Raw genomic sequence first — 56,394 nt, 5'->3', positions numbered from 1 at the left:
GTCCCTGGGCTGCCGAGCACTTTCCCATTTGGTGTAGTCACGGTCAAAACCAGCAGGGGCGCTGTTGAGCTCTGGCTGGGCAGGGCAGGTGCAATGACTACCAAGCAGCTGCAGGTGGCGCTGTGGAACAGGGTCAGGTTGGTCTCACGCAGTTGGTAACGGCAGCTGGGCTGGGCAGTCAGGCAGCGTGCTGCAGAGAGCAGCAGAGAGCAGCAGAGAGCTCGGAGCGGCAAGCTGCAGTGGCAGGAATGGCTCACCCGGGCTGGCCAGCAAAGGTGGCAGAAACTCTGCGGTTGTGACACATGCCACGGTGCGTTCCAGCAGGCGGGGGAAAGGGTAGCGACACTCGGGCTCCTCCGAAGTTACAGTAAAAGTGCAGCTGGGGAGGTGTGCGCTGCCGGTGGGTAAAAAGGGTTGGAATCCCGCACCTTTCCCCGAGTGCAAGCTCACCCAGCCAGGAAGAGAGGGTAGTGCAGAGCTGGACATCTCCTGGTCACAGCCAAAGGAAAGCAGCTGATTTAGGGTAAAATAGAAATTACTAATGTAAAAGAGCTAGAAGCTAGATAATAGTAATAATAATATTTTTAAACTGATTTAGAGAGCCAGAGATTGTATAATGATTTACTAAGATATGCCAGCTGCGATCCATTTATTATTTTCTTAATGAATTTGTGCCTACCTGGTACCGGGAAGGAAGAAGAGAGGAGAGCCAAGTAATTGAGAGAAACCACCAAGTGTAACCGAGCATCCCGCCCTTGGAGCCCAGGACCGGTACGAGTTGGTTCTCAGGCTTGGACTAGGACCAAGGACCAAGGGAGCATGCGCACCTGTCATAATTAATCATCGGGACCCTCGCCCACAATTAATTTGAAGACACTGCGCTTGTGTGAGCATATTTAAATGAACTTTGAACTCATTATAATACAAAGCGGGGATAGGTAATGAATATGTATAGGGGCTTTGTCTAACTTTATGCATATGTAATCTGTAACCTAATATAAACTTAGTGAAGTGCCACTGAGGGTGTGCATGTCTTTGGAGGGGCTACCCCCATGCACCCCAGCTGGAATAAACACATACCTACTTCATAACTATCTGAGTTGTGGAGTCAATTCCGTGCTTCACAGCAGCTTCCCTCTGTCCCCTTCAGCGCTCAGCGAGGAACTGAAGTCTCCAATGGTCAGATGCCTCCTCTCCTCACCACACCCAGTCTCACCAGCCACTACTCAACTACACAACTACGAAAGGAGTTAATGGTCCTTGAGTACCTGGCCATTGGTTTCCTAGTAACAGGGATGGAGAAAATTCTACACCATAACAGCCCATCCCCCCACCGCCCCCCTCCTGCAACCTTCAACACCCTCCCCCTTTGTAGAGGCGCAAAAGGCAAAGATCCCAAAGGGCTGAGAGAACAACTTCCTGCAAACAGCAATGACAGAAGAAAACCAACAGCAACAGCAACAAAATTCAGAATCAGAAGGGACAGAAAAGGAATGATTTCCAGGGAAAGGCCCAACAAGGAGCAAACGCCAGATGTTGCCCCCAGCACATTTCCTCCACCAGGAGGAAATTCATTGCTTTGATGGACCTTCATTGCTTTGATGGCCAAAGCAGCCTTCAGGAGGCTCTGCATTCTCTTCTCCTCTGTCTCCAAACCCTTCTCTGCCGTGTTCCCCCACACTGTGATGTCACCAAGGCACTGTGGGTTTTCCAGAGCCTCCCCATTTTCCAGGGCAGTTGGTATCAATCCGTGGCAGTCGAATTCCCTCTGTCTCCACTGCATCTTTGCCAAAGCCCAACAATTCCCTTTGGGCTCCCCAAAATCCCCACTCCTGACAGAATCTGTGCCAAGCATTCCCAAGGCCTCAGGGCCACTCCCAAGGGGTTGATTTAGCCATTCCCACTTGGGGTCACTTCAGCTCCCAGCACAGCCCTGCTGGAATCCCCCTGTCACCCCAGGAACGGAGATGGATTCTGCCCCTATGGATCTCAGTGGCATCAGGGGACATTGTGCCCCGGGGTCACCTGAAGCCGTGTGCTCCTGGGGCTCTGCTGTGCCACGCCATGGATCCACACAGTGCAAGGGAACCCAGTGTCCCTTTGCCCCACCCAGCTGCAGCCACGGCCCCTCTAGTCCTGGCCATGGCACTCGTTGCTCATTCCTTGTGAATATGACCTGGAGGTCACTTCCCCAGAGGGTGGGAAGTAACATCATCCTTCTTGCTCTGACTGAGGACCTGCCCACGGGTAAATGGAATAGATTTATCCCCGAAGAATGTCCTGCAGTGGTTATTCCACTCAACTCCCATCCCTGTGCAGCCAGGGCACAGCTGGGGTTTCCATCCTACTTCCTCGTGTCCTCTCCGTGGTCCTCGTTATGGGTTTAGGCTTTTTAGTGAATTTCTTCCCGTTATCATCATGGAGATGCTGGCAGGAGGAAGGGCTAACTCCATGATGGACAGCAGCAAGTGAGCACACACACAAGGCGTGGCTGATAGGCCTCACACACCAACAGAATCGTTTGAGGAGCAGAGGGCAATAGGAGGCTCTGCATTTTTTGCTGCTGGTGCTCTGGGCCGCTCCGGCAGCAGGAGCTGTCCGCGGTGCTGCCGGGAGCCGTGCGGTCTCGCCCTGGGCTTACTGTGCCAGAGCTCAGCACCGCCATCGAGCTCTGCCGGCTCGCCCTGCCTGTGCCCGCTGCTGGCCAGAGGATCCTGGCTGCCCCTGCTGACTCAGATTTGGGCAATGTCCAGTGCTGAGACTGGACATGGCCTGTGTGGGTTTGAGGGGGAAGCACCCCCTTCTTTCCCTCTCATGCCAAGGCCAGTTGTTACCACCCAGGGAAGTTCTGAGCTTGCATTAGAACCCCCTGACAGCTACGAGTGAGTTTCTGCAGCCTTTGCCTCTTGAAGCCTCCACAGCTTCCTGCCAGCTGTGGTCTTAACCACACCACAGGAGAAAAAATAGCGCTCAGTGTTAAAAGCTATTTTTATTATGTCGTCCTGTCTGTTCCATTCTGTTCTGTTCTATTTATTTTCTAGCAATGAACTGTTATTCTTTTTTCTACATTTATGCCTGAAAGCCCCATATTTTCAAAGTTAAAATAATTTGGAGGGAGGGGTCTTCTTTCTATTCCAGGAAGGTTCCTGCCATTCTCAGCAGACATTTGTCTTCTAAACCAAGACAATTTCCTGTGGGAAAGAGCCATTCTTCTAGTCCAGGCACACACAGCTGAAAGTGGGATCCTTCTGCTGAAAATTGTGATCATACGAAGTTCGTTCCCAAATGAAACTTGCCAGGACCAACAGATCTGGCTGCCCTTGGACTCCCAGGGGCCACATCCATGATGTCTCCAAGACAAAGAGGTGGAAGCCTTTCCTTCCTATGGAGAAGAGCCATCCTTCTCAGCCAAGGTTTCCTTGGCCAAAAATGGAATTCCACCTTCCTAAAACTGCAAACGTCTCAGGATTGCTGCCAGACAAAAGCAGCCAGGACTGACAGCTCAGGCCCATCTTGGACTAGCAGGGGAAGAAAGTGAAAGCGTTGGTGGTGGCACAGCCAGACACCCCCATTCCCCACAACATCCTCACCCCACTCCCAGCTCCAGCCCTGCCCGGTGCTCCCCGGTGCCCAAAGCCCCATACTCAGCACTCCCCAAACAGCATCTGATCCCTGCAGCTGCTCTGGAGCCTCTGCCAAGGACCCTGCAGCTGGTGGGTGGCACAGGGGGAGAGGGTGATGGAGGCCAGGAGGGAGGTCCTGAGATGGAGGAGGACCAGGGACCCTGGGGAGGTGCCAGGACAGAGGCTTGGAGGTTCAGAGCCTTGGCACAGATGGCAGCTGCCATAGCTCAGCGAGTGCCGGGGCTGTCGCAGGGTGATGTGTCCTAACCGACTGTGACAGCATGGCTGAAGCCACTGTCGCGATGTGTCGGAACCGACTGTTGCCATGACAACGAGCCCAACTGATCCTGGAACTCGAGGGAAGTCCTGGAACCGGCGGGGGGAGGGGCAGGGTTCCCCCAGAGTTGGGAAAGGCAAACCCAAGGGATGGCAGAGATGGAATTGTGGCAGCCAAGAGGAGCCAGAGGCTGAGAGAGGAACAACCCTGCAGGCAGCGAGCGCAGGGAGGAAGGAGGGGAATGAGTGGCTCCAGGTGCCATGTGGAGATTCCCTGCAATCCCGTGGGGTGCCCAGGGAGCAGAGACCTCCCTGCAGCCCTGCAGGAGTCCCTGGCTAAGCAGAAGATACCCAAGGGGGCTGTGAGACCATGGGAAGCCCACATTGGAGCAGTTCCCACAGGTGGAAGGTGTTTTAAAGATGTGTTTCACTTTTCATATTTTCCATTTTCATGGATAATAAACTCAATTAATTTTCCCAACTCAAGTCCCTTTTACCCATGATGGTGCTCAGGAACTGAGCCCTCCCTGCCCTTTTCCCAACGGTGGAGACGTTTGTTCTCTTCCCAGTGCCCTATGCAGATGAGGAGGGCAGGATGGAGCAGCTTTGGGGACATCTGGAATCCAGCCAGGGTCACCCCCCACAGCACGAGCATGACCACAGGGCAGAGCTAATGCTCGATAGTTCCACACTTTTCCATCTTGTCTGGCAGCTGCAGCAAGAAAACATTCTTTCTGGGAGCTTCCAAAGGGCTGCATGCTTGAGCCAGGAAGGAAGAGGGTCCAGGTCAGGTTGTTGAGCAGATCGTTGCTGTCTTTGCAGAGTTTTGCGGCTCTCTCTGTCGCTGGGCAACAGGGACAAAATGATCAATTGCTGCATTTCTGGACTGGTTCCCTCACAGCTGCCCCTGCACGGTTGGTTTCCACCCAGCCCTGCTCTGAAAACCATCAAAGATCCTCACAGAGCCACTGCTTGAGCTTTGAGCTCGATTTGGTTTTTGTGCTTCTTGCAGAGCTGAGCAAACCACAGCCAGGCCTTTTTCCCCCACACAATTCTCACCTTTGAGCAGCTCCAAAGCTGTGAGAATCAAAGCCAAGGGGGCAGGTGGAAGCCTCAGGTGCTGGCTGCCCCTGGGGCTGGCCAGAGCAGGGCTGGCCAATGCCCATCCCTGTGCAGTGGGGCTGTGCCATGGATCAACTCCAGTGTTTGCTGGACAGGCATGCCCAGGATGTGCCATCCCTGCAACAGGGACCCCCCAATGACTGTGTCCAGGGACATCTCCAGAACTGCCATTCCCCATGGCAGGACCCCCCTGGCTGGAATGTGCCCCACCTCTACCTACCTCTACCTGCACTCCCCCAGGATGTGTCACCCCCAGAAGAGGGACGCCCCTAGGACAGGACCCTCCTGGATGTGTCCCCCAAGGACTGAACCTGCCCACCACCCCCATCTGATTCTCATCATGAACAGCCTCTTCCTTCTGCTGCAGCAAAGTGAAAGTGTTGGGGGGCACAGCTGGACACCTCCAGCCCCCACAGCTCCTCTCCACCCCTCCCTGAATCCCCTGTACCCCTTTTCCCCCATCCCTAATGTCCCCCCAAACCGTTACCTGCTCAGGTGCTCCCTGGGATCGTTGAGCCAGGAACTGAGCAGAGGAGAATTGGGGCTGAGGTGCAAAAGTGAGGGAAACAAAGGAAAAAAGGACATACAGAGAAGAAAAAGCCCCAGGGCTGGGTTGGGGGGCATAGTCCTGGAGCCAGTAGGACCTCCTTGTGGTACCCCCCGAGGCTATGAGCATCCTGGCAGAGCTGCACCAGACCTTGGGTCACCCCAAAATCAGAGGCACCCAGTGAAGAAGCTGTGACCCACTTAGCAAATCCCTGTCCTTGGTACCCCCATTCTCTGGGGACCCCCAACCCTGGGAACACCATTTCATATGTCCCCCGCCCTAAGACCCCCATCCTGGGATTTCCAATGCCTGTGGCCCCAGGACCCCCATTCTAGCAGGGCCCCTCAGTCCCTAGGCACCCCCATCCCTGAGACCCAAGTTCCCCTGGGACTCCCATGCCGGGGACACCCATCCTGAGCTCTCCACCATCCCTGAGCTCCTCACTCCTGGGACTCCCTTGTCCCTCCCACCATGTCCCACCATGTCCCCACCCTGTCCCCACCCTGTCCCCACCATGAGCAGCCAACACATGGGGATGACAGCTGACCGTGCTTCCTTCCCCTTCAGATGAAGAGCCGCCACCCAGGGGACAGGTGGCCCCAGCAGTGTGTGACAGCCAGCTTGGATGGCCATGGACACCAGGATGGCCAGGAAGGTGGCACTGCTCCTGTGGGGTGAGTGCCCTGGGAACAGGGCTGATGCCCCAGGGATGAGCCTGGTGAGGCAGAGAGCTGTGGGGAGGGGGCACAGGGGGTCTGTGGGGTCCCCTGAGGTTCCCAGCACCAGCAGAGCCACTCCATGGGGTGGACACTGGTGTGACTGGGATCATGGGGTGGCTGTGGGGACAGAGGAACAGAGGGAGAAGGAGAACTGGGATGTGGGGACAGGAACAGTGGGAGAGAGATGTGGGGGCAAGGATAATGGTGAAAGGAACCTGGGGCTGGGGCAGCTATGGATACATGGACAGGGGGACAGGGATGCAGGGACAGGGATAAGGGGACAAGCACTATAAGGATGGGGCCATGGGGACAGTTGCCATTGGAATGGGATCATGGGCACAGGGCCATGGGGATGTGGCTGTGGGGACAGGGGCTGTGGAGCTGGGTGGAGGTGACCTGTGCCAGCACAGGGTAGCTCTGGTGTGCCGATGTCTGGGGTTGGGACAGTGTCCCCATGTCCTGCTTCAGTCAAAGATGGCTGAGGTGTCCCTGTCCCTAAGACCACTGTGCCAAACCCATGTCCCCAGGGACAGTCTGAGGACAGCTGTCCTCAGTACCTGAGTACCCTGTCCCTAGGTGCCACTGTCATGAAAGGGCTGAACCCATTCATCCCCTCTTCCTTCTTCCTTCCAGCCCAGACCCTCGGCATTGCTGGTGAGTCCCCAGGGGGATGCCATGTCCCTGCCCCACTGTTCCCAGCCCCGCGGTGGCCCTGGCAGGCTGGTGTCCCCTGTCACTCGCAGGTGCCCAGACCACCCAGCTCCTCGTGGATCCCCCCTGGACACCAGCGGTGCTGTGGGACAGAGTGACACTGACCTGCCAGGGCTCAGGGACCCCTGGTGCCACCACCTGGTACAAGGATGGGCAGCGCTGGGGCAAGAAGGGAGGCAACCACTTCCTTGTCACTGAGAGTGGCACCTACAAGTGTGACAGACCAGGCTCTGGGCTCAGCCCCACCGTGAGCGTCTTAAATGGTGAGGGGGGATGGGTGTCACCGAGAGGGTCTTGGTGGGCTCCTGTCCATGGGTGGTCTCACACCTCTTGTGTGACAAGATCCCATTCCCTGCACACTGGAGTCATCCCAGTGCATCCCAGGGCACACCACCATATCCCAGTGTAATGGGGTTCCAGAGGTGTCCCCTGGTGCCATGGTGTCCTCCCTTGTGTCCGTGGCAGCCCACAGGGCAATGGAAGCTCTCCCCATTGGTTCATGGTGCCATGGGGACTCCTACCCTGGGCCACCCAGATTCCCCTCAGTGAGACAAGAACCTGCTGTCCTGCAGATTCGCTGGTGCTGCAGGTGCCGGCAAGGACACTGCTGGAGGGGGACACTGTGACACTGCGCTGCCGGAGCTCGAGGAACCACTCGCTCACCAGAGTGCAATTTTACCATGATGAGAAGGCAGTAGGGGGGCCTCTCCATGGGATGAAGCTGTCCCTGTCCCCCCTGCAGCAGCACCACAGCGGTCACTACCACTGTGGTGGTCAAGTGAGCTTCGGGACATCACAGTGGTGGGAGAAGTCAGTGACAGTGACAGTGACAATGCACGGTGAGCACCCCCACAGCCAACACCCCCATACATCAACACCCCCATGCACTGCACAACCTACCCTGATACCCCAATACCGAAAAACCCAACACTCCTACGGCTTGTGCCCTGTTCATTCCGGATCACCAACCCTCCTCTCCCATCTCCTTCCCAGAGCTTTTCTCGGTGCCGGTGCTGGAGCTGGAGGGTCCCACCGAGCCCACTGAGGGATCCCCCCTGAATCTCAGCTGCCTCAGCACCCCCAGCCCCCTGCGGCCCCGAGCCCCTCTCCTGCACCTCTTCTACCGGGACAGGCAGTTGCTGGGAGGCCCGCAGGGGTCCCTGCAGCTCCTGCTGCCTGCCGTGGGGGTCTCCCACTCATGCAGTTACAGCTGCGAGGTGCGCTCCGAGGGGGGGGCCGTGCGGAAGAGCAGCGCCCGGCTCCGCGTCACGGTGCGCAGCAAGTGCGGGGATGGGCACGGCAACCCCCACAGACTCCCCAGTTACTCCAGGCCTTGCACGGTACCCCCAGCCCTCCCTGATGCCCTGCCTGGGTTGCCCCATCCTTTCTCAGATACTTCCACCACAGCCCCAGGTCCCCTCATCCCTCCCTGAGTTCACCTACCTCTCTGATGTCCTTCATGATGCCCTGCATCCCCACGTTCCTCCCTGGGGTCCCGCCCATCCCTCTCCAGGTCTCTCCTCCCTGAATTCCCCTTCATTCCCTAGGGAAACTTTCCAAGCTATCCACACATCTCTGGGTCCCCTTCTTCCTCACTGGGGTCTCTACCCCCTTTGACTCTCCCGAGGTCCTTCAGTGTTTCCTGATGTCCCCAGTCTATCCTGGCGTCCCACTGCACCACATTCCCCCTGCAGGGGTCCTTCTCTTGAGGGTGTCCCTGTTGGCAGGGACAGGTGGCACTGGGTGACTGCCCGGTGCTGAGTTGCGCAGTGGCTGCAGTGACAGGTTCTATGTCCTTCTTCTGACACCAGAGGGGCGTGGCCATGCCACTGGGCACTTGGCCTGCTAGGAGCTGTGCCATATTGGGGACAAGGACAATGGCCACTACCAGTTCTGGTTCAGTGACAGGGACTATGTGGCCAAGAGCCCGCAGCTGCATGTGAACATCCTGGGGCAGTGGAACCCTTAGGCTGGGAGTGACCCACTCGCAACATTACCTATCCCACCCATCATGCCGTGTTCCCCCTTACCCCATCTCCCTCCCCCCACACCTAATACCAGCCCCTCCCCCACCCTCAGCCCCGTCTCTGTCCCCGCAGTGCCCGTGGCCAATGCCACCATCACCCCTGGCCCCCCGGCACTCCAGGTGCACGCAGGTGACCCCGTGACCCTGCACTGCTCGGTGCAGATGGGCTCAGCACCTGTCACCTTCACCTGGCTGCATGATGGGCAGGAAGTGGCCCAGGGTCCCCTCCTGGAGCTCGGGGACATCGATGTGGGACATTCTGGCACCTACCAGTGTGTGGCCACCAACCAGCTGGATGAGCACCGTGTGTTCCAGGCACTCAGCCCAGAGCTGGCCCTGGAGGTGACACCGCAGGGACACTGGGGCACAGGTGGGGTCATACGGGGTCACGGGGGGTGCAAGACTCCTGAGGTGAGTAGTGATCCTGATGTGTCCCCCACCATCCCCAGCAGTGGTTGTGAACGTCGGCAGGACCCTCCTTTTCCTGCTCCTGTTCCTGACTGTCATCGGGGGCTGTCACTGGTGGCACCACATAGGTGGGTGACAGTGGGGGTGGATAAGGTCCTACAGGAAGTGGGGGGAAGTCTTCAGGCTGCCGCCAATGGGGCAGCATGAAAAGCTCTGACTTGGGGGAAGCTGAGCCCCCAGTGACCTTTGCTTGGGCTGCTCAGATGTTTGGGGACATTTTGGAGGGTTCTGATATGTCCCAGGAAGAGGCTTGGAAATATTGAGGAGCACTGGGAGCTCCTGGGGGTTTTGGGGAGGTGTTGGAGAGCCATGCAGGGATGTTGAGGGATCTTCAGGGATCCTGGGGGAGTTTGGAGTGTTCTTTACATTCTATTCTTGGGGTTCTGGGGGGCTGCAGGGGTGCTCAGGGGTCCTGTGAAGAATCAGGGGTCCTGTGGGGGTTCAGGGGTCCCGGGGCTGGTTTGGAGTACCTGGGTGGCTCGGGTCTTCTGGGGCTCCTCGGGGGTGGTTTTGGGTGCAGGAGGGCTTAGCTGTCCAGTAGGAATCAAAGGTCTGGTGGGGGTTCAGGGGTCCCATGGGCATTCAAAATCCCAGGTGGAGTTGGGGGCCCATGGGATCCCATGATCACCCCCTCCCCTTTTCCTTGCAGTCACCAGGAGGCCCCAGAACAGGTGAGTGGGGGGATCCAGCCATGACTCTCTTTTCCCCCTCCCCAGACACCCATCAATCACCCTCTCATCCCCCACAGAGCCCCCCTGGAGTCTCTGGACCCCCTGGAGGAGGGGGAGGTGCTGGACACCCACACCATGGGCACTGAGAGGGTGGGAGGTGAGTACAGGAGAGGGACCAGGGACACGTCACTCCTGAGTGTCACCCCCCATCTGGGTCCCCCTAACTGCTGTTTCTCTCTCACAGGGCTCCACGGTGTTGTCCCACACCTGGTGACCTATGTGAAGCTTCCAGGACTCCATGGGCCACATGAAAACCCCAGTGACATCTATGAGAATGTGGTGTGGCACCAGGGGTGACTTGGGGGGCACTGGAGGTTCCCACCCATGGGTACCTACATGTGTGGTTTTTGTTCCCCATGGTTCCTGGGGGTGCCCAACCTACATGGGCAGATGTTCATGGCTGGGGGGCTCCCATGTGGGGCTGCACAAGGCACCCAGTGCTCCCCATTCCCCCTCTCCGTACCCTCAGAGGCTCCCCCATCCCCCTTCCAGTACCTCCACTGGGTTGCCATTCTCCATCCCAGTGCTCCCAGTACCATCTGAAATTTTCCCATTCCCTCCTGGCACTGCTCCCAGTACCCCCAGGTGCTCCTTATTCCCCTTCCCAGTTCCTCTCCTTTGCCACCCAGTGGCTCTCCATCCCTCTTCCCAGTGCCAAGAGGACACAAGATCCATTTCTCTGCTGTTGGGCCAAAAATGCAGCTTTTTGTTTAAACTGGCATAAATTGTGTTTGTTCAGCTCTGTTGTGGTTTAGGAACGGGATTTGTCTTGGGGATGGTTTATATCCCATAGATGTTTTTGTGTTTGTTTTCTGTCCGGAATTGTCGCTGCCCCCCGCCTGCCCCCCGGCTTGGGGATCCTGCGAGGAAGTTGAGGACCTGGGGCTGCTCTTTCTTACGGTGGGGTGATCAACACGATGGGCACACACACTGTGGGTGAATCTGACCTGAGAGCCTGTTGCCCTGTGGTTTTGGGGTTTTTTTCCCTCTTGTTTATTTTTTCTTTCAGCACCATAATCAGGTCTTGCCGGCTTGCTTCTCTGCTCCTCTGCTGCTTGGGAACCCAGAGCTGAACCCGGGAGCTGGGAGCACTCCCTACCCCGCTGGGCTGTTCCCTCTGCACAGCAGCCGGGCCTTGGGACCAGCCATGGCCAGCGAGCTGTGCAAGGGAGCAATTCCCTGCCCCTGTCCAGCTGCTTCTGCCACTGCTTCAGGGTTTTTTGCTACACTTTAGCTCAACACCCAGTGTCTGCCAGGACCCCCTGCTGCTTCTGCCACAGCTTTACAGTTGTTGCTACACTTTGATTCACAGCCCCTGGGGGTCTGCTGACCTCTGCTGTTCCAGCCCACTGCTGTGAGGCTCCTGCTACAGTGCAGTTTGCCACCTGGAGTGGCATGGCTGCTACCGCGAGTTGTGCAGGGGAAGCCATCTCTGCTCCCCCTTGTCACCTGAGCCGCTGTTAACCACGGGGAGAGGTGGCTGAGCTCGCACCACAGCGCCCCCTGCAGCTGCGGGGGAATCACCGCACCTGCCCTGCCCAGCCAGGAGCCAACAGCTTCCCTGCTGGCTGTGACTGTAACTGCACCAAAGGGGAAAGTGCTTTGTTGCAATGTATTACAGGACTTTTGTGTATGATTCTTCCCCTCCTTAACGCCTTCCCTCTGGCTTTCCCTGGTTGGCTCATATGAGTCCTCCGCCCCTCATGCCCCTCCTGATAACCCCCTGCAGTTGCCGGACCCTGGGTGTGCGATTTAGGCTTTCCGGGACCCCACACATCCCCCCGTCTCCCCTCCCCACCATCCCCTAACCCTCCCTTTATGGGCCTTAATAAACCTCCTGGAAACCTCAAATCGAGATCCTGCACTTCTTAAACTGCTGCGCCTCCACAGCAAACCGCGTCTCTAGCGGCCCTGCAGTTTGCCGCTGCTGCATGCATTCCAGGCGTGTTTTTGGCTTGGAGCAGCTTACCCCACTTTGAAGCGTGGGGGAGCTGCCTTTGGGACCACGTCGCTGCAGTGCCTGACAACCGACAGAAGGCTGCTATTGGGATTCTCTTTTTGCTTGTTGTTGCTGCCATTGTTGTTGTTTGTTTTCCTTTTTATATATATTCTAGTAAAGATCTGTTATTTCTTTCCCAGGGCCTGAAAGCCCTGTAATTTCAAAGTTATAAAAAATTGGAGAGAAGGGGGTCATATTTTCCATTCCAGGAAGGTTCCCACCTTCCTTAGCAGACACCTCTCTTTCAAACCAAGAAAAAGGGTCAGCAAGCCTGGCTGAGTACTCCCAGCTCTCCAGGTCACGGCTCATCTCAAGGATGAGGTCCCGCAGTCCCAGTCAGGGCTGTGTTGCCAATGGGGCCCTGTGGAGGTGTCCATTGGTCCCTGTTGTTCTTGCATCCTCAGTAGCCCCACAGCAGAAGGGTCCTGGGAGAGGCCAGGCCAGGGATTGAGCTGTGGAACTCCCTCTGTCTCCACAACAGTTCTGCCAAAGCCCAGCCACGCCCTTACAGCTCCCTGAATCCCACAGATTCTCCTGAGAGAATCTGTGCCAAGGATTCCTAGAGCAGACTCTGACATCACATAAGGGGGCTATGAGACATCACAGGGTGGACTGTGACAACACAGGCTGGTGGTGTGACATCACAGAGTGGACTGTGACATCACAGAGCAGCTTTATGGCATCACAGGCCATGCTGTGACATCATAGTGTGGCTGTGTGAGGTCACTGGGTTTGTCACTCCATCCTCGACCCCCCTCACAGGTTGTCCCCCCCCCAGAAAAGTTCTATGCTGCCCATGTGGAGCAGGATGTCCTGTTCCCCTGGGTTCCCTCCTGGCCCCTGGTGCCACAGCCTCCCCCAGAGGATTCACAGGTCCTGCAGCTCCCACCTGGCCTTATCTCATGGCTCTCCCATGTCCTTATCCTACAGCTCCCATGCCCCCGCGTCCTGCAGCAGCTCTGCTTCCCTGGCCTGCAACCCAAACACATTCACAGCTCCCAAATGTCCGTGTCCCATGGCTCCCACACATCCATGGCCCACAGCTCCCACACATCCATGGCCACAGCTCCCAATGAATCCACCTCCTGTGGCTTCTGCACATCCCTGGTCTGTGGCTTCCATGGATCCATGTCCCGTAAATCCCCCTTGCCATCCATGTCTCATGGCTCCCACATGGTCTTGTCCCATGACTCTAGGGCATCCATATCCCACAACTCCCAAACATCCGTGTCCTGTTGCTGTTGAACCGCTAGCAGAGTGAAAGAATGAGGCAGGGTCACAGGTGGCACAAATCTGATTTTATTATTTAATTTTTAGAACTTATATAGACTTTCAGAGGTCATGTGGATTGGGCCAATTCAAAACCTCCCCCTAGGCCGCTTGGCCAGGCTTGAACTGCCTATCTTCCAGAGACCATTTCAATAACATCCAAACTTTATCTTTATTTATAACAACACAGGATGAAGAAGAGAAAATTCCCATGGGAAAGAGTCTGTGCTGCCACAATGTCCCACAGCTCCCATGTGTCCATGGCTTCCATGTGTCCATGGCTTCCATGCATTCCTGTCTCACAGTTCCCACACATCCATGTCCCTTAGCTCCCATGCATCCATGACCTGTGAATCCCAGACATCCACGTCCCACAGCCCCCACACATCCATATCCTAATGATCCCATGCATTCACACCCCACAGCTCCCGGTGCATCCCTGTTGGTCCCCCTGGCTGGCACCAGCCAAGCCCATTGCCGGCCATGGTCCTAAGTACACCAAAGGGGAAAAACAGCACTGAGTGGGTGGGAGACTTCTGTAATTGTGTTGCTCTGTTCTGTTCTATGTATTTTCTAGTAAAGAACTGTTATTCCTTTTTCTACATTTTTGTCTGGAAGCCCCGGAATTTTGAAGTTATAAAAACTTCGAGGGAGGGGTCTTTTTTCCCTTCCAGGTTGCTCCCTTCCTTGGCAGATATTTGTCTTTTAAATCAAAACACTCTCCTGTGGGAAAGAGCCGTTCTTCAAGGCCAGGAGGTCTCGAGGCACCTGGGGAGGAAATTGGAATTCCACCTCCTAAAATTGCAAACGTGCAAGGATTGCTGTCAGGTGAAAGCTGCCAGGATAGGTGGCTGTCTCGGTTTGAAAAACAGGTGTCTGCCAAGAAGTTGGGAACCTCCCTTGATATGGAGACTATGACACCCTTTCCCTCCAAATTGTTTTAACTTTGAAATTAAGGGGCTTTCGGGCAAAGATATGGGAAAAGGAGTAACAGTTCTTTACTAGTGTTTATAAAAAGGCAAACAAACAGCAACAACAGCAGCAACAACAAACAAAGCCAGAAACAAGTAATAGCATTCTCTTAGCTGTCAAGGACTCTCCCCTTTGGTGCAGTTTGTTGCCAGTCACAGCCGGCAGGGACACTGTTGGCTTCCAGCCAGGCAGGGCAGGTGCAATGATTCCCCCACGGCTGCAGGGGGAGCTGTGGCGTGGGTTCAGCCACGTCTCTCACGTGGTAATGGAGGGCGGGCTGGATGGTAGAATGGGCTGGATGATAGAATGGTCTGGATGATGGAATGGTCTGGATGATAGAGTGGGCAGGATGGTGGAGCAGGCTGGATTATGGAATGGGCTGTACCAGGAACCTCAGACCAGCAGCTGGGGCAGCAGGGGCTGGCTCGCCCGGGGTAGCAAGCAAGAAGTGGCACAAACTCCGCAACTGTGGCAGGAGCCACGGTGTGTCCCAGCAGGCAGGGGGTGTGGGGTTACAGCACAACAGAAAAAGCCCAAGGCAATGGCAGAAAAGCAGCAGAGCTAGGCAGCCACAGCCAGGCTCCTCCGTAGCAGCTGCTTGACACAGCCAGGGAGACCCGTGCTCTAGTAGGGGGGAAGGGGGTCAGAGTCCCGGGTTTTCCCATGAGACACTGGAGTCGATGGTAAAATTCCTTCCCAGCAGAATTTGGTGTTAATAAGGTCCCAGTTCAACTGCTGCTCTTACAAACAATGCCTCACCCACAGTAAGGAAGAGGTAGTACAGAGCTGGGCTCCAGCAGTCTCAGAGAACCCTCTTGGCAGGAAACAGCACCGTCCACTCCAATGCCCAGAGAGCAACAGTGAGCTAGAAGCAGTGTTCAGCCCCCTATCCCTGGCTCAAGTCTCATGGGAGCTCTGCCACTCCAAGAGAAAGCCCTCAGGTAAAAGCGGTGCGGCCAGGTTCTCTCCTCTCCCCACCACCATGGGTATATCTTTTGTCTCTCTTAAATACTGATCATTATTGTCTCTTAGCAATGAAACAGGACAAAATTCCCTAAGAGAAAGAAAACAAAAGGAAAAATCCTAACTTCCAACATATTCCCATTTCCTTCCTTACTTTCCTAACTTTCACTTTCATGCCCCTTGGCCCCGAGGTTTGTGCCTCGATGAACCCAGGCAGCACCATAGCATGGAACGGGTTGGGGGTACCCAAGGGAGGGGAAGGGGAGTGTGAGGGCTTCAGGGAGAGATGAGGGGGGCTATGGGGGATGGGGGTGTCTGGCAGTACCTCCCCAACTCTTTCACTTTCTCATTCCTGCAGCAGAAGGAAGAGGCCATTTACACTGAGAGTCAGAGGGGGGTTGGGTTCTGCCCTGGACGCAGCACATCCAGGAGAGTCCTGTCCTGTGGGGTCCATGTTATGAGAGAGACACATCCTGGGGATGACAAACCCTACCCAGTTGGGTACTGAGAGAAGGGCAGGGAGGGCTCATTCCCTGAGCACTGCCATGGGCAAAACGGACACAACTTGGGGAAGTTAATTGAATTTAACATCAATCAAATCAGAGCTGAAAAATGAGAAGTGAAACACCTCTCAGGCACTGCTCCAGTGGGGGCTTCCCACGGGCTCACAGCACCCTTCAGGCATCCCCTACTGCACTGGGGGATCCTGCAGGGCTGCAGGGAGGTCTCTGCTCCCTGGGGATCCCCACGAGCTCCAGGGAATCTCCACTCAGGCACCCGGAGCCCCTCGTTCCCCTCCTTCCTCCCTGCGCTTGCTGCCTGCAGGGTTGTTCCTCTCGCAGCCTCTGGCTCCTCTTGGCTGCTGCAATTCCATCTCTGCCATCCCTTGGATTTGCCTTTCCCAATTCTGGGGTGCTCTGCTCCTCCCTCCGCCCATTCCAGGACACCCCGAGTGCCGGAGCTGTTGGGGGCGTTGCCATAGCAACAGTCGGTCCCGACACATGGCGACAGTGGCTCCGGACACGCTGTCCCAGCCGCTCCGGACACATGGCCACCGTCGCTGCCGCAGCCCGGGACAGTCGCGCCACTCGCAGCGCCATGGCAGCGCCACCTGCCCCGGTGACCGAGCCCAGCACTCCGCTCCCGCAGGCCCGGCGGCTCCTGCCGGGCTCCCTGCTCTCCCCCAGCCTCCCGCTCCCTCCCTCCCGGCGCCCCCCGCCCGCCCCAGGGCTGAGCCCGGCCGAGGCTCCGCAGCAGCTGCGGGGCTCAGAGCCGCTCGGGGAGCGCCGGCTGCGGGGCTTTGGGCACCGGGGGGCACCGGGCAGGGCTGCGGCGGGGCTGGGCTGGGCTCGGGGGACACCTCAGGCTGTCCCCGGCTCCGTCCCGGGGCTCTCGGGGCTCTCGGTGCAGCTGCGAGGGAACCAGTCCGGAAATGCCCCAATTGATAATTTTTTCACCCTCCCCAGGGGCCTGAGAGAACCCCAAAAATCATGCACGTCCCTCAAGGATCTGCTCAACAGCCTTAACTGGACCCTTCTCCTTCCTGAGAAGAACAGACAGAGCTGAACAAACAAACCCCATTTCTCCGCTTTAATGAAAAAGCTGCGCTTTGTGTGCAGTAAGAGGGAAAAGGGTCCTGTGCCGCCCTGGCAGTGGGGAACGGGCAGCTTCTTTGGGTACTATGAAGTAAGTGACCTGTGTGGAGACTCGATGTCCCTCAGTGCCGCCAGTGTCTCTCAGTCTCCCCAGTGTCACAGCACATTCTCGTAGGTGGCACTCGGGTCCTGCTGTCCCTCGCAGGGTCCTGACAGCTCCGCGTTGGTCACTTGTGGATCCCGAGGGGGGACAGTGCCGGGGGAACGCCCTGGGGACCCTGCGAGAGACACCAGTTGTGGGGACCCTCGTTGGGGTGACAGCTGTGGGTGACGTGTCCCTGTCGCTGTCCCTGTCCCTGTCTCTGTCCCCTCCCGTACTCACCCCCTGACCTCTCAGTGCCCTCCATGGGGGTGTCCAGTACCTCCCCCTCCTCCGGGGGCTCCGGGGGGGCCCTGCGGGGATCAGGGGTGTCTGAGGGGGTCTGGGGAGAGGGGAAAGGGCAGTCATGGCCGGAGCCCCCTTCACCTGTCCTGGGACTTCCTGGAGGCTGCAGGGAAAAGCGGAGGAGGTGACTGAGGGGTCCCCGAGACCCCTGAACCTTCCTGGAACCTCGGGAGCTCCAAGCAACCACCCACGGGATCCCCAAATCCCCACGGGACCCTCAAATCCTCATGGAACCCCCAAATCCCCACTGCAGCCCCGATTCCCACAGGACATTGATTCCCCCCTGGACCCCAGGAACTCCTGAACCCCATGAAGTTCTGCAGCACCACAGTGTCCCCAGCCACCCCAGTGCTCCCAACCCCCTGAGCCTCTGAGCCCCAGCCCAGCAGGGAGAGGAAACTCCCAAACTCACATAGGATCCCTGAAAGATCCCCCAACATCAGAGGATGACCCTCCAACACCACCCAGGACCCCCAGCCAAGGTCACTGGGGGCTCTGTTTCCCCCAGCTCAGGAGCTCTGGATGCTGCCCGATCTCTCCCCACACTCTCAGGGTTTCCCCTCACTCCAAGACTCCCAAACCCCCCATTGTCACCCACCTGGGCGGTGCCACCAGTGACAGCCCCCAATGACAGCCAGGAGCAGCACCAGGTACAGGAGGGTCCTGCCGACATTCATAGCCACTGCTGGGGACACAGGGGGACACTGAGATCACCCAGAACCCCAGGAGTCCTCAACTCCCCAGTGACCCCATGTGAACCCACCTGTGCCCCAGTGTCCCCGCGGTGTCACCTCCAGGACCACCTCTGGGCTAAGCGCCTGGAACACACGGTGCTCATCCAGCTGGTTGGTGGCCACACACTGGTAGATGCCAGAATGTCCCACATTGATGTCCCCAAGCTCCAGGAGGGGACCCTGGGCCAGCTCCCGCCCATTGCGCAGCCAGCTGAAGGTGACAGGTGCTGAGCCCACCTGCACCGAGCAGCGCAGGGTCACGGGGTCACCTGTGTGCACCTGGAGTGCTGGGGGGCCAGGGGTGATGGTGGCATTGGCCACGGGCACTGCGGGGACAGAGACGGGGCTGAGGGAGCTGCACCAGCTGTGGGGCAATGAGGATGGGATGGGTGGGACTGGGGACCCAGACGGTGCCGGAGGGACCTGGGAAGGGATGGTGGGACCTGAGGGCAGTGGGGGCACCTGACAGAAGGGTGGGTGGGCTCAGAGAGGGAAGAGGGGACCAGGGCAGGGGATATGAGGGAGCCGGGCAAGGATGGGAGGATCCGGGGAGGAACCCAGGAAGGGATGAGGAGACCCGGGCAGTGATGGGGAGACCCGGGCAGGGGGTCAGCGAGGGCTGGGAGTCTCCGGGCAGCGATGGGGGTCCCCAGTTGTGTCTGGGGTACCCGGGGAGGCTGTGGGGGGTGCCGTGCCCATCCCCGCACTCACTGCGCACCGTGATGCGGAGCCGGGCGCTGCTCTTCCGCACGGCCCCCCCCTCGGAGTGCACCTCGCAGCTGTAACTGCCCGAGTGGGAGACCCCCACGGCGGGCAGCAGGAGCTGCGGGGACCCCTGCGGGCCCCCCAGCAACTGCCCGTCCCGGTAGAAGAGGTACAGGAGGGGGGCTCGGGGCCGCAGGGGGCTCGGGGTGCTGAGGCAGCTGAGATTCAGGGGGGATCCCTCGGTGGGCTTGGGGGGACCCTCCAGCTCCAGCACCGGCACCGAGAAGAGCTCTGGGAAGGAGATGGGAGACAGGGTAGTGACCCCGACTGTGCTGGGGAGAGGCTGTGGGGCTGTGGAGTTTTGGGGTGCTCACCGTGCACTGTCACTGTCACCACCTTCGACAGCTCCCGCCACGATACCCAGTTTTTCACCCAACCCATGCAATGATAACTGCCAGTGTTGTTCACCTTCAAGTGGGACAGGGACAGCTCAGTCCCATCGAGAGGCCCCCTCAGATACTTTGTATCACGGTAGAAGTGCACCCTGGTGACCAATTTGTCCCGCGAGCGTCGACAGCGCAGAGTCACCGTGTCCCCCTCCAGCAGAGCCCGCGCTGGCATCTGCAGCACCAGCTCGTCTGCGGGAGGAGTAGGGACACGTCACACTGGGGGATTCCTGATGGCACCGTGAGTGACCCAGGGGTCCCCAATCCCAACAGGAGGTCCCCTTGCACTGGGATGCTCTGGGATGTCCCCATGTGCAGGGGACAGGCTCTTATCACATGAGGTAGGTGACCCAGGGTGCAGTGCCCACCCAGAACCCTCGGGGATCCCGTGGGTGCCAGGCAGGGGACACAAACCTCCCTCACCGTTTGCGACGTTCACGGAGGAGCTGTATCCTGTGTCGGGTTGGTGACACTTGTATGTGCCACTCTCGGTGACATGGAATTGGTGGACTCCTTCCATTTTCCACCAGCGGCGCCCATCCTTGTACCACCTGGTGTCACCGGATGTCCCTGAGCCCTGGCAGGTCAGTGTCACTCTGTCCCACAGCACTGCTGGTGTCCAGGGGGGTTCCCCAAGGAGCTGGGTGGTCTGAGCACTTGCGGATGACAGGGGACACCAGCCTGCCAGGGCCACCGTGGGGCTGGGGACAGCAGGGCAGGGACATGGCATCCCTTGGGGACTCACCAGCGAGGCTGAGGGTCTGGGCTGGAAGGCAGAAGGGAGAGGGGCTGAGTGGGGGTGGCCCTGAAGGGACAGTAGCATCAGAGGACAGGTTGTAGGGGCTGTCCCCACACTGTCCCTGCAGGGACAACCTTGTGGCACAGAGGTCTCGTGGATGGAGACATTTGGCCACCCTCGGCTGAGGCAGGACATGGGGACACTGTGGACACCCTGGCCATGGGGACACTACCGTGCTGGCACAAGTTCCCCCAACAGCCCCACAGCCCCTGTCCCCACTGCCACATCCCCAGGGTCCTGTGCCCAAGATTCCATTTTGATGGCACCTGTCTGCATGGCCCCTTGCTGAGCTTCCTCTTTTCCCTGTCTCCGGTACCCACAGCTGCCCCAGTCCCATGATGCCTGTCCCCACACCTCAGTCCTCCCATTTCTCTTTCCCCATTCCTGTCCCTCCAGCTGCCCCACTTCCCCAGTCAAACCAGGGTCCAACCCCACAGACTGGCTCTTCTGGCATTGGAGACATCAGAGGACCCCACAGCTCCCCTGTGCCCCCTCTCCACTGCTCTCTGCCTCACCAGGGCCATCCCTGGGGCATCAGCCCAGTGCCCAGAGCACTCACCCAACAGGAGCAGTGCCAGCTTCCTGGCCATCGCAGTGTCCCCGGCCATCCAGGCTGGCTGTCACAGTCTGCTGTGGCCACTTGGCCCCAAGGTGGTGGCTGTACATGTGAATGGGAAGGAAGCGAGTTCACATCTCATCTCCATGTGTTGATGGCACATTGTGGGGGCAGGGTGGTGACAGGCTGGGGACATGGTGAACATGATGGGGACATGGTGTTCCCAGGTGTGGGGGGCTCAGGGGATGTGGGGAGCTCAGTGTCCCAGGGCAATGGGGCTCCAGGGAATGGAGGTCCTGAGGAGGAGGACTCACAGGGAATGGCTGTCTGGGGATTGGGGGTCCCCATGCAGGTTGGTTCAAGGATGGGGGTCCTAGGGGAACATGGTAACCATGGATTGGAGTCATGGCGTGTGGGTCCCAGGGACAGGGGTGTGGGGGAAGAAATGGGGGGACCCTTAAGAATAAGGGATCCTTGCAGAATGGGGGCCATTGGATGAAGGGAATGGGGGTCCTGGGCACCGGGAAACCTGTTATGGTGATGCCAGGGAGGGGGTACCTAAGGAATGGGGGTCCTATTTTTGGGTTCCCAGGGCAATGGGGGTCCCAAGGATGGGCATTGACTGGGTGGACATGTGGGTTGAACTCCTTCACTGGGTGCCTCAGATTTTGGGGTGACCCAAGGCTCAGCAAAGCCTCCAGCTTGGGGAGTATCTCATGAGGATACTGAGGGTCTCTGATGTCCTGCAGAGATAAGCTGTTTTCCCCCATAAGGTTTTTTCCTTTTTCTATTTCTTTTTTTTCCTTTATTTTCCCAATTATCACTGTACCCCTCCCCCCACCTCAGTCCCTGGCTCAGCAATCCTAGGGAGCACCAGAGCAGGGAAGGGGTTAGGGAGACCCCCCGGAGGGGGAAAAGGGAGTGGGGATGGATAGGGAGGGGTGTGGACGCTGTATGGGCTGTGGGGGATGGGGATGTCCGGTTGTGTCCGAAACACTTTCACTTTCTTGCAGCAGAAGGAAGAGGCTGTTTGTGCTGAGAGTCAGATGGGGGGGTGTTTCTGTCCTGGGGGGCACATCCAGGGGGGTCCTGTCCTGGGGTGTCCCTGTTCTAGGCTTGACACATCCAGGGGGGATCATGTCCCAGGGGGTGACACATCCCAGCCGAGGGGTCCTGTCCTGTGCGATGGCAGTTCCTGGAGATGTCCCTGCACATTCCTGGGGTGCTGCCTGTCCCAGGTGTGGCACAACCTGGGGACCCTTGTACATCCTAGTGTGGGGCTCAGCCATGGCACAGCCCCACTGCACAAGGATGGGCATTGGCCAGCCCTGCTCTGGCCAGCCCCAGGGGCAGCCAGCACCTGAGGCTCCCACCTGCCCCCTTGGCCCCTTTGATTCTCACAGCTTTAGAGCGGCTCAAAGGTGAGAATTGTGTGGGGGAAAAGGCCTGGCTGTGGTTTGCTCAGCCCTGCAAGAAACACAAAAACCAACTGGAGCTCAAGCAGTGGCTCTGCGAGGGCCTTTGATGGCTTTCAGAGCAGGGCTGGGTGGAAACCAACCGTGCAGGGGCAGCTGGGAGGGAACCAGTCCAGAAATGCAGCAATTGATCATTTTGTCCCTCTGGCCAAGGGACTGAGAGAGCCCCAGAACTCCTGCAAAGACAACAACAATCTGCTCAAAAACCTGACCTGGACCCTCCTCCTTCCTGTCTCACACCTGCAGCCCTTTGGAATCTCCCAGAAAGAATGTTTGGGTTCTGGCTGTGGCTACCAGACATGAGGAAAAAGTGTGGAAATATTGATCAGGGGCTCAACACATGGATCCTGGGAACACAGGGGTGAGAGCAGGAGCAGGGAGTGCCCAGGCAGGGGAATTCATGGCAGGATGGAGGGGATTTACCAGAGAATCACACCCTGAGGGACACACGGGCATTTCCACAGATTCCTGTGCAGTGGCCCAAGCATGGACAGAGTTGTTCCTTTTTGGGTGCAGAATCCATGGGAAGTAAATCAAGTCTCAAGGTGGGAATGAGATAATTGGGAAGAGTTCCTAAATATGGCCCAACAAAAGCCTTCCTTGTGGGGTGTGTTGCTGCCCAGCAGACAGGGAACACTCATATGGACCTGTTGGACACTCAGGCAGATTCCACACTCAGTATTATCCACAGGCAAAGGCTGCTGTGGGATGCACCAATGGGCTCCTAAAGGGAACCATAATGTCTCGTGCCTCTGGATGGACCTCCACCTGAAGGTTAGGATTTTTTCTTTTGTGTCTTCCTTCCTTTCTTCCTTTCTTCCTTTCTTTCTTTCTTTCTTTCTTTCTTTCTTTCTTTCTTTCTTTCTTTCTTTCTTTCTTTCTTTCTTTCTTTCTTTCTTTCTTTCTTTCTTTCTTTCTTTTTCTCTCTTTCTCTCTTTCTTTCTTTTTCTCTCTTTCTCTCTTTCTCTCTTTCTCTCTTTCTTTCTCTCTTTCTCTCTTTCTTTCTCTCTTTCTTTCTCTCTTTCTCTTTCTCTCTTTCTCTCTTTCTCTCTCTTTCTCTCTTTCTCCTTCCTTCCTTCCTTCCTTCCTTCCTTCCTTCCTTCCTTCCTTCCTTCCTTCCTTCCTTCCTTCCTTCCTTCCTTCCTTCCTTCCTTCCTTCTTGTCTCTCTCTCTCTCTGTCTCTCTCTCTCTCTCTCTGTGTCTGTGTCTGTCTGTCTGTGTCTCTCTCTCTCTCTCTCTCTCGGAACTTTTTTCCCATTTGTTGCCTAAGAGATGGGAAAGAGGAGAACTTAAGAGACAAAAAATGTAGCCAGGATGGGGAGGAGGGGGTAGGGGTGCAGTTTGCTGCAGTCTCTTAGCAGGGACGTTTTCTCTTGGGAAGTGCAGAGATACGGTGAGACTTGGCTGGGGGTCAGGGGCTGGGCTCAGCCCTCTCAGCGCTCTCTTACTCTCTTTCTCTCAGGGGGATGGCAGGAGAGATGTTTGTGCTCTTGGTGCTGGGCTGTGCCTGAGGGGAGAATTCACTGCTACTCCAGAGTTTTGTTCTTGACTGCTTCTCCTTACCATGGGTGAGCCTTTGCTCGTAAGAGCAGCTGTTGAACTGGGATGTGTTCAACACCCAACCTCACTGGGAGCGACCCTCACCATCTGCTTGGGTGCCTCGGGGGAAACCCAGGACCCTGACCGCCTTCCCTTCTCTGGAGGGAGTTTCTCCCTGGTGCTTGCGGGAGCTCAGCTGCAGCTGCCTAGCCTGGCTGTCTTCCTGCCAGTGTTGTGGCAGTTTTTGCTACACTTTCACTCGACACCCTGCATCTGCCCCAACCCCTGCGGCTCTTGCCAGGGCTTCAGAGTTTTGTCCACACTTTGTTTGCCACCCTGGGTGTGCTCGGCTCTGCTGTTCCAGCCCACTGCTCTGAGGTTCCTGCTACAGTCCAGCTCACCACCCGCAGTGGCACTCAGACCAGCTGCTCCCCGTGAGTTTCGCAAAGGAAGCCATTGTCTCTCATTCTCTGTCACCTGAGCCGCCATTGCCAGGTGGAGAGGCGGCTGAGCTCGCGCCACAGCGCCCCCTGCAGCCGCGGGGGAATCATTGCACCTGCCCTGCCCAGCTGGGAGCCAACAGCGCCCCTGCTGGCTGTGACTGTAACTGCACCGAAGGGGAAAGTACTTGATGACCAACAGAAGGCTGTTGTTTGGTTTCTGGTTTTCTTTGTTATTGCTGCCATTGTTGTTGTTTCTTTGCCTTGTTTTATATATTCTAATAAAAAACTCTTATCCTTTTCATATATCTTTGCCTGAAAGCCCCATAATTTCAAAGTTATAGTAATTTGGAGGGAAGGGGGTCATATTTTCCATCCCAGAAGGGTTCCCACCTTGCTTGGTAAACACCTGTCTTTTTAACCAAGGTATCTCCTGCATCTCCCGTGCAGAATCCAAAATTCACCATCTGCAGGCAATGAATGGCCACCCCTAATTACAGGGTTTTGCCCTGAGCTTCCACTTTTCTACTGAGCCTCTTGTACCTCCAACTGAAGAGGGAGGTGCAGCAGCCCCTGGTTTTTTGGGGAAGCCTGAAATTGGAGAATCCCATTCCTAAAGCAAGACAGAGCAGAAGAAATAAAAACCATTTCTCCCAGGATGACAAAAATTTGTATTTTGGTCCCAATAACAGGGCAACGGGTCCTGTGCCCCCCTGGCACTGGGAGGGAGAATGGGCAGCACTGGACACACTGTGCAGTCCCACATGGGGTCCCCCCTACTCGTCATCAGCTCCCCATTTAGGTTGGGCACCCATGGGGGCAAAACACAGGGGTGGGTGGCCACAGATGGGGAGCCCCAGTGACCCCCAGTGCCCCCACTCCCCCCAGTTTAATGGCACATTCTTGTAGATGTCACTGAATCCTCACAGTCACTTGTGGGATTGCAGCAGCTCCGTGTTGGTCACTTGTGGTTCCCAAAGGAAGGAACCCATCTGGGAGTCCTGCAAGAGACACTGGCCGGGGAGACCCAGGCAGGGGGTGGCACCTGTGGGTGACATGTCCCTGGTCCCTCCCCTGTACTCACCCTCTGACTGCTCGATATTCACCACCTCCCCCTGCTTTGGGGGGGCCAGGGGCTCCAGGAGGGCCCTGCAGGGATAAAGGGGTTTGGGGTGGTGTTGTGGTTTAAAGGATGTTATAGCAGATCTTACCGGAGAGCGTCTCTGCCCAGCCCAGGTCAGTGCCTCAGTGCACCAAGCTCTCCCTCCGAGGGCTGCTCACTGCACATTACCCGGCCGGGGAGCCGTAAGGCTAGCTCTGGTTTTGTCTGCTGTTCCACAACCGGCGGTGGTAAAGGAGTTGAGGAGGGTCTACACATGGTGTCCATTGTTTATTCGCATCATGCCCCAGAGGCCAAAGCTCTCCCAGAGGCAGAGATGTTTATGGGCAAAGATCGCACATGCACAGACCCATGTGCACAGACATCCACATGCATGGACCACATGTGCATAGAAAACAATATGGCGGAGGGTGAGGAATTTTCTAGGGAAACAGAGGGGGCAGGGAAAGTACATAGCCAATGATCTCTGGGCACAGGGGCAGTACATGGGTGGAGTTAGGGTACAGGAACAACTAGGGAAAACCCAAGAGAGTGGCCAGGACCTGGCCAGAGTTAGCATACAGGAACCAATAGGAAAAACCTGAGGGAGTGGCCAGGACCACATGGGGTGGGGAAAGCAGGACAATAGGTGAAGAGTAAACACATTAAGGAAGAAATGGGTGGGGAAACCTGCAGCTATTATCGAAACATTTCCCCATTTTTTACCAAATGAATGAGGGAAGAGCTTTTCCCAAAAACCCTCAGGGCGGCAGTCTGGGGAAGGGGGAAAGGGGAGTCATGGCCAGAGCCCCCAATTCACCTGTCCTGGGATTTCCTGGCGGCTGCAAGGAAAAGGGGGCTAGGTGTGATCTTGGGATCCTCAGGGCATCTGTTCCCCCCTGAGCTCTCACTGTGCCCCAGATTCCCTCCAGGATCCCCAAGCACCACCAAAGCCTCCATAACTGCAAGCTTGGCATGCAGGGGGACTCCCCAGGAACCCTGAAGAACCCCCAAAATCCCTGCACGGTCCTACAAACAGCTCCCCAAAGACCCCAGGAGCTCCCAGTGCCACCCAAGTATTCATCAAGGCCTATCTGGAATGGACAAGGACCCGCCCAAATCCCCCAAGCTCGCCAGGACCTCGAGCTTAGGTCACTGGGGGCTCAGCCCCACCCAGCTAGGGGCTTTGATCACTGGCCCATTGGCCCCCAAAACTGGGGACTTCCCATTGCCCTTCAGGACCCCTGTCCCACTCACACACCCGGGCTGTGCCACCAATGACAGCCTCCAATGACAGCCAGGAGCAGCACCAGGAACAGGAGGGTCCTGCCGACATTCACAGCCACTGCTAGAGACAGAGGGGATACATGACACAATGGGGTCACCTGTCACCCAAGGGGTCCTGCTCACACCAGAAACCCCATGTGACCTCACTTGTGCCCAAGTGTCTCTCTGCTGTCACCTCCAGGGCCAGCTCTGGTCTGAGCGCCCGGAACACACGGTGCTCATCCAGCTGGTTGGTGGACATGCACTGGTAGGTGCCTGTATGTCCCACATCAATGTCCCCAAGGTCCAGGAGGGGACCTTGGGCCACCTCCTTCCCGTTGTACAGCCAGGTGAAGGTGACAGGTGCTGAGCCCACCTGCACCGAGCAGCACAGCGTCATGGGGTCACCTGCGCGCACCTGGAGTGCCGGGGGGCCAGGGGTGATGGTGGCATTGGCCACGGGCACTGCGGGGATAGAGACGGGGCTGAGGGTGGGGGTGGGGATGGAACATGTCGTGGGGGAGGGGATGGGTGTGGGATGGGTGGAATTGGGGATGCCGTGTTTGGGGTCACCCCAAGCCCAAGGGTCCCGCTCACCCAAGACAGTGACATTCAGTGCAGAGCTATCAGCCACACTATCTCTGGGGCTATTTCGGCACTGGTAGTGATCGCTGTCCTTGTCCCCAACATGGCTCAGCTCCAGGCGGGGACCAGTGCGCAGCGGTGCTGGGAGAAGGACAGGGGACCTGTCCCTTTGGCCACTGCACAGCTCAACACTAGGCAGTCACTCAGTGCCACCTCTCCCCAAGGGGTCTGCACCAACAGGGACACCCCAGAGAGTGTGACCCCTGTGGGGGGACACGGGTGGGATGGGGAACACAGGGAGTGGAAGGAAGTGGAGGGAGATTGGAGAAGAGTGGAGGCGACCCCAGTGAGGGAGAAAGGGACCCACGAAGAGGTACATGGACCCGATGACTATGGAGAGACAGCAGTGAGTGACTGGGGGGAGAGGTGTAAATAGGCAGATTGGAAAGGAAGTGCAGAGAATGGTGTGAAAACATGGGAAGGGATGAGGGTTATTGGTGAGACATGGGGACACAGAGACATTGATATGGGACCCGGGGAGGCTGTGGGGGTTGCCGTGCCCATCCCCGCACTCACTGCGCACAGTGACGCGGAGCCGGGCGCTGCTCTTCCGCACAGCCCCCCCCTCCGAGCGCACCTCGCAGCTGTAACTGCCCGAGTGGGAGACTCCCACAGTGGGCAGCAGGAGCTGTGAGGACTCCTGCGGGCCACCCAGCAACTGCCCGTCCCGGTAGAAGAGGTGCAGGAGGGGGGCTCGGGGCCGCAGGGGGCTGGGAGTGCTGAGGCAGCTGAGATTCAGGGGGGATCCCTCGTTGGGCTCAGGGGGACCCTCCAGCTCCAGCACCGGCACCAGGAAGAGCTCTGGGGAGGAGATGGGAGTGGAGATGATGGTCCCAAGTGTGCTGGGGCCAGGCTGTAGGGGTGCCGAGCTGTGGCGCTGTCGGGGTTTCGGGGTGCTCACCGTGCACCGTCACTGTCACCGGCTTCGACTGCTCTGACACTGGTGACGTGATGCTCACCAAGCTTCTGCAGAGGTAGTGACCACTGTGGTGCAGCTGCAGGGGGGACAGGGACAGCTCAGTCCCATGGATAGACATCCCTACTTCCTCTTCCTCACGGTAGAAGAACACCGAGGTGACAGGGGAGTTCTCCCTGACCCAGCAGTGCAGTGTCACCATGTCCCCCCTCAGTAGGGGCTGCACTGGCACCTGGAGCACCGGCCAGTCTGGGGACAAGTGGGGACACATCACACCGCGATGTCCCGATGGCACCGGGAAGCCCTTACTGTGTCACCTCCAACACCCCAGGGGTCCCCAATTCCAGCAGGGAACTCCCTTCACCCTGGGCTGCTCTGGGATGTCCCCATGTGCAGGAGACGGGCTCTGGTCACACCAGGGAGGTGACCCAGGAAGCAGAGCTCACCCAGAGCCCTCGGGGTCCCCGCAGGTGCCAGGCTGGGGACACAAATCCTCCTCACCGTTTCAGACGCTCACGGAGGGGCTGATCCCAGTGTGAGATGTGTAACATCTGTAGGTGCCACTCTTGGGGACAACCAACTGGTCAGCTGCATTCTGCCACCAGAGATGCCAATCCTTGTACCAGGTGGTGTCACCAGATGTCCCCGAGCCTGGCAGGTCAGTGTCACTCTGTCCCACAACACTGCTGGTGTCCAGGAGGGTTCCACGAGGAGCTGGGTGGTCTGAGCACCTGTGGGTGACAGGGGACACCAGCCTGCCAAGGCCAGCTCAGAGCTGGGGACAGCGGGATGGGGACATGCCATCTGCCTGAGGACTCACCAGCAAGGCTGAGGGTCTGGGCTGGAAGGGAGAGGGCTGGGTGAGGGTGGCACCACGGGGACAGTGGCACCCGGGAGGTGTAGTGTGGCATTGTCCCCAAATTGTCCAGGTGAGGACAGAGTGACATGGTGTCGGAGTTTAGGGAAGGCCTGGAATTTTTCTCCATCACTGTTACGAAGCAACAAATAGTTGGGTGTTTAGAGCCATCAAGTCTTTTGAAAAAGACAAATGGTTTGCTTGGGCAGGGCAGGGTAAGCGAAGACCCGGCCCTTGGAATGCTCTCTCTCGTGGTTCAGAAGCTGAGAGGAGAGGCAGCTCTTTTCTTTTTGGCTGCGACCAGAGGAAATCCAACTGTGCCCTGTTTTTTTCTTCTCCCGGCTGAGTGATCTTTGATTCAACCTTTTTTTCCCACTGGGAAGTGCATGTTTCCCCAGGGCCGCGTTATCTCGCAGCAGCTGCCGGGAGAGTCCGGCTGCCTCTGCCGCCTGCCCCCGCCCTCTGCCGCACGAGACCGCTGCGTCTGCTGTGACTGCAGAAATCCTTGCTACCTCACTAGCTAGCCGGGAGAGAGCCAGCCCCTACCCTCTGCCGCCCTGCTTTTTGCTGCTCCGTGCTTCCCTGCCTGTTTTTTCAGCCTGCCCACCATTACCAGCTGCGTGAGGCTGACCTGACCCTACGCCACAGCGCCACCTGCAGCCCCTCGGGAGTCATCGCACCTGCCCTGCCCAGCCGGGAGCTCAACAGCGCCCCTGCTGCTTGCAACTGTGATTACACCACACGGGAAAAGGCTCGGCAGCTCACAAGTCATCTGCTATTGGTTTCTGGTTCTAGTTGTGGTTGCTATTATTGTTATTGCTTGTTTATAGATACTAGTAAAGAACTGATATTCCTTTTCCCATACCTTTGCCTGAATGCCCTTGATTTTCAAAATTAAAATAATTCGGACGGAGAGGAGAATCACATTCTCTGTCCTAAGGGAGGGTTCAACCTCTCTTGGCAGACACCTGTCTTTCAAACCAAGACACATGGATGTCTCAGGGACGGGGACACCACCATCACCCCCTGCTCAGGCAGGACATGGGGACACTGTGGACACTCCAGACATGAGGACGCCACGGCCACGCTGTGCTGGCACAGGTCACCCCCCACCAGCCCCACAGCACCTGTCCCCATATCCCATCCCGATGGTCCTTGTCCCCTTGTTCCCTTGTCCCTGTGCCTGTCCCCACAGCTGCCCCAGCCCCATCGTGCCTCCCCACTCCCCCATTGCTGTCCCCACCTTTCTGTCCCCTCTCTCCTGTCCCCACTGCCAGCCCACTACCCCAGTCACCCAGCCCGCGACCCCCCGAGGGGGGCTGGGTTGGGATTAGGGAGGGGAGGACTCAATCCCTGAGCACCATCAAGGGCAAAACGGACTTGTTTTGGGGCAAATAATTGCATTTATTATCCATCAAAACAAAAATGAGAAGTAAAATAAACCCGAAAAACTCCTTTCCCCACCCATCCCTCCTGAGTTGGGGGCTTCTCCAGGGCTGCGGGGTGTCCCTCGTGTCCCCCGGTGTGTCCCTCGTGTCCCTCGGGGTGTCCCCAGCACCCCCCGCCAGCTCCGGCCATTTCGGGTCACGCTGCGCTGGTCCCGCGCAGGTTTTCCCAAATCCGTGGGGCCCAGAGGGACAGAGGGGTGGTGGCCACGGGGGGGAGGGGACAGGGCCAGCTGCCGGCAGTTCCTGGTGGCCACGGGCGGGGAGGGGACAGGGCCAGCTGCCGGCAGTTCCTGGTGGCCATGGGGATGGGACAGGGCCAGCTGCCGGCAGATGGGAAGAGGATGGGAAAGCCTCTGGGGTTACTGGGAGCACTGGGAGGGGAAAGAGACCCCACATGGGACCTCCACACCGGTGGCCACCCCCTGTGTCCCACAGGAGCCAGGGGAGGGGACACACACGAGGGGTGCCCAGGGGAGGGGATCTCCAGTGCCCCCAGTGTCCACAGTGCCTCCAGTGTCCCCAGTGTCACAGTGCATTGTCGTAGATGTCACCGGAGTCCTGCTGTCGCCCGTGGGGTCCCGGCAGCTCTGCATAGGTCACCTGGGGGGATGTGGCACGGGGGGCCCTGCGAGAGGCAGTGATTGGGGCGGATGACACCCGTGGGTGACATGTCCCTGTCCCTGTCCCTGTCCCTGTCCCTGTCCCTGTCCCTGTCCCTGTCCCCAACACCCGTACTCACCCTCTGCCCTCGCGGTGCTCACGACCTGGGTGTAAAGCACCTCCCTATCCTCCGGGGGGGCCGAGGGGACCCTGTGGGGATAAAGGGGTGGCTGTGGCTGTGGCGTTGTGGGGGTGGTGATAAAAGGGGGTCAGGACTGCAGCCCCCCACTCACCTGTCCTGTGGCTTCCTGGTGGCTGCAAAAGAAAGAGGAGTGGGGTTGACAATGAGGTCCCTGGGGCCACTGAAACCTTCCAGGACCCTTGATTGCCCCCGGGACTCCTAAGCATCCCTGATGACCGCCAAAACCCCTGAACCACCCCAAAGCTCAAGATCCCCTGAGCGCCCAGAGCTCCCAAATATGGCAGAAAGGGGAGCCCTCCCAATTCCCGCAGGACCCCAGAAAAAAAACCAAAATCCCAACACCACCTCAAACCCCACAGGAGCTTAGCTAAGGTCACTGGGGGCTCAGCTCCACCCAAGGAAGAGGCAGTGGGTGCTGCACATCGCTCTCCCAGTCTGGGGGGCTTCCCAACCCTGACCATCCTCCAGTGTCACCCACCCATGCGGTGCCACCAGCGCCAGCCCAGGACGGCAGCCAGGAGCACAACCAGGAGCAACAGGGAACTACCAACCCCTGCAGCCACTGCTGGGGACAGAGAAGGGCACATTGAGGTCACAAAGAACCTCAAAGGTCCTGCACTCCCCGTGACCCTGTGTGACCCCCACCTGTGACACCTGTGCCCCAGTGTCCCCACGGTGTCACCTCCAGGGCCAGCTCTGGGCTGAGTACCCAGAACACACGGTGCTCATCCAGCTGGTTGGTGGCCACGCACTGGTAGGTGCCAGAATGTCCCACATCGACGTCCCCAAGCTCCAGGAGGGGACCCTGGGCCACCTCGTGCCCATTGTGCAGCCAGGTGAAGGTGACAGGTGCTGAGCCCACCTGCACCGAGCAGCGCAGGGTCACGGGGTCACCTGTGTGCACCTGGAGTGCCGGGGGGCCAGGGGTGATGGTGGCATTGGCCACGGGCACTGCGGGGACAGAGACGGGGCTGAGGGTGGGGGAGGGGCTGGCAACAGGTTTGGCTGGAGATGGAGGGAAATGAGGGCGGGATGGGGGATGCCGTGTTTTGGGTCACCCCCAGCCCAAGGGTCCTGGTCACCCAGGACAGTGACAATCAATGGGTCACTTTCAACCGTGCTGTCCCCGTCGCTGATCCGGCACTGGTAGTGGCCACTATCATTGTCCCCAACATGGCTCAGCTCCAGGCGGGGCCAATGCCCAGCGGTGTCTCCGAGCCCTCCCGGTGCCAGGAGAAGGACAGGGGACCTGTTCCCGTGGCCACCGTGCAGCTCAGCACCAGGCTGTCACCCAGTGCTACCTGTCCCCCGGGGGGGCTGTTCTGACAGGGACACCCCTGATACTGGGATCCCTGTGGGGGGACATGGGTGTGATGGGGACATGAGGAGGGGAGGGAGGAGATGTAGGAGAGGGTGGAGGAGACCTGAGTGGGTGAGAAAGGGAGTGGTGGGAGATTCAGGGATGGGAGACATGGAAAGGGATATAGGGGACCCCAGAGAGGGGTGGAGGGATGCAGACAGGGGTGGTGCAACCTGGGGACAGTGGGGGGACCTCCAGTCGGACTGGGTGTCCCCAGTTGTGTCTGGGCGACCCGGAAGGCTTTCGGGGAAGGATGGAGGACCCCAGGAGGTGATGGGAGATGGCGACGGTGATCCCAAAGCCACTCGGGAGAGGCTGTGGGCCTAACAGGGTGGTGGCTGTGTGGTGCTCACCGTGCACTGTCACTGTCACTGTCACTGGCTTTGACTCTGACACCAGTGATGTTCCGAAGCTCACCCAGCCCTTGCAGCGATAGCTGCCACTGCGGTTCAGCTGCAGGGGGGACAGGGACAGTTCGGTCCCATGGACAGACCTTCCCAGTTCCTCCTCCTCACGGTAGAAGGACACCGAGGTGACAGGGCAGTTCTCCCAGCCCCAGCAGCGCAGTGTCACAGTGTCCCCCTCCAGCAGCGGCTGCGCTGGCACCTGCAGCACCAACGAGTCTGGGGATAAGTGGGGTCACATCACACCAGCATGTCCCAATGGATCCGGGACCCCCCACTCTGTCACCTCCAACACCCCAGGGGTCCCCAATTCCAGGAGGGAAGTCCTCTCACATTGGGATGCTCTGGGATGTCCCCATGTGCAGGACACAGGAACTGGTCACACCAGGGGGTGGTCCAGGAAGCAGAGCTCACCCAGAGCCCTCAGGGTCCCCGCAGGTGCCAGGCTGGGGACACAAACCTCCCTCACCGTCTGAGACCCTCAAGGAGGGTCTGTGCCCAGTGCCGGGTTTGTCACACACGTAGGTGCCACTCTTGGAGACAGTGAAGCTGGCAGGTACATTCAGCCACCAGCGCTGTCCATCCTTGTACCAGGTGGTGCCACTGGGTGTCCCCAAACCCTGGCAGGTCAGTGTCACTCTGTCCCACAGCACCGCTGGTGTCCAGGGGGGATCCACGAGGAGCTGGGTGGTCTGAGCACCTGCGGGTGACAGGGGACACCAGCCTGCCAGGACCAGTGTGTGGCTGGGGAGAACAGGGTGGGGACATGGCATCCCTTGAGGACTCACCAGTGAGGCTGAGGGTCTGGGCTGGAAGGGAGAAAGGACAGGGCTGGGTCAGGACAGCAACACCCAGGGCATGGGGTGTCCCCAAATTATCCCTGTGAGGGCACCAGAGTGGTACAGAGGTCTCAGGGATGGGGACACTGTGGCCACCCCAGGCTGATGCAGGACATGGGGACACAGGTCACTGCTACCAGGCCCCAAAGCTCTTGTCCCCACCACCCCATGTGCCTGTCCTCTTGTCCCTGTCCCTTCCATCCCTTGTCCCCTTGCCCTGTCCCACAGCTGCCCCAGTCTCATGCTGCCTGTCCCCACATTCCTGTCCCCACGTTCCTGTTCCACTTTTCCAGTTCCCCTGTTCCTGTCCCCACAGCCACTTCACAACCCAGTCACACCAGTCTCCCCCCCCAAGAACTGGCTCTGCAGGCACTGGGGACTTCAGAGATCCCACAGCCCCCCTATGCCCCCTCCCCACCGCTCTCTGCCTCACCAGGGCCATCCCTGGGCTGTCACCCCTGTGCCCAGGGCACTCACCCCACAGCAGCAGTGCCACCTTCCCAGCCATCCCGCTGTCCCCGGCCATCCAGGCTGGCTGTGACACACTGCCAGGGCCACCTGTCCCTGTTGGTGGCTCTTGGGCCAAACAGGAAGGAAACGAGGTCACATCTCTTACTCAGGCGTGTTTGACACCTGGTGGGGACAGGCTGGCCACAAGCTGGGGGCAGGATGGGGACATGGCGGGGACATGGCGGGGATATGGTGGGACAGGCTGGGGACATGGCAGGACACCGGATTCCCACGACTGGGGACACAAGGGGTGTGTAGAGCCAAAGATGGTGTTCCCAGTGGGATGGAGGTCCTGGGGGAATCAAGGTCCTGGGGGAAGGGAGGGTGCAGGGGATGGAATCAAGGGGAGGCGGCTCCTCGGCAATGGGGGTCCTGGGCCATGGAGACCCTGGGCAATGGCAGTTCCAGGCTGGGGGGACATAGGAAATGGGGTTCCCATGGTTGGGTTCCCAGGGCAATGGGGGTCCCAGGGATGGGCAGTGGCTGGGTGGGCATGTGGGTCACAGCTCCTGCACTGGGTGCCTCAGATGTTGGGGTGACTCAGGGCCCAGCACAGCCCCCTCTGGCTCCTCATGGCCTGGGGGTCACCCCAGGGGATTCCGAGGGTCTCTGGCTCTGTGCCCCCTCCCCCACCCAGGCGCTTTTTCCTCTCTTTATTTCCATTTCTTCCCTTTTTTCCCCTCAATTTCACACTGCCCGAATTCCTGTCTCAGCGATCTCAGGGAGCTCCTGAGCAGGGATCAGGTTTGGGTGACCCTAAGGAGGGGGCGAAGGGAGTTCAGGGAGGGTTGGGGGGCTGTGGGGGATGGGAGTGTCCAGCTGTGCCCCCAACACTCTCACTTTCCCTTTCCTGCAGCAGAAGGAAGAAAATTGAATTTATCAACCATCAAATCAGAGCTGAAAAATGAGAAGTGAAACACATCTTAAACACACATTCCCCTCTCAGGCACTTCTCCAACGTGGGTTTCCCATGGCCTCACAGCACCCTTCAGGCATTATTGTTACTGCTTGTTTATAGATTCTAGTAAAGAACTGTAATTCCTTTTCCCATACCTTTGCCTGAAATCCCTTGATTTTCAAAATTAAAATAATTCAGAGGGAGGAGAAATTACATTCTCTGTCCTAAGGGAGGGTTCAACCTCTCTTAGCAGACACCTGTCTTTCAAACTGAGACAGGGGGAAACTCCGGAACGCCCACAGTGCCTTGGTGACATCATAGTGTGGGGAAACACGGCAGAGGAGGGTTTGGAGACAGAGGAGAAGAGAATCCAGAGCCTCTGGAAGACTGCTTTGGCCATCAAAGCAATGAAGGTCCACCTGCCAGGTTCCTCCTGGTGGGGGAATCGTGCTGGGGGCAGTGGCTGGGGTTTGTTCCTTATCGGGGGCTTTCTCTGGAAATCATTCATTTTCTGACCCTTTTGATTCTGAACCTTGTTGCTGTTGCTGTTGTTTCTCTTCTGTCATTGCTGTTTGCAGGAAATTGTTCTTCTCTAAGCCCTTTGGCATCTCTGCCTTTTGTGCTTACACTGGGAGGGGAAGGGCAGCAGCCCCTGGTTTATAGGGGAAGCACACAGAGGTGTTGGTGCCCATGGGTGGGGATCTCCAGTGCCCCCAGTGTCACCCAGTGCTCCCAGTGTCCCCCCATGCCCCCCAGTGTCCTCCACTGTCACAGCACATTCTCATAGATGTCACTGGATTCCCGCCGTTGCCCATGGGATCTCGGCAGCTCTGCATAGGTCACCTGGGGGTCCTGGGGTGGGGTGACACTGGGGGACCCTGAAAGAGACACCAGTTTGGGGGGACCAAGGTAGGGAGTGACACCTGTGGGTGACGTGTCACCGTCACCTCCCACCCTGTACTCACTTCCCGTCTGCTTGGTGATCACAACATGGCTGTACAGCACCTCCTCCTCCTCTGGAGGGGCTGGGGGCTCTGGGGGGACCCTGCTGGGATAAGGGGGTGTGTGGGAGGAGATGGAGAATTGTGGGGCTGGGGGTAATAGGGGGGTCATGGCTGGAGCCCCCAACTCACATTTCCTGGTGCTTCCTGGAGGCTGCAAAGGAAAGATCAGGGGTGACTGTGGGGTCCCAGGGCCATGACCACACTCAGGAATCCTGAACCCTGACAGGACCCTCACTTCCCCCCGGGATCCCTGAGTATCCCTGAAGGGCCCCAGAATTCATGAACCCCCGCAGTGTCACCAACCAACTCAGGCTCAAAACACCAAAGCCCTCCAAACTCCTCCACGACCCCTGAAAGAATCCCCAGCAACCCTGAACGACCCTTCAGCATCTCCCCAAACCCTACAGGAGCCCAGCCAAGGTCACTGGGGGTCTCAGTCCCACCCCAAGTCAGGCTATAGACCCCCAAATCCTACGGCTACCAGGGACCCCCATGACCCCATTGTCACCCACCCAGGTGGTGACACCGGTGCCAGGCCACGATGACACCCAGGAGCAGAACCAGGAACAACAGGGAACCACTGACCCCTGCGGCCACTGCAGGAAAGAGATAGAGACACATTGGGTCACCTGTAACCTCAGGGGTCCTGAACCCCCAGAGTGACCCGATATGACCCCACCTGTGCCCCAGTGTCCCTGCAGTGTCACCTCCAGGGCCAGCTCTGGGCTGAGCGCCCAGAACACACGGTGCTCATCCAGCTGGTTGGTGGCCATGCACTGGTAGGTGCCAGAACGTCCCACATCGACATCCACAAGCTCCAGGAGGGGTCCCTGGGCCACCTCCTGCCCATCGTGCAGCCAGGTGAAGGTGACAGGTGCTGAGCCCACCTGCACCGAGCAGCGCAGGGTCACGGGGTCACCTGCGCGCACCTGGTGTGCCGGGGGGCCAGGAGTGATGGTGGCATTGGCCACGGGCACTGCGGGGACAGAGACGGGGCTGAGGGTGGGGGAGGGGCTGGAACATGGTGTGGGGGGAGGGGATGGGGGGGATGACAATATCATGGGTGGGATCTCCCCCAGCCCAAGGGTCTCACTCACCCAGGACGGTGACAATCAATGGGTCACTTTCAACTGTGCTGTCCCCATCGCTGACACGGCACTGGTAGTGGCCACTGTCCTTGTCCCCAACATGGCTCAGCTCCAGGCAGGGGCCAGTGCCCAGCAGTGCCCCTGAGCCCTCCCGGTGCCAGGAGAAGGACAGGGGACCTGTCCCTGCGGCCACCGCACAGCTCAGCACCAGGCTGTCACCCAGTACCACATGTCCATTGGGTGGCTGTGCTGACAAGGACACGCCTGATACTGGCATCCCTGTGAGAAGGGGACAGATGGGGACAGTGAGGGAGTGGGGACACCAGGGGAGAGCAGGGGACAGCAGGGGACAGGGAGGGATACAGGGACAGGGAGGGACACGGGGAGGGTCAGAGAGGGGTGGGAGGACCCCAGGGAGGGAGGAGGGGGCGCAGAAATGGGGGGGAGCCTGGGAAGGGACCCCAGTGAGGATGGGGGATTCTGGGCAGAGACACATGGAGAGGGATGGGGGAACTCCAGGGAGGAGTGTGGGGAACCAGACGGTGATGTGGGGACCTGGGGACCATGGGGGAACTCTGAGTGGGAGGGAGGGGACCCGGGGAGGTTGCCAGAGAGGGATAGGGGTACCCAGACAGGGGTGGGGGACCCGGGATGGGACCCGAGAAAGGATTGGGAAGGAAGGAACCAGGGAAGGGATGAAGGTCTCCAGGTGGGGCTGAGCGGACCCAAGGAGGATGTTGGGGAAGAATGGGGAGACCCGGGGAAGGAAGGGTGATCTGGGGAGAGACCTGTGAAGGGATGAGGGGAGCCAGGAAAGGTGTCAGGGAGGGCTGGGGGGACACGGGCAGAGCTGGGGTACCCGGGGAGGCTGTGGGGGTTGCCGTGCCCATCCCCGCACTCACTGCGCACCGTGACGCGGAGCCGGGCGCTGCTCTTCCGCACGGCCCCCCCCTCGGAGCGCACCTCGCAGCTGTAACTGCCCGAGTGGGAGACCCCCACGGCGGGCAGCAGGAGCTGCGGGGACCCCTGCGGGCCCCCCAGCAACTGCCCGTCCCGGTAGAAGAGGTGCAGGAGGGGGGCTCGGGGCCGCAGGGGGCTGGGGGTGCTGAGGCAGCTGAGATTCAGGGGGGACCCCTCGGTGGGCTCGGGGGACCCTCCAGCTCCAGCACCAGCACCGAGAAGAGCTCTGGGAAGGAGGTAGGGGAGGTTGGGACTGTGATTTGGCGTCTACCGATGAGAGGCTTTGGGAGTTTTGGGCTGTTCAGTATTGGGGTCGCAGGGCAGGTTGGGCTGGATGTGGGGTGTCAGGGTATCAGATGTGGCTGTGGGGCTGCTCACCATGCACTGTCACTGTCACCGGCTCTGACTTCTTCCACAGTGAATTCCCGATGCCCACCCAGCCCCCACACCGGTAGCGGCCACTGTGATGCAGCTGCAGGGGGGACAGGGACAGCTCGGTCCCATGGAGAGACTCTCTCAGCTCTTTGTCCTCATGGTAGAAGAGAACTCCAGTGACCGACATGTCCCTCCAGACCCGGCAGCGCAGTGTCACCGTGTCCCCCTCCAGCAGCACCCTCACTGGCACCTGCAGCACCAGCCAGTCTGTGGGACAGGGGGGTCCTGTCACACCAGGGGGCCCCAGGGGGCACTGAGGGGTGCAGGGCCACCCAGAGCCCTCAGGGGAAACACCATCCCCATCTTACCCCTCACCATTTAAGACTCTCACAGAGGGGCTGCGCCCAGTGCCAGGTCTGTCACATCTGTAGGTGCCAATCTCAGTGACAGTGAGGTGGTTGGATCCCTTCTGCCACCAACGACTCCCATCCTTGTACCAGGTGGTGGCACCGGGGCGCCCCAAGCCCTGACAGGTCAGTGTCACTTTGTCCCACAGCACCGCTGGCGTCCAGGGGGGCTCCACGAGGAGCTGGGTGGTCTGGGCACCTGCAGGTGACAGGGGACACCAGCCTGCCCGGGCCAGCCCAGAGCTGGGGAAAGCAGGGCAGGGACATGGCATCCTCCTGAGGACTCACCAGCGAGGCTGAGGGTCTGAGCTGGAAGGGAGAAGGGAGAGGGGCTGGGTGGGGGTGGCCCCATGGGGACAGCATCAGCAGGAGACAGGTTGTAGGGGCTGTCCCCACACTGGCCCTGCAGGGACAACCTGGTGGCACAGAGGTCTCGTGGATGGAGACATTTGGCCACCCTGGGCTGGGGCAGTACATCGGGACACTGTGGACACCCTGGCCATGGGGACACCACCATGCTGGCACAAGTTCCCCCAACAGCCCCACGTCCCCTGTCCCCACAGCCACATCCCCATGGCCCTGTGCCCAAGATTCCATTTTGATGGCACCTGTCTGCACGGCCCCTTGCTGAGCTTCCCCTTTTCCCTGTCCCCTGTACCCACAGCTGCCCCAGCCCCATGATGCCTCTCCTCACACCTCAGTCCTCCCATTTCTCTTTCCCCATTCCTGTCCCCACAGCCACCCCCCTTCCCCAGTCACACCAGTGTGCACCCCCACGGACTGGCTTTGCTGACACTCGGGACCTCAGGGGACCCCACAGCTCCCCTGTGCCCTCTCCCCACTGCTCTCTGCATCACCAGGACCCATCCCTGGGGCATCAGCCCTGTGCCCAGGGCACTCACCCCACAGTAGCAGTGCCACCTTCCTGGCCATCGCAGTGTCCCCAGCCATCTGGGCTGGCTGTCACACACTGCCGGGGCATCCGGTCCCCTTGCTGGTGGCTCTTGGGCCAAAGAGGAAGGAGGCGAGTTCACATCTTGTCCCACGTGTTGATGGCCCATGGTGGGGGCAGGGTGGTGACAGGCTGCGGGCTGGGTGAGGACATGGTGGGGACATGGTGGGACATGGGTTTCCCACGAATGGGAGACTCCAGGGTAGGGGAGAGCTAAAGATGGGTGTCCAGAGGAACAGGGGGGCACAGGAATGGGGTCCCTGGGGAATGGGAATGCTGTGGCAATGGGGCTCCTGAGGAAGGCGATACACAGGGGATGGGCATCCTGGGGTATCTCTGGGGTCCATGTGGGTGGGGGGAACCAGAGATGGGGGTCCCAGAGGAACATGGACCCCAGGGATTTGGGGTGATGTGATGTGGGCCCAGCTACGGGGTGTCTGGGAGGACTGTGGAGCTCATGGGATGGGATCAAGGGGAGGGCAATGCTGGGAAATGGAGGTTCTGGGAAATGGGCATGCAGAGATGGGGGTCACCAGGAGGGGAACCTAGGGAATGAGGTCCCATAGTTGGATTCCCAGGGGGTTGGGTGTCCCAGGGATGGGCAGTGTCTGGGTGGGCATGTGGGTCACAGCTCCTGCACTGGGTGCCTCCAATTTCGGGGTGACCCAGACAAAAGCACAGACCCTGATGGTGTTCGTGGTCTGAGAGGAACACCAGGGGGTTCCCATGGTGCTCTGGGTCTGTGCTTCCCACACCGGGACTTTTTCCTCTCGTTATTTCTATTTTTTTCTTATTTCCTCACTTTTGTAAACACATTCCCTCCCAGTTTGTGGATCAGCGATCCCAGGCAGCACCTGAGCAGGTAACAGGTTGGGAGCACCCAGGGGAGGAATGAAGGGAGTGTGGGGGCTGCAGGGAGGTTTGGGGGAGCTGTGGGGGATGGGGGTGTCCAGCTGTGTCCCCAACACTTTCAGTTTCTCTTTCCTGCAGCAGAAGGAAGAGGCTCTTTACACTAAGAGTCAGATGAGGGGGTGTTTCTGTCCTGGGGGGCACATCCAGGTGGATCCTGTCCCGTTGGGGTTGCTGTTCTGGGGGTGACATGTCCTGGGAGAATCCAGTCCAGGGGGTGACGCATCCTGGACGGGAGGATCCTGGTCTGGGGGAGGGCAGATCTGGAAATGTCCCTGCACTTCCCTGAGTCCTGCCTGTCCCAAAGGTGGCACAGCATTGGGACCTCTGTCAATCCAAGTGTGGGGCTCAGCCATGGCACAGCCCCACTGCACACGGATGGGCATTGGCCAACCCTGCTCTGGCCAGCCCCAGGGGCAGCCAGCACCTGAGGCTCCCACCTGCCCCCTTGGCCCCCTTTGATTCTCACAGCTTTAGAGCTGCTCAAAGGTGAGAATTGTGTGGGGGAAAAAGGCCTGGCTGTGGTTTGCTCAGCTCTGCAAGAAGCACAGAAACCAACTGGAGCTCAAGCAGTGGCTCTGCGAGGGCCTTTGATGGTTTTCAGAGCAGGGCTGGGTGGAAACCAACCCTGCAGGGGCAGCTGGGAGGGAACCAGTCCGGAAATGCAGCAATTGATCGTTTTGTCCCTCTGTCCAGGTGACTGAGAGAGCCCCAGAACTCCTGCAAAGACAACAACAATCGGCTCAACAACCTGATCTGGACCCTCCTCCTTCCTGTACAAAACCTGTAGCCCTTCGGAACCTCCCAGATAGAACGTTTGGTTTCTGGCTGTGGCTGCCAGATGAGAGGAAAGAGTGTTGAAATATTGATCAGGGGCTCAACACATGGATCCTGGGAACCTGGGGGTGAGAGCAGGAGCAGAGAGTGCCCAGGCAGGGGAACTCATGGCAGCATGGAGGGGATTTACCAGGCAATCAAACCCTGAGGGACACACAGGCATTTCCACAGATTCCTGTGCAGTGGTCCAAGGATGGGCAGAGTTGTTCCATTTTTGGGAGCAGAATCCATGGGAAGTAAATCAAGTCTCAGGGTGGGAATGAGAAAAATGGGAAGAGTTCCTAAATATGGACCACAAAAGTCTTCCTTGTGGGGTGCTGCTCTTCTGGGGTTGCTGCCCAGAAGAGAGAGAACACTCAGGGAGATTACAAACTCTGTATAATCCACAGCAAACGCTGCTGTGGGATGCAAAAGCAAACCATGAAGTCTTGTGGCTCTGGATGGACCTCCTCTTGAACATTAGGATTTTTTCCTTCCTTCCTTCCTTCCTTCCTTCCTTCCTTCCTTCCTTCCTTCCTTCCTTCCTTCCTTCCTTCCTTCCTTCCTTCCTTCCTTCCTTCCTTCCTTCCTTCCTTCCTTCCTTCCTTTCTTTCTTTCTTTCTTTCTCTCTTTCTCTCTTTCTCTCTTTCTCTCTTTCTCTCTTTCTCTCTTTCTCTCTTTCTCTCTTTCTCTCTTTCTCTCTTTCTCTCTTTCTCTCTTTCTCTCTTTCTCTCTTTCTTTCTTTCTTTCTTTCTTTCTTTCTCTTTTTTTTCTCTCTCTCTCTCTCTCTCTGAGGGAATTTTTTTCCCATTTTTGGCCTAAGAGACGGGAAGGAGGAGTACTTAAGAGATAAAACATGTAGCCGGGATGGGGAGGAGGGGGAAGGGGTGCAGTTTGCTGCAGTCTCTTAGCAGGGAGGTTTTCTCTTGGGAAGTGCAGAGATACGGTGAGACTTGGCTGGGGGTCAGGGGCTGGGCTCAGCCCTCTCAGCGCTCTCTTGCTCTCTTTCTCTCAGGGGGATGGCAGGAGAGATGTTTGTGCTCTTGGTGCTGGGCTGTGCCTGAGGGGAGAATTTACAGCTACAGCGGAGTTTTGTCCTTCACTGCTTCTCCTTACCATGGGTGAGCCTTTGCTCGTAAGAGCAGCTGTTGAACTGGGATGTTTCCAACACTAAACCTCACTTGGGAGCAACCCTCACCATCTGCTTGGGTGCCTGGGGGGAAACCCAGGACCCTGACCACCTTCCCTTCTCTGGAGGGAGTTTCTCCCGGCTGCTTGCGGGAGCTCAGCTGCAGCTGCCTAGCCTGGCTGTCTTCCTGCCACTGTTGTGGCAGTTTTTGCTACACTTTCACTCGACACCCTGCATCTGCCCCAACCCCCGCGGCTCTTGCCAGGGCTTCAGAGTTTTGTCCACACTTTGTTTCCCACCCTGGGTATGCTCAGCTCTGCTCTTCCAGCCCACTGCTCTGAGGTTCCTGCTACAGTCCAGCTCACTACCCGCAGTGGCACTCAGACCAGCTGCTCCCCGTGAGTTTCGCAAAGGAAGCCATTGTCTCTCATTCTCTGTCACCTGAGCCGCCATTGCCAGGTGGAGAGGCGGCTGAGCTCGCGCCACAGCGCCCCCTGCAGCCGCAGGGGAATCATCACACCTGCCCTGCCCAGCCGGGAGCCAACAGCGCCCCTGCTGGCTGTGACTGTAACTGCACCGAAGGGGAAAGTGCTTGGCGGCCGACAGAAGGCTGTTGTTGGGTTTCTGGTTTTCTTTGTTATTGCTGCCATTGTTGTTGTTTCTTTGCCTTGGTTTAACTATTCTAAACAAAAACTCTTATTCTTTTAATGTATCTGAGCCTGAAAGCCACATAATTTCAAAATTATAATAATTTGGAGAGAAGGGGGGTCATATTTTCCATCTCAGAAGGATTCATACATTCCTTGGCAGACACCTCTCTTTATAAACTGAGTCTTCAGTTCAGAATCCAAAATTCACCATCTGCAGGCAGTGAATAGTCACCCCGAATTACAGAATTTTGTCCTGACTCCACTGTTCTACTGGGCCTCTTGTGCCTCCAGTTGGAAGGGGGAGGTGCAGCAGCCCCTAGTTTTTACGGGAAGTCTGAAATTGGAGAATGTGGTTTCTAAAGCAAGATAGAGATGAACAAAGAGACACCATTTCTCCCAGGATAACAAAAAATTTGTATTTTGGTCCCAATAACAGGGCAATGGGTCCTGTACCCCTGGCACTGGGAGGGAGAATGGGCAGCACTGGACACACTGTGCAGCCCCACATGGGGTCCCCCCTACTCGTCATCACCTCCCCAGGCAGGTTGGGCACCCATGGGGGCCATGGGGGGAAAAACACAGGTGTGGGTGCCCACAGATGGGGAGCTCCAGTGACCCCCAGTGCCCCCAGCCACCCCAGTTTAATGGCACATTCTCGTAGATGTCACTGAATCCTCGCAGTCACTCACGGGGTCTCAGCAGCTCCGTGTTGGTCACTTGTGGTTCCCGGGGAGAGGAAGCACAGGGAACCCATCTGGGAGTCCTGCAAGAGATATCAGCTGGGGGAACCCAATTAGAGGGTGGAACCCACGGGTGACTGCAGCGACGCAGCCTCATGTTTCACGGGCGGCCACCCCATGCTGCAAAGAGGAGGGGCCGTCGGTGGCCGAGACACTCCGGGGGCAAATGTGGCACCGTGGCAGGCAGTGGAGCTGTTGGGGACGCAAGTCTTCGTGGAAGCGCGGCAAAGAAAAAAGTGTAGGATCACAGTCTGTGATTCCAAGGGAGTTTATGAAAGATCCACGGGCTCAGGGCAAAGGGAGAGGAAGAGGGACAGAGAGCAAGGGGCCGAGAAGGGTGAGGAACCAGAGGGTACGAACTAAGAACAAAGGGATGCAGAGGCTTAAAAGGAGAGGGAGGAGGGGAGTGGTTAGCTCGAAGGAGCCAACCAGGGAAAGCCAGAGGGGAGGAGATAAGGAGGGGAAAGGGGGTACAACCAATGGTTTACAGCAGAGGAGGGTACAAACTCAGGAAGCAAATAATATACTCAGCTAGGGAGTGGTTTCTAGAACATGAACCATATACAGCTCGTGTTAATATGCATACCCTAAATCCTACTAGCACACTGCAGTGGGTGACATGTCACTGGTCCCTTCCCTGTACTCACCCTCTGCCTGCTTGATACTCACCACATGGGTGTTCAGCACCTCCCCCTGCTTTGGGGGGGCCCTGCAGGGATAAAGAGGTGTGAAGTAGCACTCTGGGGAAGGGGGAAAGGGGAGTCATGGCCAGAGCCCCCCACTCACCTATCCTGGGATTTCCTGGCGGCTGCAAGGAAAAGGAGGTTAGGTGTGGGGGGGCGGCAGCCCGGTGCCGCCCAATGCGAAATCCCATTGACGGTGGTCAAGGTGGCGGAAGCCGAGGTCGCCGGAGACGCAATCTCTTGGGGCTCTCTTGAGACTGAGCCTTGAGCCGCCCTCCCTCCTCCCACAACAAAGTTTTGTTGTAGTTGATAGGTTAAAAGTTTGCTGTACCCCTCCTCTCTCCGCCCTTGTTGCCTCCCTGCTTCTAGCCTGTTCTGTTGCCGGGCTCCCCTGATTGGTTCCATGTATTCCCCTCCGTTGTTGTTTCTCATTTGCTCCCCCTGCTGCCCGTCATGCTTCCCCAGGCTTGATTGGCCCCGCCCCTGCGTTCCCGCCCCGGGAAACCCCGGGGCTCCCCTTAAAACCTTGGTGCCATCTTGCCCTCGCGGTCGGAGGCTCCGGACCACTGACTCGCCTGTGCTTTGCACCCGAGGCTCTGCCGGACCTCTGCCCGAGGGCAACAACAGCTCCTTCCCCTGCTTGCGCCCCGGAATAAAGGACTGTTGTTCACCCTCAACGCGTGGACTGGTCTTGTTTCGCGAGGATCGCCGCCTTCCCCTCCTGCCTGCCTGGACTGTGCCCCTACCCTGCCAAGGGTCCCTCCAAATCCAATCGGGGCACCCTGGGATTGGGCGAGCCACCGTCGGGTGGTCACAGAGAGGGTCGAGTCGCCGACCCTAGGGAGAGAAAACCCAACCGCTAGCCAGGTCTCTCCTGCCTCGAGGAGCCGGACCACTGCAGCGCCCGAGGGCCGTTGTCCTCAACGGGGATAACCTCGGGGGTCCGAACAACGACAGTTAGGTGTGATCATGGGGTCCCCAGGGACTCTGATCCCCCCTGAGCCCTCACTGTACCCCAGATTCCCTCCAGGACCCCCATGCACCACCAAGGCCTCCATTACTACAAGCTTGGCATGCAGGGGGACTTCCCCAGGACCCCTGAAGAACCCCTAACATCACTGTATGGTCCTACAAACACCTCCGCAAAGACCCCAGGAGCTCCCAGTGCCACCCCAGTATTCATCAAGGCCTCTCTGGGATGGACAAGGGCCCTCCAAAATCCCCCAAGCTCCCCAGGACCTCAAGCATAGGTCACTGGGGACTCAGAGGCTTTGACCGCTGCCACATTGACCCCCAAAACTGGAAACTTCCCACTGCACTTCAGGACCCCTGTCCCCCCCCACTGTCACCCACCCAGGCTGTGCCACCAGTGATAGCCTCCAATGACAGCCAGGAGCAGGACCAGGAACAGGAGAGTCCTGACGACATTCACAGCCACTGCTGGAGACAGAGGGAATACATGACACATTGGGGTCACCTGTCACCTGACGGGTCCTGCACACACCGGTGACCCCGTGTGACCCCACCTGTGCCCCAGTATCCCTGCGGTGTCACCTCCAGGGCCAGCTCTGGGCTGAGTGCCCGGAACACGCGGTGCTCATCCAGCTGGTTGGAGGCCATGCACTGGTAGGTGCCAGAATGTCCCACATCGATGTCCCCAAGCTCCAGGAGGGGACCCTGGGCCACCTCCTGCCCATCGTGCAGCCAGGTGAAGGTGACAGGTGCTGAGCCCACCTGCACCGAGCAGCGCAGGGTCACGGGGTCACCTGTGTGCACCTGGAGTGCCGGGGGGCCAGGGGTGATGGTGGCATTGGCCACGGGCACTGTGGGGACAGAGACGGGGCTGAGGGTGGGGGAGGGGCTGGCAACAGGTTTGGCTGGAGGGGATGGAGGGAAATGAGGGCAGGATGGGGGATGCCGTGTTTGGGGTCACCCCCAGCCCAAGGGTCCTGGTCACCCAGGACAGTGACAATCAATGGGTCACTTTCAACCGTGCTGTCCCCGTCACTGACCCGGCACTGGTAGTGGCCACTATCATTGTCCCCAACCTTGCTGAGTCCAGGCAGGGCCAGTGCCCAGCGGTGTCTCCGAGCCCTCCCAGTGCCAGGAGAAGGACAGAGGACCTGTCCCCGCGGCCACCGTGCAGCTCAGCACCAGGCTGTCACCCAGTGCTACCTGTCCCCCGGGGGGACTGTGCTGACAGGGACACCCCTGATACTGGGATCCCTGTGGGGGGACATGGGTGTGATGGGGACATGAGGAGGGGAGGGAGGAGATGTAGGAGAGGGTGGAGGAGACCCGAGTGGGTGAGAAAGGGAGTGGTGGGAGATTCAGGGATGGGAGACATGGAAAGGGATATAGGGGACTCCAGAGAGGGGTGGAGGGATGCAGACAGGGGTGGTGCGACCTGGGGACACTGGAGGGACCTCCAGTCGGACTGGGTGTCCCCAGTTGTGTCTGGGCGACCCGGAAGGCTTTCAGGGAAGGATGGAGGACCCCAGGCGGTGAAGGGAGACGGGAACGGTGACCCCAAAGCCACTGGGGAGAGGCTGTGGGGATGTCGGGGTGGCGGCTGTGGGGTGCTCACCGTGCACTGTCACTGTCACTGTCACTGGCTTCGACTCCGACACCAGTGATGTTCCGAAGCTCACCCTGCCCTTGCAGCGATAGCTGCCACTGTGGTTCAGCTGCCGGGGGGACAGGCACAGCTCGGTCCAATGGACAGACCTTCCCAGTTCCTCCTCCTCACGGTAGAAGGACACCGAGGTGACAGGGGATTTCTGCCAGCCCCGGCAGCGCAGTGTCACCATGTCCCACTCCAGCAGCGGCCGCGCTGGCACCTGCAGCACCAACGAGTCTGGGGACAAGTGGGGAGACGTCACACCAGCATGTCCCAATGGATCTGGGACCCCCCACTCTGTCACCTCCAACACCCCAGGGGTCCCCAATTCCAGGAGGGAAGTCCTCTCACATTGGGATGCTCTGGGATGTCCCCATGTGCAGGACACAGGATCTGGTCACACCAGGGAGGTGACCCAGGAAGCAGAGCTCACCCAGAGCCCTCAGAGTCCCCGCAGGTGCCAGGCTGGGGACACAAACCTCCCTCACCGCCTGAGACCCTCACGGAGGGTCTGTGCCCAGTGCCGGGTTTGTCACACACGTAGGTGCCACTCTTGGAGACAGTGAAGCTGGCAGGTGAATTAGGCCACCAGCGCTGCCCATCCTTGTACCAGGTGGTTCCATTGGTTGTCCCCGAACCCTGGCAGGTCAGTGTCACTCTGTCCCACAGCACCGCTGGTGTCCAGGGGGGATCCACGAGGAGCTGGGTGGTCTGAGCACCTGCGGGTGACAGGGGACACCAGACTGCCAGGACCAGTGTGTGGCTGGGGAGAACAGGGTGGGGACATGGCATCCCTTGGGGACTCACCAGTGAGGCTGAGGGTCTGGGCTGGAAGGGAGAAAGGACAGGGCTGGGTCAGGACAGCGACACCCAGGGCATGGGGTGTCCCCAAATTGTCCCCATAGGGGCACCAGAGTGGTACAGAGGTTTCAGGGATGGGGACACTGTGGCCACCCCAGGCTGATGCAGGACATGGGGACACAGGTCACTGCTACCAGGCCCCAAAGCTCTTGTCCCCACCACCCCATGTGCCTGTCCTCTTGTCCCTGTCCCTTCCATCCCTTGTCCCCTTGCCCTGTCCCACAGCTGCCCCAGTCTCATGCTGCCTGTCCCCACATTCCTGTCCCCACGTTCCTGTTCCACTTTTCCTGTTCCCCTGTTCCTGTCCCCACAGCCACTCCACAACCCAGTCACACCAGTCTCTCCCCCCAAGAACTGGCTCTGCAGGCACTGGGGACTTCAGAGATCCCACAGCCCCCCTGTGCCCCCTACCCACCGCTCTCTGCCTCACCAGGGCCATCCCTGGGCTGTCACCCCTGTGCCCAGGGCACTCACCCCACAGCAGCAGTGCCACCTTCCCGGCCATCCCGCTGTCCCCGGCCATCCGGGCTGGCTGTGACACACTGCCGGGGCCACCTGTCCCTGTTGGTGGCTCTTGGGCCAAACGGGAAGGAAACGAGGTAACATCTCTTACTCAGGCGTGTTTGACACCTGGTGGGGGCAGGGTGGGGACAGGCTGGCCACAAGCTGGGGGCAGGGTGGGGACATGGCGGGGACATGGCGGGGATATAGTGGGACAGGCTGGGGACATGGCAGGACACCGGATTCCCACGACTGGGGAAACAAGGGGTGTGTAGAGCCAAAGATGGTGTTCCCAGTGGGATGGAGGTCCTGGGGGAATCACAGTCCTGGGGGAAGGGAGGGTGCAGGGGATGGAATCAAGGGGAGGGGGCTCCTCGGCAATGGGGGTCCTGAGCCATGGAGACCCTGGGCAATGGCAGTTCCAGGCTGGGGGGACATAGGGAATGGGGGTGCCATGGTTGGGTTCCCAGGGCAATGGGGGTGCCAGGGATGGGCAGTGGCTGGGTGGGCATGTGGGTCACAGCTCCTGCACTGGGTGCCTCAGATGTTGGGGTGACCCAGGGCCCAGCACAGCCCCCTCTGGCTCCTCATGGCCTGGGGGTCACCCCAGGGGGATTCCGGGCAGCTCTGGCTCTGTGCTTTCTCTCTTTATTTCCATTTCTTCCATTTTTTCCCCTCAATTTCGCACTGCCCCAATTCCCGGCTCGGCAATCCCGGGGAGCTCCTGAGCAGGGATCGGGTTTGGGTGACCCTGCGGAGGGGAAGAAGGGAGTTCAGGGAGGGTTGGGGGGCTGTGGAGGATGGGGGTGTCCAGCTGTGTCCCCCAACACTCTCACTTTCCCTTTCCTGCAGCACAAGGAAGAAAATTGAATTTATCAACCATCAAATCAGAGCTGAAAAATGAGAAGTGAAACACATCTTGAACACACGTTCCCCTCTCAGGCACTTCTCCAACGTGGGTTTTCCACAGGCTCACAGCACCCTTCAGGCATCCCCTACTGCACCGGGGGATCCTGCAGGGCTGCAGGGAGGTCTCTGCTCCCCGGGGACACCACGGGCTCCAGGGAATCTCCACTCAGGCACCCGGAGCCCCTACTGCCCCTCCTTCCTCCTTGAGCTCGCTGCCTGCAGGGTTGTTCCTCTCGCAGCCTCTGGCTCCTCTTGGCTGCTGCAATTCCATCTCTGCCATCCCTTGGATTTGCCTTCCCCAATTCTGGGGCGCTCTGCTCCTCCCTCCGCCCATTCCAGGACACCCCCGAGTGCCAGAGCTGTTGGGGGCGTTGCCATAGCAACAGTCTATCCCGACATGTGGTGACAGTGGCTCCGGACACACTGTCCCAGCCGCTGCGGACACATGGCCACCGTCGCTGCCGCAGCCCGGGACAGTCGCGCCACTCGCAGCGCCATGGCAGCGCCACCTGCCCCGGTGACCGAGCCCAGCACTCCGCTCCCGCAGGCCCGGCGGCTCCTGCCGGGCTCCCTGCTCTCCCCCAGCCTCCCGCTCCCTCCCTCCCGGCGCCCCCCGCCCGCCCCAGGGCTGAGCCCGGCCGAGGCTCCGCAGCAGCTGCGGGGCTCAGAGCCGCTCGGGGAGCGCCGGCTGCGGGGCTTTGGGCACCGGGGGGCACCGGGCAGGGCTGCGGCGGGGCTGGGCTGGGCTCGGGGGACACCTCAGGCTGTCCCCGGCTCCGTCTCGGGGCTCTTGGGGCTCTCGGGGCTTCAGCTCGGCCCGAGAGGCTCGAGAGCTGCGGGACTGATGCCGATGGATATGGGGCGGCACGGCCACAGGTCACCTAGCCCCAGGCCGGGTGTCAGAGACAAACGACAAACAGCGAGTTGCAGCTCCTCCCCTCTGCGGGGACAGCTGCAAGGGAACCCAGTTGATCCCAATAGATTCCACCCAGGAATGCCCCAATTGATCATTTTGTCACCGTCCCCAAGCCGCAAAAATCCTGCAAATCCCGCAAGGATGTGCTCGACAGCCTGACCTGGACCCTCCTCCTTCCCGAGCTGAACAAAGCTGAACAAACAAACCCCATTTCTCTCGGTTTAATCAAAAAGCTGCGATTGGGGTCCACTAACAGGAAAAAGGGTCCTGTGCCCCCCTGGCACTGTTAGAGTGAATGGGGAGCCCTGGAGAGCATTGGGAGCACTGGGAGCACTGGGACTACTGGAACAGGGAGCTCTGGTGGCTCAGGGCATCCCCCCATGGGAGCCGCCCCACTCGGGGCCACTACCCTGGGCAGGGCGGGAACCTATGGGAGCCGGGGGAGGGGGACACACACGGGGGTGCCCACGGGAGGGGATCTCCAGTGTCTCCAGTGTCCCCAGCACCCCCAGCACCCCCAGTGCCCCCAGTGTCCACAGTGCTTCCCAGTGTCACAGCACATTCCCGTAGATGGCACTGGGGTCCCGCTGTCTCCCGTGGGGTCCCGGCAGCTCCGCGTAAGTCACCTGGGGGGATGTGGCGCAGGGTGGCCCTGCGAGAGACACCGGTTGGGGCCACTCGGGTGGGAGGTGACACCCGTGGGTGACGTGTCTCTGTCCCTGTCTCCTGACCCTGTCCCTGTCCCCAATACCCGCACTCACCCCCTGCCCTTGCGGCGCTCACAACCTGGGTGTAAAGAACCTCCTCCTCCTCCGGGGGGGCTGGGGGGACCCTGCGGGAATAAGGGGGTGTCTGTGGGGGTGGGGGGTTGTGGGGGTGGGGATAAAAGGGGGTTATGGCTGGAGCCCCCCACTCACGTGTCCTGGGGCTTCCTGGTGGCTACAAAGGAAAGAGAGGAGAGGGGCTGACAATGAGGTCCCTGAAACCCCTGAAACCCCTGACTCCCTCCAGGATCCCCGAGCATCCCCGATGCCCTGCAGAAGCCCTAAACAGCCCCAGTCACCCTGACCCCTGAGCCCCAAACCCGGCAGGGATGAAGACCCTCCAAACAGCCCCAGGACCCCTGACAGAACCCCAAACATTCCAACACCTCCCCAAACCTCACACGACTCCAAGCTGAAGTCAATGGGGGCTGCGACACTTTCCCCCGCCAAGTCTGGGGCTGTGGGTTCCACCCCACTACCCCACCCAACATGGGGGCTTCCCACCCTCCCCAGGACCCCCATCCAATTTTTACCCACCCACACAGTGCCACCAGCGCCAGCCCACGATGACACCCAGGAGAAGAACCAGGAAGAGGAGGGAACCACCAACCCCTGCAGCAGCTGCTGAGGACAGAAAGAGATACACTGGGGTCACCTGGAACCCCCAGTATGTTTCACCTCCCACGACCCCATATGACCACACCTGTGACCTGTCCCACTGGTGCCACCTCCAGGGCCAGCTCTGGGCTGAGTGCCCAGAACACACGGTGCTCATCCAGCTGGTTGGTGGCCACGCACTGGTAGGTGCCAGAATGTCCCACGTCAATGTCCCCAAGCTCCAGGACAGGACCCTGGGCCACCTCCTTCCCGTTGTACAGCCAGGTGAAGTTGACAGGTGCTGAGCCCACCTGCACCGAGCAGCGCAGGGTCACGGGGTCACCTGCGCGCACCTGGAGTGCCGTGGGGCCAGGGGTGATGGTGGCATTGGCCACGGGCACTGTGGGGACAGAGACGGGGCTGAGGCTGGGGGAGGGGCTGGCATCAGGTGTGGGATTGGTGTGATGGGGGCGATGGGGCAGAGGGGGATGGGTGGAATTGGGGATGCCGTCAGTGGGATTTCCCCCAGCCCTATAGTCCCACTCACCCAGGATGGTGACATTCAGTGTGGGGCTCTCAGCCATGCTGCCCCCATCACTCACACGGCACCTGTAGTGGCCCCATATCATCGTCCCCCAACCTTACTCATCTCTAGGCGGGGGTCAGTGCCCAGTGGTGTGGCCAAGCCCTCCCGGTGCCAGGAGAAGGACAGGGGACCTGTCCCCACGGCCACCGCGCAGCTCAGCACCAGGCAGTCACCCAGTGCCACTCGTCCACTGGGGGGCTGCAGGGACACAGGGACACCCCTGAGAGCGGAACCCCTGCAGGATGGGGACACCAGGGGGCGGTGAATGACTTCAGGAAGGGGGATCAGAGAGAAGTGGGGGATCCCAGTGAGGAAGAAATGGGCTAGGCTTGGAAAATGATGGAAGGGAAGGATGGGGGGGATTCAGGGAGGAGATGTCTGGAGAAGGATGATGGAACCAGAGGGAGGTGTCTGGGGACCCAGACGGTGATGGGAGGACCAGGGGAGCATGGGGGAACCTCGAAGGCAGGTGGTGGACACAGGAAGGGGAGAGGGGATCCAGTGAAGGGTGAGGGGACTGGGAAAGGACACAGAAAGATACGAAGTGACCTGAATAGTCATGGGGACACCCAGGCAGGGCAGGGGTACCCGGGGAGGCTGTGGGGGTTGCCGTGCCCATCCCCGCACTCACTGCGCACCGTGACGCGGAGCCGGGCGCTGCTCTTCCGCACGGCCCCCCCCTCGGAGCGCACCTCGCAGCTGTAACTGCCCGAGTGGGAGACCCCCACGGCGGGCAGCAGGAGCTGCGGGGACCCCTGCGGGTCCCCCAGCAACTGCCCGTCCCGGTAGAAGAGGTGCAGGAGGGGGGCTCGGGGCCGCAGGGGGCTGGGGGTGCTGAGGCAGCTGAGATTCAGGGGGGACCCCTCGGTGGGCTCGGGGGAACCCTCCAGCTCCAGCACCGGCACTGAGAAGAGCTCTGGGAAGGAGATGGGGGGGAGATTGGGACTGTGATTTGGTGTCTGCCGATGAGACACTGTGGGAGTTTTGGGTTGTTCGGTATTGGGGTCTCAGGGTAGGTTGTGCTGGATGTGGGGGTGTCAGGGTATCAGGTGCGGCTTTGGGGCTGCTCACCGTGCACTGTCACTGTCACCGGCACTGACTTCTTCCACAGTATATTCCCGATGCCCACCCATCCTCCACACTGGTAGCTGCCACTGTGGTGCAGCTGCAGGGGGGACAGGGACAGCTCGGTCCCATGGAGAGGCCCTTCCAGCTCTTTGTCCTCACGGTAGAAGAGAACTCCAGTGACCGACATGTCCCTCCAGACGCGGCAGTGCAGTGTCACTGTGTCCCCCTCCAGCAGCACCCTCACTGGCACCTGCAGCACCAGCCAGTCTGTAGGACGGGGGGTCCTGTCACACCAGGGGGCTCCAGGGGGCACTGAGGGGTGCAAGGCCACCCAGAACCCTCAGAGGCCTCAGGGGGAGCACCATTCCCATCTTACCCCTCACCATTTAAGACTCTCACAGAGGGGCTGAGCCAAGTGCTGGGTCTGTCACATCTGTAGGTGCCAATCTCAGTGACAGTGAGGTGGTTGGATCCCTTCTGCCACCAACGACTCCCATCCTTGTACCAGGTGGTGGCACTGGGGCGCCCCACGCCCTGGCAGGTCAGTGTCACCTTGTCCCACAGCACTGCTGGTGTCCAGGGGGGATCCACAAGGAGCTGGGTGGTCTGGGCACCTGCAGGTGACAGGGGACACCAGACTGCCAGGGCCAGCACAGAGCTGGGGACAGCAGGGCAGGGACATGGCATCCTCCTGAGGACTCACCAGCGAGGCTGAGGGTCTGGGCTGTAAGGGAGAGGGAAGAGGGGCTGGGTGGGGGTGGCCCCATGGGGACAGCAGCACCAGGGGACAGGGGACAGGTTGTAGGGGCTGTCCCCACACTGTCCCTGCAGGGACAACCTTGTGGCACAGAGGTCTCATGGATGGAGACATTTGGCCACCCTGGGCTGGGGCAGTACATCGGGACACTGTGGACACCCTGGCCATGGGGACACCACCATGATGGCACAGGTTCCCCCAACAGCCCCACAGCCCCTGTCCCCAGAGCCACATCCCCATGGCCCTGTGCCCATTATTCCATTTTGATGGCACCTGTCTGCACGGCCCCTTGCTGAGCTCCCCCATTCCCTGTCCCCTGTACCCACAGCTGCCCCAGCCCCATGATGCCTCTCCTCAAACCTCCGTCCTCCCATTTCTCTTTCCTCATTCCTGTCCTCACCGCTTCCCCACTTCCCCAGTCACACCAGTGTCCATCCCTACGAACTGGCTTTGCTGGCATTGGGGACCTCAGGGGACCCCCACAGCTCCCTTGTGCCCCCTCCTCACTGTTCTCGGCCTTACTACAGCCATCCCTGGGGCATCAGCCCTGTGCCCAGGGCACTCACCCCACAGGAGCAGTGTCACCTTCCCAGCCATCACAGTGTCCCCGGCTGTCCGTCCAGGCTGGCTGTCACACGCTGCTGTGGCCACTTGGCCCCAAGGTGGTGGCTGTACATGTGAACGGGAAGGAAGAGAGTTCATATCTCATCTCCACGTGTAGGTGGCACATTGTGGGGGCAGGGTGGTGACAGGCTGGGGACATGGTGGAACATGATGGGGACATGACGGGGACATGGTGTTCCCAGGCATGGGGGTCTCAGGGGATGTGAGGAGCTCAGTGTCCTGTGGCAATGGGGGTCCAGGGAATGGAGGTCCTGAGGAGGAGGACTCACACGGAATGGCTGTCTGGGGATTGGGGTTCCCCATGCAGGGGGAGTTCAAGGATGGGGGTCCCAGGGGAACATGGTAACCATGGATTGGAGTCATGACGTGTGGGTCCCAGGGACAGGGTTGTGGGGGGAAATTGGGGGACCCTAGGGAATAGGGGATCCTTGGGAAATGGGGGCCCATTGGATGAAGGGAATGGCGGTCCTGGGCACTGGACCATAACATGCTGTTATGGTGGTGCCAGGGAGGTGGAACGTAAGGAATGGGGGTCTTATTTTTGGGTTCCCAGGGCAATGGGGGTCCCAGGGATGGGCAGTGTCTGGGTGGGCATGTGGATTGAGGTCCTTCACTGGTTGACTCAGATTTTGGGGTGACCCAGGGCACAACAAAGCCCCCCAGTTTGGGGAGCACCTCATCAGGATACTGAGGGTCTCTGATGTACTCCAGCGATGAGCTTTTTCCCGCCCACTCAGGTTTTTTCCTTTTTCCACTTCTTTTTTTTTTTTCCTTATTTTCCCCATTTTAACTCTACCGTCCCCCACCACCTCAGTCCCTGGCTCAGCAATCCTAGGGAGCAGCTGAGCAGGGAAGGGGTTGGGGAGACCCCAGGGAGGGGGAAAAGGGAGTGGGGAGCTGGAGCAGGGAGCAGTGGGGAGGCTGTGGGGGCTGTGGGGGATGGGGGTGTCCAGCTGTGTCCCCAACACTTTCATTTTCTGGCAGCAGAAGGAAGAGGCTGTTTGTGCTCAGAGTCTGATGGCGTGGGTGGGTTCAGCCCTGTTGGGGCTGTTTTTCTGGGGGTGACACATCGAGGGGGGATCATGTCCAGGGGGCGACACATCCTGGCCAAAGGGGTCCTGCCCTGTGCGACGGCAGTTCCTGGAGTGTCGCTGCACATTCCTGGGGTCCTGCCTGTCCCAGGGGTGGCACAACCTGGGGACCCTTGTACATCCAAGTGTGGGGCTCAGCCACGGCACAGCCCCACTGCACAAGGATGGGCATTGGCCAGCCCTG

At 59.1% G+C, this 56,394-nt stretch overlaps 4 protein-coding genes across 8 annotated transcripts; 1 reads left to right on the top strand and 3 right to left on the bottom strand.

Annotated features, from left to right (window-relative positions):
- The first annotated feature begins 6,789 nt into the window (after positions 1–6,789).
- On the top strand, positions 6,790–10,520 carry LOC146420282 (Fc receptor-like protein 4). The gene is made up of 7 exons (XM_085048436.1): positions 6,790–7,261; positions 7,571–7,837; positions 9,098–9,394; positions 9,474–9,560; positions 10,142–10,163; positions 10,241–10,320; positions 10,408–10,520. Exons 1-7 carry the CDS (start codon positions 6,958–6,960, stop codon positions 10,518–10,520), a joined length of 1,170 nt encoding a protein of 389 aa, XP_084904562.1. The 5' UTR covers positions 6,790–6,957.
- Positions 10,521–18,276: 7,756 nt separating this feature from the next.
- Positions 18,277–19,622, bottom strand: LOC146420281 (Fc receptor-like protein 6). The gene is made up of 4 exons (XM_085048435.1): positions 19,280–19,622; positions 18,912–19,196; positions 18,380–18,526; positions 18,277–18,284 (listed from the first exon to the last, which is right to left on the bottom strand). The coding sequence occupies exons 1-4, from the start codon at positions 19,524–19,526 to the stop codon at positions 18,277–18,279; spliced, it is 687 nt and encodes a 228-aa protein (XP_084904561.1). The 5' UTR covers positions 19,527–19,622.
- A 5,537-nt stretch (positions 19,623–25,159) lies between these two features.
- LOC146420279 (Fc receptor-like A) lies at positions 25,160–55,220 on the bottom strand. 3 transcript variants are annotated; one of them, XM_085048431.1, is made up of 7 exons: positions 55,062–55,220; positions 54,122–54,462; positions 53,742–54,005; positions 53,302–53,586; positions 46,270–46,739; positions 26,080–26,101; positions 25,160–25,490 (listed from the first exon to the last, which is right to left on the bottom strand). In XM_085048431.1, exons 2-5 carry the CDS (start codon positions 54,423–54,425, stop codon positions 46,390–46,392), a joined length of 1,203 nt encoding a protein of 400 aa, XP_084904557.1. In that variant the 5' UTR covers positions 54,426–54,462; positions 55,062–55,220; the 3' UTR covers positions 25,160–25,490; positions 26,080–26,101; positions 46,270–46,389. The 3 variants fall into 3 exon arrangements, with proteins under 3 accessions (XP_084904557.1, XP_084904558.1, XP_084904560.1); XM_085048432.1 differs by having other exon boundaries at positions 25,160–25,309; XM_085048434.1 differs by lacking the exons at positions 25,160–25,490; positions 26,080–26,101 and adding an exon at positions 44,966–45,041.
- On the bottom strand, positions 32,477–40,018 carry LOC146420280 (low affinity immunoglobulin gamma Fc region receptor III-like). Of its 3 annotated transcripts, XM_085048439.1 has the most exons (6): positions 39,940–40,018; positions 39,326–39,346; positions 39,006–39,236; positions 38,634–38,897; positions 36,887–37,183; positions 36,666–36,803 (listed from the first exon to the last, which is right to left on the bottom strand). In XM_085048439.1, the coding sequence occupies exons 1-6, from the start codon at positions 39,986–39,988 to the stop codon at positions 36,712–36,714; spliced, it is 954 nt and encodes a 317-aa protein (XP_084904565.1). In that variant the 5' UTR covers positions 39,989–40,018; the 3' UTR covers positions 36,666–36,711. The 3 variants fall into 3 exon arrangements, 1 of the variants encoding a protein (XP_084904565.1); XR_014849217.1 differs by lacking the exons at positions 36,666–36,803; positions 36,887–37,183; positions 39,940–40,018 and adding an exon at positions 32,477–32,544 and having other exon boundaries at positions 38,198–38,897; positions 39,326–39,784; XR_014849218.1 differs by lacking the exons at positions 36,666–36,803; positions 36,887–37,183; positions 39,940–40,018 and adding an exon at positions 32,499–32,544 and having other exon boundaries at positions 38,205–38,897; positions 39,326–39,784.
- Positions 55,221–56,394: the final 1,174 nt, after the last annotated feature.

This window comes from Lichenostomus cassidix, unplaced genomic scaffold (genome assembly GCF_008360975.1).
Source record: "Lichenostomus cassidix isolate B80296 unplaced genomic scaffold, HeHo_3.0 HiC_scaffold_739, whole genome shotgun sequence".
Lineage (NCBI taxonomy): Eukaryota > Metazoa > Chordata > Aves > Passeriformes > Meliphagidae > Lichenostomus > Lichenostomus cassidix.
The sequence above is the reverse complement of the archived record's forward strand: the minus strand, read 5'-3'. Positions and strand labels throughout refer to the sequence as shown.

Bases quoted from the DNA above. Each gene is read 5' to 3' on its own strand.
- LOC146420280 (XM_085048439.1), bottom strand. From the start codon at position 39,988: ATGGCTGGGGACACTGCGATGGCCAGGAAGGTGGCACTGCTACTGTGG. The intron at 39,237-39,325 runs GTGAGTCCTCAG...TGTCACCTGCAG, and splicing joins TCAGACCCTCAGCCTCGCTG to GTGCCCAGACCACCCAGCTC. The intron at 38,898-39,005 runs GTGAGGGGTAAG...CCTGTCCCACAG, and splicing joins CTCTGTGAGAGTCTTAAATG to ACTGGCTGGTGCTGCAGGTG.
- LOC146420279 (XM_085048431.1), bottom strand. From the start codon at position 54,425: ATGCCATGTCCCTGCCCTGCTGTCCCCAGCTCTGTGCTGGCCCTGGCA. The intron at 54,006-54,121 runs GTGAGGGGTAAG...CCCGTCCTACAG, and splicing joins CTCTGTGAGAGTCTTAAATG to ACTGGCTGGTGCTGCAGGTG. The intron at 53,587-53,741 runs GTGAGCAGCCCC...TCTCCTTCCCAG, and splicing joins GGTGACAGTGACAGTGCACG to AGCTCTTCTCAGTGCCGGTG.
- LOC146420281 (XM_085048435.1), bottom strand. From the start codon at position 19,526: ATGCCAGCGCGGGCTCTGCTGGAGGGGGACACGGTGACTCTGCGCTGT. The intron at 19,197-19,279 runs GTGAGCACCCCA...TCTCCTTCCCAG, and splicing joins GGTGACAGTGACAGTGCACG to AGCTCTTCTCGGTGCCGGTG. The intron at 18,527-18,911 runs GTGAGTGCGGGG...CTGTCCCCGCAG, and splicing joins GCTCCGCATCACGGTGCGCA to TGCCCGTGGCCAATGCCACC.
- LOC146420282 (XM_085048436.1), top strand. From the start codon at position 6,958: ATGCCATGTCCCTGCCCCACTGTTCCCAGCCCCGCGGTGGCCCTGGCA. The intron at 9,561-10,141 runs GTGGGTGACAGT...TTTTCCTTGCAG, and splicing joins TCACTGGTGGCACCACATAG to TCACCAGGAGGCCCCAGAAC. The intron at 10,321-10,407 runs GTGAGTACAGGA...TCTCTCTCACAG, and splicing joins GGGCACTGAGAGGGTGGGAG to GGCTCCACGGTGTTGTCCCA.